The 72,089-nt window shown below is 44.6% G+C and overlaps 1 protein-coding gene across 1 annotated transcript; it reads left to right on the top strand.

Moving 5' to 3' along the window:
• The first annotated feature begins 51,409 nt into the window (after nucleotides 1–51,409).
• Nucleotides 51,410–58,028, top strand: LOC124015752 (neuronal pentraxin-1-like). Its single transcript, XM_046331204.1, has 5 exons — nucleotides 51,410–51,928; nucleotides 52,351–52,558; nucleotides 53,609–53,853; nucleotides 54,152–54,331; nucleotides 57,460–58,028. The coding sequence occupies exons 1-5, from the start codon at nucleotides 51,467–51,469 to the stop codon at nucleotides 57,679–57,681; spliced, it is 1,317 nt and encodes a 438-aa protein (XP_046187160.1). The 5' UTR covers nucleotides 51,410–51,466; the 3' UTR covers nucleotides 57,682–58,028.
• Nucleotides 58,029–72,089: the final 14,061 nt, after the last annotated feature.

Here is a 72,089-nt window from a genome sequence, read left to right as displayed (position 1 = left end):
CGGAAGTAGTATGAACCTGCCTGCCGTAGTGAAGCCCTGCTGTTGCCCTCACTGAGGCATGATGAGCTGTCATGAGAATACTCTACCTATGAGCCCAGCCAACCACCTGCAAAGTAGATGAACCGCCAGGTGCCAGTCAACCATCTATAGCCAGAAAACAGTGCTATATCAGCTTGCGATGCAGAAGAGAGATGCAACATAGCTACTGGACCAAGAGGCTGACACAATCATGATCATATTAGCAATTACTGCAGGAACTCACATAGGCTCCACACTCTTAGAATTCCAATCGAGTGTAACATTGTAGGCAACAGAGGATTATGGGCCCATAATCTTGAGGGTGAAGCCGTGAACGATTGAGAAGCAGTAGCAGCACCAATACAGTAATGGATGGCCCATAGCTCAGAAGTACCTTGCAACGCGGATGAAGGAACCAGAGCTGTGAGGAGATCCAGTATCTTGTCATTGGTTGCCAGTATCAATGTTGAACAGCGATCTAAAATGGCGCCGGAGCAGAAGGCAGACATTTTACTTGCCCCTAACCGATTGTGTTTCTTGTCCGTTTATCTGCGTTGTTTGTGACTTATTTTTTTACTCTTTTTGTACATAATGTTGCCGCTACCATCTCTTATGACTTAAAATAACTTCTAGACATCAGGACTGAGATTACTCACAACGGACTAGCAGAATCTTATTTCTTCTTTCACGACTGACGAGCATGAGGCGGAGGATATACGGAAGATGAGGCGGAGAAAGAGAGGAGAGCAGGTTGCCTGCAGAGAAGTTGAAGGTGATCAAATAAACCCCACTTCCCTCAAACCTGCTAGCAAATGTGCAATCTTTGGACAATAAAATCGATGAGTTACGCTTAAGTTGAACTTTTTAAGGCTAGGGGGCAATATTCTAAAGTTTGGATGACTGAGGTGCCCAAAGTAAACAGCCTGTTCCTCAGGCCCAGAAGCTAGGATATGCATATGCATGGTAGTATTCGATAGAAAAACTCTAAAGTTTCTAAAACTGTTCAAATAATGTCTGTGAGTATAACAGAACTGATTTGCAGGCGAAACCCCGGGGACAATCCATCCAGGAATCAGGAATATTTTTTTGCTTTTCTATGGGAAAGTCCAATAATTAGGACCCAGATTGCAGTTCCTATGGCTTCCACTAGATGTCAACAGTCTTTAGAAATGGTTTCATGCCTGTTTTTTTGGAAAATTAAGAAGTAATCGCATTCTTTTGAAGTATCCCTCAGAAGGACTCTAGTATTTTGGCACGCGTGAATGAGTGTGCGCTCCTTGTTCTTTTTCTCCATTATTGAACACAGTATATTCCATCTTAAATTTGATTGATTATTTACATATTAGGGTACCGGAGGTTGGATTAGATTCCTGTGTAGGCATATTGGGCAAGTTGGAACAGGGGGATTTTTGAATCAAACGTGCCAAATAAACAGGACATTTTTGGGATATAGAGGACTTTATCAAACAAAATGGCCATTCATTGTGTAACTGGGACCCTGTGGATTGCAAAAAGATGAAGATCTTCAAAGGTAAGTGATTAATTTTATCGCTATTTTTGAGTTTTGTGACACCTGTGCTGGTTATGAATTCATATTAATGCAGGAAGTGGGTAAAGCGGTTCAATTACCAAGATTCCAAGCTAAAGAATGGTGTATAACATTTGTATTTTTATGAATGTTTAATATTACTGCTTTTGTATTTTGAAATTTGCCCTCTGCAAATTCACCGGATGTTGTCGAGGTGGAACGCTAGCGTCCCAATGATCCAAAAGAAGTTAAACTACCAACGGGACATTAAAAACTGTAACGTCTTATGCTTCACGGAGTTGTGGCTAAACAACGACAACATCAACAAACAGCTGCCTGGTTATACAACGTAAAGGCAGAATAGAACAACGGCGTCTGGTAAGACGAGGGGCGGCGGTCGATGTATTTTTGAAAACAACAGAGGGTGCACAAGCTATTGCTCGCCAGAGGTAGATTTTCTCATGATAAGCTATAGACCACACTACCTACCAAGAGAGTTTTCATCTGTATTCTTTGTTGCTGTTTACATACCACCACAGTCAGATGCTGGCACTAACATAGCATTGAATGGACTGTATTCCACCATAAACAAACAAGAAAATGCTCACCCAGAGGCGGCGCTTTTAGGAGCCTTGGACTAATGCAGGGAAACTTAAATCAGTTTTACCAAAATTCTATCAGCATGTTAAATGTTCAACCAGAGGGAAAATAACTCTGGACCACGTATACTCCACACACAGAGACGCATACAAAGCTCTCCCTCACCCTCCATTTGGCAAATCTGACCATAATTCCATTCTCCTGATTCCTGCTTACAAGCAAAAATTAGAGCAGGAAGCACCAGTGACTAGATCAATAAAAAAGTGGTCAGATGAAGCAGATGCTAAGCTACTGTTTTTCTTGCACAGACTGGAATATGTTCCTGGATTCCTCCAATGGCATTGATGAGTACACCACATCTGTCATTGGCTTCATCAATAAGTGCATCGATGACGTCGTTCCCATAGTGACCGTACGTACCCCAAACAGAAGCCATGGATTACAGGCAGCATCCGCACTGAGCTAAAGGCTATGAGCTGTCGCTTTCAAGGAGCAGGACTCTAATCCGGAAGCTTATAAGAAATCCCGTTACGCTCTCCGACAACCCATAATACAGGTAAAGCGTCAATTGGACTAAGATCGAGCCGTACTATACCTGGATCTGTCGCTCGTCGGATGTGGCAGGGCCTGCAAACAATTACAGACTACAAAGGGAAGCACAGCCGAGAGCTGCCCAGTGACACGAGCCTACACAAACTACTTCTATGTTTGCTTCGAGGCAAATAACACTGAAACATTAATGAGAGCACCAGCTGTTCCAGAAGACTGTGTGATCACACTCTCCGCAGCCTGATGTGAGTAAGACCTTTAGACAGGTCAACATTCACAAGGCCACAGGGCCAGACGAATTATCAGGACGTGTACTGCGAGCATGCGCTGACCAACTAGCAAGTGTCTTCACTGACATTTTCAACCTCTCCCTGTCCCTTTTCTGTAATACCAACATGTTTCAAGCAGACCACAATAGTGCCTGTGCCCAAGAACACTAATGTAACCTGCCTAAATGACTACCGACCTGTAGCACTCACATCTGTAGCCATGAAGTGCTTTGAAAGGCTGGTCCCACCTGGACAAAAGGAACACCTATGTGAGAATGCTATTCATTGACTACAGCTCAGCGTTCAACACTGTCATGACGTTGGCCTGGGGGTAGGTTTATGACAGTCATAAATACCTCTTCCCCCCTTTTTCCTCTCTCTACCCTACTGAAGTTACATTTGCAAAACCCTTGGTTAACATAGAGATTCTGGGAACATCAGAAGGTGGGGGGAAATGAACTATATTCTGTTAATCTGACCAATTGAACATATGCGGTGGTACTTAATGAATATGATGTCAGTTCGGTTGTCATCTGAGACATTCTCATCAATGATAAGATGACATAAACTCTACAGTGGAAAGTCTACACATCCAAGTTATCGGATTCACATGGAATTGTTGTTCAATTTAAATGTTTGAATATGAAATTATTCGTGATAGAATTAAATGTGATTTTAGCTTCTAAAATGTGAGATTTGGGTTTTCATAAGGTTAGGGCTTTGCTCAATCAGTGGCCCGCCCCTGTGAAGGGACATGGGCTATGAAACTTTTCAAACACGCCCTCCTCTCCCTTCCTATATAAAGCCTTGATGACAATATAACCTCCTGTTCCGAGGACGTGAGGACGACGGTCCGATGTCAGAATGGTTCAGATAATAACTACAGAACGAAGCCAACATCAGCGTGAGCTTTGGTTGCGAAATTGTATGAACTTTGAACTCTTATTCACTACAGAAGTGATACCTCCTAGCCGTTGAGTTAGCAACAGCCGCTGCAAATGAGGGTTTGGAAGGAACAGACAGAGTATCCCGTCTACCACACAACGGCGTTACTATAACGTATTCAATTTACCAGCAGAGACATTTTTCAAAGGACAAAGGACTCGGTTGGGCAACACGGCCTTTCATCTACCACCAACCTACCGAAGCGCAGCTCAGAGTAAATATTTATTGCATTTTCCTTTTCCAAAAGGGCGGTTATTTAGAATGCATAATATACTGTATTTACGATAGCACAGCTTCGCCCTTTGTTCCTCAGTCTTCCCGCTCTTTCACTCAAACCCATCCCCTTTTCTTTTGTGTAACCAGCTGTCATATCTGTTCCGCCGCTAGGGACGTTTTCCTTTATTACGTAACTTGTAATCAAGTTATGATTTAAATATGTGTATGTGTAATTCTGTGTGATTAGTTAGGTATATAGTAAATAAATAATTAAACCCAATTTTGTATTGCTGATTCAACTTGTTAGCCAGGGCTCGTGCAGATCGTGCAGAACCAAGAATTTACAACTTTCAGACGAGACTGAATTAAGATGACGATTAATATTGACTCTTAATGATGTAAAATATTATTAGGTCTTTAAGAGTTTATTCGGAAGATAACAGCTCTATAAATATTATTTCGTTGTGCCCGACTCTAGTTAATTACATTTACATGATTAGCTCAATCAGGTAATATTAATTACGGATAAATTATTTTATAGAATAGCATGTCATATCACTTAATCCGGCATAGCCAAAGACACGACATCATCATAGTGCCCTCAAAGCTCATCAATAAGCTAAGGATCCTGGGTGGTGCCAGGAAATAAAATTTGATTTGATTTGATTCCTCTGCAACTGGATCCTGGACTTCCTGATGAGCAGGCCCCAGATGGTAAGGGAAGGTAACAACACATCTGCCACGCTGATCCTCAACACAGGGGCCCCTCAGGGGTGCATGCTCAGCCCCCTCCTGTACTCCCTTTTCACGCATGACTGCATAGCCAGGCACGACTCCAACACCATCATTAAATTTGATGATGACGCAACAGTGGTAGGCCCGATCACCGACCACAATGAGACAGCCTATTGGGAGGAGGTCTGAGACCTGGCCGTGTGGTGCCAGGTCAACAACCTCTCCCTAAATGTGATCAAGCAAAGGAGATGATTGTGGACTACAGGAAAAAGAGGACCAAGCACACCCCCATTCCCATCGATGGGGCTGCAGTGGAGCAGGTTCAGAGCTTCAAGTTCCTTGGTGTCCACATCACCAACAAACTAGCACGGTACATGACAGTGGTGAAGCGGGCACGACAAAACCTATTCCCCCTCAGGAGACTGAAAAGTTTTGACATGTGTCCTCAGATACTCAAAAGATTCTACAGCTGCAACATCGAGAGCATGGTTGCATCACTGCTTGGTATGGCAACTGCTCATCCTCCAACTGCAAGGCACTACAGAGGGTAGTGCGAACGTTCCATCTCCTCCCCTCTCCCCACACCACTGCCACTCTCTGTTGTCATCTATGCACAGTCACTTTAATTGACTCTGCCTACATACTACCTCAACTAACTGCTGCTCTTTAATTACTTGTTACTTTTATCTCTTATTCTCATCCATTTAAAACTGCACTGTTGGTTAGGGGCTCGTAAGTAAGCATTTCACTGTAAAGTCCACACCTGTTGTATTCGTCGCATGTGACTAATAAAATTTGATTTGATGTGACAGAGGTTCGCCAGGTACTGCCCGTGCTCAGCATGCAGGTAGCATTACATGAAAGAGAGAACAAGATAGTGTTAGTTCTAGTGATGATGACTAATGTTCCATTGCTAATTCTTTCATTGCTGAGTGTATAAGCAATGTTAACATGTAAGTGTCCATAATGAAACAGAAATTGAGATATCATGAATAATCAGCGAGAAAGTTGGACTCAAAAATATCATATCCCCAATCTAAATGAACCTCTCAACATTACAATAACAGGGGATGTTAGCATTTTTTAAGGGGGTGTGATATGTGTGCCTCTGTAACTTTCTCGCTCATTATTCATGATTCATTCAGGACTATCCGTAATCATGGTAGCATCCACATTAATGTAGAAGTGTTTAAAAATATATTCTATCCCTTTTTACAATAAAAGTGACTCCAAAATGACACGTTAAGGCATGAAAGAAGAACAGATTACCTAATAACTAAGGAAATTGTAATGAAATGGGTGTCAGGTAGCCTAGCGATTAAGTGCGTTGGTCAGTAACCGAAAGGTTCATATGGTTCATATCCCCAATGTGCCCTTGAGCAAGGCACTTAACCCTAATTGCTCCTGTAAGTTGCTCCAGATAAGAGTGTCTGCTAAATGACTAAAAGGTAAATGTTAATAGACCCCATAGATTACTAGAATGGATATAAGATTGTCTGAAATAAGCTCTCAAACAGAACGTTGCCATTAGAGGCAATGAAAACTTGATCGCCAACAGCTCATCACAATGTGGGTGTTTAGCAAGCCCACATAATGCTACATTATTTATCTCATATGTATACGTATATACTGTACTATACTGTACTCTATATCATCTACTGCATCTTTATGTAATACATGTATCACTAGCCACTTTAAACTATGCCACTTTGTTTACATACTCATCTCATATGTATATACTGTACTCGATACCATCTACTGCATCTTGCCTATGCCGCTCTGTACCATCACTCATTCATATATCTTTATGTACATATTCTTTATCCCTTTACACTTATGTGTATAAGGTAGTAGTTTTGGAATTGTTAGCTAGATTACTCGTTGGTTATTACTGCATTGTCGGAACTAGAAGCACAAGCATTTTGCTACACTCGCATTAACATCTGCTAACCATGTGTATGTGACAAATGAAATTAGATTTGATTTGATTAGGTAATGCTAGTATCTCCAGCCAATCCATCGTGGCTGGAAGCTGTAGCAAGTCTTGATTGGTCATCACACCACGATACAGCATCAGCTTCTCCAAGGCCAAGTGTGATAATTTGAAATCTGAGGAAAAAAGTTTTGGGTTATTGTTAACAGTAGTAATCAATCAAAAAAATGTGCTTCTGTCAATATATGCTTATTGATGGAAAGATGAGCCGGTGACAGACTGACACCATCTGAGTATCACAAGATATCACACTGCTCGACTGTTGAACAGTGCTTGTTGCGGCCCACAGCATTTAGGCCAGCATGATTTTGGCAGATAATAGTCACGCTCAGCTAAAATGACTGTAGCGGAGTAAGCTGCATCATGGTATAAGATGCGTATTAGATACCACTATTAGATAACTAGCTGGCGAGAAGCCGGAGAAGTGGCCAGTTAATGTAAAAGACAGCTATAGATAACAGTACAACCAGATAATGCATTAGTAAATAAAATAAGATAGAACTTATTAATCCCCCATAGGGATATCAATGGACAATAGACAACAAAACACAGAAGAACAAACAGACACTAAAGCAGCACATCATTAATGAATGTAAACTAGGTGTTCATGTTAAAAAGCCTTGTGGGTAAAGAATCTGCGAAAAAGTCTTGTTTTGCACCTGAGTAAAATTAATCTGTCTGCCAAGCAGATGTGATGTTCCAAGCAGATGCTGTGGAAGGGGTGGCTAGTGTTGGCCTCTATGTCACTACAACCTCACTATGTGCTCTTGGCAATAGCAATAATAGTAGCAATGTCACACGATGTGTGCAGACAATTTACATTGACCTCCCTTCTGTACACTGCTGATACTTGCTGTTTATTATCTATGCATACTTCACTTCACCCCCACCTACAAATCACCTAGCCTGACTCGGTACCAGTGCCCCCTGTATATAGCCTTGTTATTCTTATTGTGTTACTTTTTATTTAAACTTTTTATTTTAGTCTACTTGGTAAATATTTTCTTAACTCTTCTTGAACTGCACTGTCGGTTAAGGGCTTGTAGTAAGCATTTCACGGTAAAGTCTACACTTGCATTCGGAGCATGTGACGAATCAAGTTTGATTTGAATATCGGCCGCCATGCCATAATGCAATACTGTGTTCAGATAATGAAGGAAAGAATATCAGCTAACACCTGAATGTCAGAGCATTCACCACAGTTGCAGCATAAAACACATGATAGAACTAGCATGTAAGGCATGAAGATAAGAAAATGCAAGCAGAAGACGAATTAATAACATTAGCTAATGACTACAATTAAGAAATCACTACAATACCATATGATAGATAAGAGTACAGTCACTATGCTGTCACTAGAATAATACTACTAGAACGCAAAGATGGACCGACAAGGAGGGGGTACCTATGTAAAATGCATGACACATGATAGAAACATGGTTAATAAATCAGCCTAAACCTACTGCTGCAGATAAGGATGAAGTAAATATAAATATGTTAACTGAAATTATACTGTGAAATCTATGCTAATAAGTGTGACTCATTGCAACAGTATCCACTAATGAGCTAGCAGATACTTTGGTTTGCTCAGACCAGAAAAGCAGCAAAAGTGTAGCTATACCAGCACATCAATCCAGACCCATCTGCACGTTAAATTGAATGCATTTCTATCTTAAACTGTGTAAGGGAATAAGGTTCCAAAGAATAATAATAGATAGTTACTATTGATTGCCAAATTAACGGCCACGTGAGACCAGAATACTACCAGATCACCGTGATAAACACCATCTACTTGCTTATGTCATCAAGAAAACATTGCTACTCACTATATATCAAAGCAGAGGCCTGTAAAGCTAGCCTAGCATAGGCTACTTTCTACTTGTATGGATGAGGGATGATTCTTGTCACGCCCTGATCTGTTTTACCTGTCTTTGTACTTGTCTCCACCCCCCTCCAGGTGCCGACCCATCTTCCCCATTATCCCCTGTGTATTTATATCTGTGTTCTCTGTTTGTCTGTTGCCAGTTCGTTTAGTTTGTAGAACCTACCAGAGTTTTATTTCCCTGTTCCCGCCTGTTCCTTGCTCCTGTTTTCTAATTTCCCGGTTCTGACCACCTTTGCCCCTCTACTCTGGATTATCGACCTCTGCCTGACCCTCCTGCTGTTCCGATGCCTTACACCCTCTCTGGATTATTGACCCCTGCCTGCCTTGACCTGTTGTTTGCCTGCCCCTGTTTAAAGAACAAACTTCCATATCTCCAACACTGTCTGCACTTGGGTCATACCTTAAAATGTGATAATTCTCCTTGATGTAGTTCATTGACAGACTCTGCCCAAAAGCTAGCATTGTGAGAATAGGCTACTCCCAGAGCAATTCTACTTAGCTAGCTAGCCAGTTTGTAGCTGGCTACTGACTGACAACAGTGAGCAGCAACATGATTGATAATCGTAATCAATGACATCCCCACAGCAGCCAAACACTGCAACATGAGTATATTGAATGATGCGAGTGAGATTCAAACACAGCTAGCGAGGGTTCACAAAAAAAGTTCCTAGCAGAAACAGCAAGCACAGCGAGTTACAGCAGCAAAAGCAGCAATGGCAGCAAGAGACACCAGCACGTGTGTGCGTGACATACGGCATTGAGGAACCATGTGAAGAACTGGACAACTTAAATAGACTACACGTAAGTAGAGTTTGAATCCAATTGGTGCAATATCCGCTGATGTGATAAGCTGATGCCACCACACTAGGGTTTCCCATCTGAGCCAGCTTCACTTTATTTCTGTGGATTATCATGAGTGATGGTTTCAATCAACTCAACATCATAAAAACAGAATATTACACAGCCACAAAAAATGAAACCTGCCATTCACAATAGGAAAAGGAACACCTGCTATTCCATCACAATAGCAGATATCACAATCCATAAATGTGGAGATAGTGGTGCATCACTGCAGCCCCGGGGATTCCCAATCAATCAGATATTCAAGAACAGACAGAACAGAAAAGACAGATACACATGTGACAGACAAGACAGACAGGGTAGACACCAGACACACAGACAAACATTAAAGACACAGAGAGGAAGACACACGGACTTGGAAGATACACAGACAGGGCAAGCAAAGGTGGACACAAAAGAGATCTGAGTACTCCTCCTGTGTCCACCCATCTGAGTTGGACAGAAATAGCCTGCGTGTTGTTGCTTTGTCTCCCCTCCTCTGGAGTGGACATGCAGGGAAAGTTGGCTGTGGTCAGGTCACATGTTGCGGCCCACGTTTATTACTTGTAGAATAAATCGGCTTGGGAGGAGAAGACGGGCTTAGTGAGGGCAGAGCCATGCTTACAACTCCTCTCTTGTCCACAGTAACAGGTCACAGGTTAAAAGAGCTTTGCAATGAGGAGCCAATCCAAACAAACACAGGGTCAATCAGTACAGACACAATGGGACAGGGTTGTTAAGGCAACATTGATTGGCTTTATGTTACACAGGAAGCTCCCTGACAGCGCAGGTTTTTGATTCATGATATGCCTAAAATTCTTTAACTTCCTGCTCTTCATAACAATATTGCCTATGCGATTGGGAATTGGCAAATACTGTAGTATTAAAACGGTAAATTCAAAAACAAATCCCCCCAAACTGCTAAGCAATAAATTGACAAGCCAACACCAGCATTTAAACATGCAATACAAACGTACAATACAAACGTACAACAGCACTAGGCCACATGCAGACAATTTCTCCAAACAAACATTATCTCATGGCTTTGTTTCATGTTTGCCAGAGCTCCAGATTTCACTAGTGTTCACAAAGACGTCATCCCTGTGTGTGAGCTGTGTGAGCTGTGTAGCTGTCTTGTCCAAGGGCATGGAAAGGACCATGTTCTTTCTCTATCTTCACCATCTGCTCCAGGAGCCTGTCAGGCTGCCAGCCCAGGGAAACAGGAGAGGCCCGGCCTGCCAAACATGCTGTAATACCACAACAACCACCAGACACTGAGAAACACACTAACTGAGCTACACAACAACTACAGACGCTACCTGTCACATCTCCCAAAAGCCTGTGGTGTTTCAAGGTTGGCTGTTAAATATGTGTGAGCCAATGAGGAGAAGAAACTGGAGTAGGTCAAACAAACAGAGAAAATGAGTTCTGTGACTCACCTGGCTGAATAAGGATACATAAATAAGCATCATGCAACTGTGAAAACCTATGAATCATGATGGGATATTCCAATTATAAATGATCTACAACAAATGTGTACAGAGGCTTGCGAAAGTATTCACCCACTTGGCATTTCTCCTATTTTGTTGCTTTACAACCTGGAATTAAAATGTATTTTGTATCATTTGATTTACACAACATGCCTACCACTTTGAAGATGCAAAATATTTTTTATTTTGAAACAAACAAGGAATAAGACAAAAAAACTGAAAACTTGAGCGTGCATAACTATTCACCCCGCAAGTCAATACTTTGTAGAGCCACCTTTTGCAGCAATTACAGCTGCAAGTCTCTATAAGCTTGACACATCCAGCCACTGGGAGTTTTGCCCATTCTTCAAGGCAAAACTGCTCCAGCTCCTTCAAGTTGGATGGGTTCCACTGGTGTACAGCAAACTTTAAGTCACAGATTCTCAATTGGATTGAGTTCTGGGCTTTGACTAGGCCATTCCAAGACATTTAAATGTTTCCCCTTAAACCAGTCGAGTGATGCTTTAGCAGTATGCTTAGGATCATTGTCCTGTTGGAAGGAGAACCTCTGTCCCTGTCTCAAATCTCTGGATGACTGAAACAGGTTTCTTTCAAGAATTTCCCTGCACCATCTATCATTCCTTCAATTCTGACCAGTTTCCCAGTCCCTACCGATGAAATGCTGCCACCACCATGCTTCACTGGGAGGATGGTGTTCTCGAGGTGATGAGAGGTGTTGGGTTCGCGCCAGACATAGTGTTTTCCTTGATGGACAAAAGCTATATTTTAGTCTCATCTGACCAAAGTACCTTCTTCCATATGTTTGGGGAGTCTCCTACATGCCTTTTACACACCAAACGTGTTTGCTTATTTTGTCTTTAAGCAATGGCTTTTTTCTGGCTCCTCTTCTGTAAAGTCCAGCTCTGTGAAGTGTACGGCTTAAAGTGGTCCTATGGACAGATACTCCAATCTCCATTAAAATGGATTTAATGGTGCCCATGGGATGTTCAATTTTCATTTTTTTATAACCCGACCCTGATCTGTACTTCTCCACAACTTTGTCCCTGACCCGTTTGAAGAGCTCCTTGGTCTTCATAGTGCCACTTGGTTGGTGGTGCACCTTGCTTTGTGGTGTTGCAGACTCTGGGGCCTTTCAGAACAGGTGTATATATACTGAGAACATGTGACAGATCATGTGACACTTAGATTGCACACAGGTGGACTATATTTAACTAATTATGTGACTTCTGAAGGTAATTGGTTGCACCAGATCTTATTTAGGGGGCTTCATAGCAAAGGGGGTGAATACATATGCATGCACCACTTTCCAGTTTTTTATTTTTTCTTTGAAGCCAGTTATTTTTTTCATTTCACTTCACCAATTTGGACTATTTTGTGTATGTCCATTACATGGAATCCAAATAAAAATCCATTTAAATTACAGGTTGTAATGCAACAAAATAGGAAAAATGCCAAAGGGGTTGAATACTTTTGCAAGACACTGTACCTTTCTTTCTACAGCACAATACAAGGCCTGCCATTTGCTAATTTCTATAACTATGTCTATGCATGCAGTGGGATAACACTGGGTTGTAGCCAGGTGGTGGAGATGAGTGGACAAGGTGGTTGGCTGACTCAGGTTGACAATGCAAAATCAGAGGGCCTGAGAGAGACCTAGATGACGGGAAAAGGGCTGCAGTCAGCTTACATTTATGTCTCCAAATTGGCTTTGTTTCTGTTTGTGTGCGTACATGTGTGCGTGCATGTGCACACACACACACACACACACACACACACAGGTGTTTGCCAACACACAGAGATGATTTGTAAACACAACATTTGCTGTAGACACGTGTGTATAGACACACAGAGTTACGCAAGCAGCAGCTGTGAATAAAGATGAAAACATACTCCCACACATGTCATAATCCAATTTACAAACATTAATACATGAACAGACACATAGCTGCTGAACAGATATGCTTTATACTGTATCTCATAGTGTGCAGAGTACAATTAGACTACCTACCACATTTGGCCTAGATATCAGCTGACATTCCTCTCTTTGTAGAGGACATCCATCCATCCTGCAAAATGCCTTTAAGGCTGAAAAAATAATGGTTTGTCACAGTGTTCAATAGATACAGGCCTATGAACGCTCCAACATCATGTGACCCCATCACGTGACCCCATCACGTGACCCTTACAGCTGACCTTACAGGTGATTTTACAGGTGCCAGCTATTATTACAAGGCAGTCACAAACGCCAATGTTGACAATGCAGTGACACACAAACAAACAGAAGAAGATACACAGAGGGAAAATACACACACTCACACAGATATCCACATAATTTTAGGCTCTCTATTAGGGAACAATACAGCAGGAAATGGGTCTAACTGCTGTCCCTTCGAGGCCCCAGCACCCCTTCAGTTACTATAGTATCATATTATGTGTGTGGTATCTCCTCTCTCCACTCCAGTGAGCCAACTAAAGCTAGTGTCCCTCTCTCCACTCCAATAAGCCAGCTACAACTAGTGTCCCTCTCTCCACTCCAATAAGCCAGCTACAACTAGTGTCCCTCTCTCCACACCAGTCATTCAGAAAAAGCTAGCTTACCTCTCTCCATTCCAGTCAGCCAGCTACAGCTAGCATCTCATCTCTCCACTCCAGTCAGCCAGCTACAGCTAGTGTCACTCTTTCCACTACAGTCAACCAGCTACAGCTAGCATCTCATCTCTCCACTCCAGTCAGCCAGCAACAGCTAGTGTCACTCTTTCCACTCCAGTCAGCCAGCAACAGCTAGCGTTCCTCTCTCCATTCCAGTCAACCAGCTACAGCTAGTGTCCCTCTCTCCATTCCAGTCAACCAGCTACAGCTAGTGTCCCTCTCTCCATTCCAGTCAACCAGCTACAGCTAGCGTCCCTCTCTCCATTCCAGTCAACCAGCTACAGCTAGCATCTCATCTCTCCACTCCAGTCAGCCAGCTACAGCTAGTGTCACTCTTTCCACTCCAGTCAGCCAGCAACAGCTAGCGTTCCTCTCTCCATTCCAGTCAGCCAGATACAGCTAGCGTCCCTCTCTCCACTCCAGTCAACCAGCTACAGCTAGTGTCCCTCTTTCCATTCCAGTCAGCCAGATACAGCAAGCATCTCATCTCTCCACTTCAGTCAGCCAGCTACATCCAGTGTCACTCTTCCCATTCCAGTCAGCCAGCAACAGCTAGCGCTCCTCTTTCCATTCCAGTCAGCCAGCAATAGCTAGCGTTCCTCTTTCCACTCCAGTCAGCCAGATACAGCTAGCGTCCCTCTCTCAACTCCAGTCAACCAGCTACAGCTAGCGTCCCTCTCTCCATTCCAGTCAGCCAGATACAGCTAGCGTCCCTCTCTCCATTCCAGTCAACCAGCTACAGCTAGTGTCCCTCTCTCCAATTCAGTCAGCCAGATACAGCTAGTGTCCCTCTCTCACCTCCAGTCAACCAGCTACAGCTAGCATCCCTCTCTCCATTCCAGTCAGCCAGATACAGCTAGTGTCCCTCTTTCCACTACAGTCAACCAGCTACAGCTAGCGTCCCTCTCTCCATTCCAGTCAGCCAGATACAGCTAGCGTCCCCCTTTCCATTCAAATCAAATCAAATGTATTTATATAGCCCTTCGTACATCAGCTGATATCTCAAAGTGCTGTACAGAAACCCAGCCTAAAACCCCAAACAGCAAGCAATGCAGGTGTAGAAGCACGGTGGCTAGGAAAAACTCCCTAGAAAGGCCAAAACCTAGGAAGAAACCTAGAGAGGAACCAGGCTATGTGGGGTGGCCAGTCCTCTTCTGGCTGTGCCGGGTGGAGATTATAACAGAACATGGCCAAGATGTTCAAATGTTCATAAATGACCAGCATGGTCGAATAATAATAAGACAGAACAGTTGAAACTGGAGCAGCAGCACGGCCAGGTGGACTGGGGACAGCAAGGAGTCATCATGTCAGGTAGTCCTGGGGCATGGTCCTAGGGCTCAGGTCCTCCGAGAGAGAGAAAGAAAGAGAGAAGGAGAGAATTAGAGAACGCACACTTAGATTCACACAGGACACCGAATAGGACAGGAGAAGTACTCCAGATGTAACAAACTGACCCTAGCCCCCCGACACATAAACTACTGCAGCATAAATAATGGAGGCTGAGACAGGAGGGGTCAGGAGACACTGTGGCCCCATCCGAGGACACCCCCGGACAGGGCCAAACAGGAAGGATATAACCCCACCCACTTTGCCAAAGCACAGCCCCCACACCACTAGAGGGATATCTTCAACCACCAACTTACCATCCTGAGACAAGGCTTGTCATGTTTGTCATTTATTATCATGTCTTGTCCCTGTGCTCCCCATTCTGTTCGTTTCCCTCTGCTGGTCTTATTGGGTTCTTTCCCTCTTTCTATCCCTCTCTCTCCCCCTCCCCCTCTCACTCTCTCGCTCTCTCTTCTCTCTGTCGTTCCGTTCCTGCTCCCAGCTGTTCCTATTCCCCTAATCATCATTTAGTCTTCCCACACCTGTTCCCGATCCTTTCCCCTGATTAGAGTCCCTATTTATTCCTTTGTGTTCCGTTCCTGTCCCGTCGGTTCCTTGTTTAGTATTCACCATGCTGTGATTGCGTTTCGCCCCTGTCCTGCCGTGTTTTTGCTGTGATTGTGTATCGCCCTGTCCTGTCGTGTTTTTTGCCTTCATCAGATGCTGCGTGTGAGCAGGTGTCTCTGTCAACACGGCCTGCGCCTACCCAGGCAGTCTGTGGCCGCTTCTCCTGTTATTCCCCTCTACAGACTAGAGGATTTCTGTTATTCCCTGTTTGGACTTGAATAAACTCTGTTTCTGTTAAGTCGCTTTGGGTCCTCTTTCACCTGCATGACAGAAGGAACCGACCAAGGAATGGAAGCCAGCTGTTTACTCAGAGGAGCCATGCTCGGCAGACACGAGCAGGAATTGTCTGCTGCTCGCCATGCCGTGGAGAACCTGGGCTCAGGTTTCCGACCCTCTGGACAGTTCCAGGAAACGTCTCGTGCCACCTGTTAAGCCTCCAGAACCTAGGGTTAATAACCCACCTTGCTACTCCGGGCAGCCCACTGAGTGCCGCTCCTTTCTCACGCAGTGTGAGATTGTGTTCTCTCTCCAACCCAACACATACTCTAGAGAGAGAGCTCGGGTTGCTTACGTCATTTCACTCCACTGGCCGGGCTCATGGGGCACAGCTATCTGGGAGGCAAGGGCTGATTGCTCTAACAAGTTCCAGAACTTTAAAGAGGAGATGATTCGGGTTTTTGACCGTTCAGTTTCCAGTAGGGAGGCTTCAGGGCCCTGGCTTCCTTATGCCAAGGTGAACGGTCCATAACGGATTATTCTATTGAGTTTCGCACTCTTGCTGCCTCACTCGGCGCAGCTCGTTTTCTGGAGGGACCAGTGGTTAAGGATGAGATTCTCTCCCGGGAGGTTCCTTCAGATGTGGACTCTTTGATTGCTCTCGCCATCCGCATAGAACGACGGGTAGATCTCACCACTCCAGTCAACGGTGTTTCCCTGCCAGCAACCATCTCCCTCCTCTGGCTTTGAGACTGAGCCCATGCAGCTGGGAGGGATCTCGACTAAGGAGAGGGAACGGAGGATCACCAACCGCCTGTGCCTCTATTGCGGAGTTGCTGGACATTTTGTTAATTCATGTCCAGTAAGAGGCCAGAGCCCATCAGTAAGCGGAGGGCTACTGGTGAGCGCTACTACTCAGGTCTCTTCATCTAGATCTTGTACTACTATGTCGGTCCATCTCCAGTCATGCAGTGCCTTGATTGACTCTGGGGCTGAGGGTTGTTTCATGGACGAAGCATGGGTTCGGAAACATAACATTCCTTTCAGACCGTTAGACAAGCCTACGCCCATGTTTGCCTTAGATGGTAGTCATCTTCCCAGTATCAAATTTGAGACACTACCTTTAACTCTCACAGTATCTGGTAACCACAGTGAGACTATTTCTTTTTGATTTTCCGTTCACCGTTTACACCTGTTGTTTTGGGTCATCCCTGGCTAGTATGTCATAATCCTTCTATTAATTGGTCTAGTAATTCTATCCTATCCTGGAACGTTTCTTGTCATGTGAAGTGTTTAATGTCTGCCATCCCTCCCGTTTCTTCTGTCCCTACTTCTCAGGAGGAACCTGGCGATTTGACAGTGCCGGAGGAATATCATGATCTGCGCACGGTCTTCAGTCGGTCCCGAGCCAACTCCCTTCCTCCTCACCGGTCGTATGATTGTAGTATTGATCTCCTTCCGGGGACCACTCCTCCTCGAGGTAGACTATACTCTCTGTCGGCTCCCGAACGTAAGGCTCTCGAGGATTATTTGTCAGCCGGTACCATAGTGCCTTCTTCTTCTCCGGCCGGGGCGGGTTCTTTTTGTTAAGAAGAAGGACGGTACTCTGCGCCCCTGCGTGATTATCGAGGGCTGAATGACATAACGGTTAAGAATCGTTATCCGCTCTGTCATCAGCCTTCGAGATTCTGCAGGGAGCCAGGTCAGTTGGACCACGCTTACCATCTCGTGCGCATCAGAGAGGGGGACGCGTTTAACACTCCGTTAGGGCATTTTGAGTCCGGGTTCTGCCAGTCAATGCGCCAGCTGTTTTTCAGGCATTAGTTAATGATGTTCTGAGAGACATCTGAACATCTTTGTTTTTGTCTATCTTGACGATATCCTGATTTTTTCTCCGTCACTCGAGATTCATGTTCAGCCACGTGTTCTACAGCTAGACATTGTCTCTACGTAAAGGCGAAGTGCTCTTTTCATGTCTCCTCAGTTCAGTTCCAGCATTCACGCTAAGGTCCAAGCTGTCAGTGATTGGCCCGTTCCAAGGTCACGTGTCGAGTTGCAGCGCTTTTAGGTTTCGCTAATTTCTATCGGCGTTTCATTCGTAATTTCGGTCAAGTTGCTGCTCCTCTCACAGCTCTTACTTCTGTCAAGACGTGTTTTAAGTGGTCCGGTTCCGCCCAGCTTTTGATCTTCTAAAAGAACGTTTTAGCGCTCCTATCCTCGTTACTCCACGTCACTAGACCATTGTCACTTCAGAGGTAGGCGTGGGAGCCATTCTATCCCAGCGCTTCCAGTCTGCGATAAGGTTCATCCTTGCGCTTATTTTTCTCTCGCCTGTCGCCATCTGAGCGCAACTATGATGTGGGTAACCGTGAACTGCTCGCCATCCGCTTAGCCCTAGGCGAATGGCGACAGTGGTTGGAGGGCGACCGTTCCTTTTGTCGTTTGGACAGACCATAAGAACCTTGAGTACATCCGTTCTGCCAAACGACTTAATGCCCGTCAAGCTCGTTGGGCGTTGTTTTTCGCTCGTTTCGAGTTTGTGATTTCTTACCGTCCGGTAGCAAGAACACCAAGCCTGATGCCTTATCCCGTCTGTTTAGTTCTTCTGTGGCTTCTACTGATCCCGAGGGGATTCTTCCTTATGGGCGTGTTGTCGGGTTAACAGTCTGGGGAATTGAAAGACAGGTTAAGCAAGCACTCACGCACACTGCGTCGCCGCGCGCTTGTCCTAGTAACCTCCACTCGTTCCTGTTTCCACTCGAAAGTGGGCTCACTCTGCCAGTTAGCTGGTCATCCCGGTGTTCGAGGCACTCTTGCGTCTATTCGCCAGCGCTTTTGGTGGCCGACTCAGGAGCGTGACACGTCCGTTTCTGGCTGCTTGTTCGGACTGCGCGCAGACTCCGGGTAACTCTCCTCCTCGGTCGTCTCAGACCGCTCCCCATTCCTTCTCGACCATGGTCTCACATCGCCTTAGGCTTCATTACCGGTCTGCCTTTGTCTGCGGGGAAGACTGTGAGAGCCGCCAATAAACGCAGGATTAAGAGTCCAAGGTATTGTTGCGGCCAGAGAGTGTGGCTTTCCACTCGCAACCTTCCTCTTACGACAGCTTCTCGTAAGTTGACTGCGGTTCATTGGTCCGTTCCGTGTCTCCCAGGTCGTCAATCCTGTCGCTGTGCGACTGCTTCTTCCGCGACATCTTCGTCGCGTCCATCCTGTCTTCCATGTCTCCTGTGTTAAGCCCTTTCTTCGCACCCCCTGTCTTCCCTCCCCCCTCCCGTCCTTGTCGAGAGCGCACCTATTTACAAGGTACATAAGATCATGGACACGTTCTCGGGGACGGGGTCACCAATACTTAGTGGATTGGGAGGGTTACGGTCCTGAGGAGAGGAGTTGGGTTCCGTCTCACGTGCTGGACCGTTCACTCATCGATGATTTCCTCCGTTGCCGCCAGGATTCCTCCTCGAGTGCGCCAGGAGGCGCTCGGTGAGTGGGGGTACTGTCATGTTTGTCATTTATTATCATGTCTTGTCCCTGTGCTCCCCATTCTGTTCGTTTCCCTCTGCTGGTCTTATTGGGTTCTTTCCCTCTTTCTATCCCTCTCTCTCCCCCTCCCCCTCTCACTCTCTCGCTCTCTCTTCTCTCTGTCGTTCCGTTCCTGCTCCCAGCTGTTCCTATTCCCCTAATCATCATTTAGTCTTCCCACACCTGTTCCCGATCCTTTCCCCTGATTAGAGTCCCTATTTATTCCTTTGTGTTCCGTTCCTGTCCCGTCGGTTCCTTGTTTAGTATTCACCATGCTGTGATTGCGTTTCGCCCTGTCCTGCCGTGTTTTTGCTGTGATTGTGTATCGCCCTGTCCTGTCGTGTTTTTTTGCCTTCATCAGATGCTGCGTGTGAGCAGGTGTCTCTGTCAACTACGGCCTGACCCGAAGCGACCTGCAGTCTGTGGCCGCTTCTCCTGTTATTCCCCTCTACAGACTAGAGGATTTCTGTTATTCCCTGTTTGGACTTGAATAAACTCTGTTTCTGTTAAGTCGCTTTTGGGTCCTCTTTCACCTGCATGACAAGGCTGAGGTATAGCCCACAAAAATCTCCGCCATGGCACAACCCAAGGGGGGGCGCCAACCCAGACAGGATGACCACATCAGTGAATCAACCCACTCAGGTGACGCACCCCTTCCAGGGACGGCATGAGAGAGCCCCAGTAAGCCAGTGACTCAGACCCTGTAATAGGGTTAGAGGCAGAGAATCCCAGTGGAAAGAGGGGAACCGGCCAGGCAGAGACAGTCAGCCAGCTACTGCTAGCATCTCATCTCTCCACTCCAGTCAGCCAGATACAGCTAGCGTCCCTCTCTCCACTCCAGTCAACCAGCTACAGCTAGCGTCACTCTCTCCACTCCAGTCAGCCAGTTACAGCTAGTATCCCTCTCTCCACTCCAGTCAGCCAGCTACTGCTAGCATCTCATCTGTCTACTCCAGTCAGCCAGCTACAGCTAGTGTCCCTCTCTCCATTCCAGTCAGCCAGATACAGCTAGCGTCCCTCTCTCCATTCCAGTCAGTAAGATACGGCTAGCGTCCCTCTCTCCACTCCAGTCAGCCAGCTACAGCTAGCGTCCCTCTCTCCACTCCAGTCAGCCAGCTACTGCTAGCATCTCATCTCTCCACTACAGTCAGCCAGCTACAGCTAGCGTCCCTCTCTCCACTCCAGTCAGCCAGATACAGCTAGCATCTCATCTCTCCACTCCAGTCAGCCAGCTACAGCTAGCGTCCCTCTCTCCATCCCAGTCAGCCAGATACAGCTAGCGTCCCTCTCTCCACTCCAGTCAGCCAGATACAGCTAGCGTCCCTCTGTCCACTCCAGTCACTCCGAGCCCAGGTGTGTCCCATTTCGCTGAAGACCCTCCACCCACCAACATGCTATTAAGGAAAACAATATTAAAGAGAAAGAATTCGGCAGACAAAGTGGGAGGGTCATCACAACTGTCCACTCCGACACATTACTGTTTACTCAGACACATCACTTTCCACTCTGACACAAGACTGTCCACTCTGCCTCAGCACTGTGCACTCAGACAAAACACTGTCCACTCTGAGAAAAAACTGTCCACTCTGCCACAGCACTGTCCGCTCTGAGAAAACACTGTCCGCTCTGAGGAAACACTGTCCACTCTGCCACAGCACTGTCCACTCTGCCACAGCACTGTCCGCTCTGACACAGCACTGTCCACTCTGAGAAAACACTGTCCACTCTGAGAAAACACTGTCCACTCTGAGAAAACACTGTCCACTCGAACACAGCACTGTCCATTCTGAGAAAACACTGTCCACTCTGAGAAAATACTGTCCATTCTGAGAAAACCCTGTCTACTCTGAGAAAACACTGTCCACTCTGCCACAGTACTGTCCACTCATAGAAAAAACAGTCCACTCGAACACAGCACTGTCCACTCTGAGAAAACACTGTCCACTCTGAGAAAATGCTGTCCACATTGAGAAAACACTGTCCACTCTGAGTAAACACTGTCCACTCTGAGAAAACACTGTCCACTTTGAGAAAACACTGTCCACTCTGCAACAGCACTGTCCACTCTGCCACAGCACTGTCCACTCTGCCACAGCACTGTCCGCCCTGAGAAAACACTGTCCACTGAGAAAACACTGTCCACTCTGCCATAACACTGTCCACTCTGAGAAAACACTGTCCACTCTGAGAAAACATTGTCCACTCTGAGAAAACACTGTCCACTTTGAGAAAACACTGTCCACTCTGCAACAGCACTGTCCACTCTGCCACAGCACTGTCCACTCTGCCACAGCACTGTCCACTCTGCCACAGCACTGTCCACTCTGACACAGCACTGTCCACTCTGAGAAAACACTGTCCACTCTGAGAAAACACTGTCCACTATGAGAAAACACTGTCCACTCTGAGAAAACACTGTCCAATTCTGACACAGCACTGTCCACTCTGCCACAGCACTGTCCATTCTGAGAAAACACTGTCTACTCTGAGAAAACACTGTCCACTCTGCCACAGTACTGTCCACTCATAGAAAACACTGTCCACTCGAACACAGCACTGTCCACTCTGAGAAAACACTGTCCACTCTGAGAAAACGCTGCCCACTTTGAGAAAACACTGTCCACTCTGCCACAGCACTGTCCACTCTGCCACAGCACTGTCCACTCTGCCACAGCACTCTCCACTCTGCCTCAGCATTGTCCGCTCTGCCACAGCACTGTCCGCTCTGACACAGCACTGTCCACTCAAACACAGCACTGTCCACTCTGAGAAAACACTGTCCACTTTGAGAAAACACTGTCCACTCTGCCACAGCACTGTCCGCTCTGACACAGCACTGCCCTCTCTGAGAAAACACTGTCCACTCTGCCACAGCACTGTCCACTCGAACACAGCACTGTCCACTCTGAGAAAACACTGTCCATTCTGAAAAAACACTGTCCTCTCTGAGAAAACACTGTCCACTTTGAGAAAACACTGTCCACTCTGACACAGCACTGTCCACTCTTAGAAAACACTTTCCACTCTGACACAGCACTGTCCACTCTGAGAAAACACTGTCCACTCTGAGAAAACACTGTCCATTCTGAGAAAACACTGTCCACTCTGAAAAAACAATGTCCACTCTGCCACAGCAGTGTCCACTCTGAGAAAACACTGTCCACTTTGAGAAAACACTGTCCACTCTGCAACAGCACTGTCCACTCTGCCACAGCACTGTCCACTCTGCCACAGCACTGTCCACTCTGCCACAGCACTGTCCACTCTGCCACAGCATTGTCCACTCTGAGAAAACACTGTCCACTTTGAGAAAACACTGTCCACTCTGAGAAAACACTGTCCATTCTGACACAGCACTGTCCACTCTGCCACAGCACTGTCCATTCTGAGAAAACACTGTCTACTTTGAGAAAACACTGTCCACTCTGAGAAAACGCTGTCCACTCTGAGAAAACGCTGCCCACTTTGAGAAAACACCGTCCACTCTGCCACAGCACTGTCCACTCTGCCACAGCACTGTCCACTCTGCCACAGCACTGTCCACTCTGCCACAGCACTGTCCGCTCTGACACAGCACTGTCCGCTCTGACACAGCACTGTCCGCTCTGACACAGCACTGTCCGCTCTGAGAAAACACTGTCCACTCTGCCACAGCACTGTCCACTCTAACACAGCACTGTCCACTCAAACACAGCACTGTCCACTCTGAGAAAACACTGTCCACTTTGAGAAAACACTGTCCACTCTGCCACAGCACTGTCCGCTCTGACACAGCACTGCCCGCTCTGAGAAAACACTGTCCACTCTGCCACAGCACTGTCCACTCGAACACAGCACTGTCCACTCTGAGAAAACACTGTCCAATCTGAAAAAACACTGTCCTCTCTGAGAAAACACTGTCCACTTTGAGAAAACACTGTCCACTCTGAGAAAACACTGTCCACTCGAACACAACACTGTCCACTCTGAGAAAACACTGTCCACTGATAAAACACTGTCCACTCTGACACAGCACTGTCCACTCTGAGAAAACACTTTCCACTCTGACACAGCACTGTCCACTCTGAGAAAACACTGTCCACTCTGAGAAAACACTGTCCACACTGAGAAAACACTGTCCACTCTGCCACAGCAGTGTCCACTCTGAGGAAACACTGTCCACACGAACGCAGCACTGTCCACTCTGAGAAAACACTGTCAATCTGCCACAGCAATTGTCCACTCTGCCACAGCACTGTCCACTCTTCCAAAGCACTGTCCATTCTGCCACAGCACTGTCCACTATGAGAAAACACTGTCCACTCCAAAACAGCACTGTCCACTCTGAGAAAACACTGTCCACTCGAACACAGCATTGCCCACACATTTTCCACTATTGGACTCAAATCCACTCATGCACATCTCCTCCAGTTCTACATGACCTCTGGTTCAGCTCTCATTCTCTCTGGTGAGAACAAGAACTGAGTCTACCATCTCCTGGACTCTTGCACCTTCCATTGATATTTGATTACCCTGACCCTGTGCTTCTTCTCATCAGCACAATGTTTACAGATCTGACACTGAAGGCCAGATAAATCCATACCAATATATTCTCCTCCTCACATCTATCTACCACAATCACTAACAATCTTTCCTCTCCCCCTCGGGTTGCAAATTATTTGGAAAACCCAACAGCGTACTGAGGGGTAGTTTGTGGAGCCGTCAGACCCACTTCACCATCTCCCCATTTCCCTTGACCCCTCCCCCCCTCTCAATCTGAGAGACCAAGAATCTCTCCAACCAGTCTAATTCTCTTTCCATATTGGTTGTGTGTGGGTCCCCTCGCTCTGGCCTGTGTGTGTGCAGGTGTTTCAGTTGGTCCCTCTCTCTCCCTCTCTCCCTCCCCCATCCACCCCTCTCCCGCTCTCCCTCCCTCTCCCCATCCCTCTCCCTCTCTCCCACTCTTCCTTTCTCCCTCCCTCTCCCCTTCTCTCCCTCTCTCCCTCTTTCCCTCTCTCCCTCCAGGTGCTCCTTCTTCCACTGTGATTTACACACCACCACTGTGCTATATATTTTGAAGAAAAACAGCAGTGGATTGATTGATAATTCAGGGGTGAGGTTGACAGCTGCGTGGTGTGGCTGGAGAAAATCCATGAGGCTACTCTGTCTCCCATTGCCTCCCTCACAGCCCTGTGGCAGCTAGCCTCCCTCCTAGTCTCTCCCCAGCCACACAGCTGTCAACCTCACACTGAATTATCAATTCACCGGCGACTCTCAAGGAAAATCTATTTGGAGGAATACGCTGCAGCACAAAAACCTGCAGGTTGTGGTCATGTGACACAACAGTAACTCACTCAACAGTGGGTAAATGTGGTCATTGGTATTCTGAGCGGTACTAGTGCTCCCACACACAGCAGAAGTAAGGGATGCTGTATGGGTGTATCTGTTTACTGCACTAATGTTGAACTTAATGCATCTGTGAACACATTACAGTTGGCATGGACACAAGACAAACACCAAAATACAAATTAACCTATTTGTCACACAGTGCTACAAGCTGTGGTTGTCTTCATCTTGTATATATTTTTGTTTTGAGGTAGGGGCAATTAAAAGGGGATGTTTTTTTAGAAGTGGGATGAAAACAACAGGATTGAATTGATTCAATAGAAGCACATTAAAGAGTGAGAGTGTGTTCTTCACTGTGACCCACACAAACACTCTTCAGCCCCAACAGGCAACCTGGCCTCAGGGCAATTTATAGGATTTGGTAAGTACATATGTTTCCCTCCATTTAGTATGATATATTATGTTACGTTAGGTTACGTTATGAATGGAATAGCAGTCGTACAATATCCTACGAATTAGAGGGTGTATAGTATCATACGTCTTACCCAGTCATACAATATCAAACAAATTAGATGATGTAAGTTATCATGCGTCTTGGAGGATGAAAAGTGTTACATGTCTCTGAGACCAGGCTGCTTTTGCTTCACAACAACAAAGGAGAATTAAACAAGGATAATTTTATGTTGCTGGATAGGAGAACTAATGACAAAGGGTAGGAGAATTTACATAAAAAGTTAGAAGCCTTAACAACTAATGTTAGGATAATTTACGTAGCAGGTTATGTGAATACGGTTAAGATTAGAAAAAGGATTAGGGGAAGGGTTAGCTAAAATGTTACAGTTGTCCCCGATGTGTCTCGAACAAACAAACTTTGGATTGCTAGACGTTCACTGTCTATGCCCACCCATTCTCCCCAATCATCATCCCTTTCGTTTCTGTCTTAAGTAACCATACCATTATTGCATGTGCAACATAATATAACACATCGTACTTATTGGAGGTACACACATTCATGTAAAATAGCCTTTGTCTGTCCAGTGAGTCCAGTCTGCAACAGGGTGAATTCATGTGGGCAAGCCGCCGTCAAGCACATGTGCTATTGATGGATCCATCTTCATGGAGCTGAAAATCTGGTGACTAAACCTTTGTTGTGATTCTTATAGGAATCTCACTGTGGGCCATTGAAGACATACTGTATAGTAATTGGCTTGTGACTGTTGTGTATCCTTTGGCTGGGTCCGTGCTCATACCCATCTCCTAGGTGACAGATATGCTGATGATCTATGGAACTGCTTTGAGAACGGGCCAAGGCTCTCACCACACCTCGGTCATTGGCCAGCTACGAGACCTCATTCATCAGATACGAGGTAGTAGTGTAGTAGGGGCTGACCATAACTTGGCAAAACAAACCATGTCAAAGACTATTAGGATCTTCATCTGCAAATAGCCCTGTCAAACACCCTGATCGAAAGAAGAAACCAGAACACAGATATACTGAAGCACTGTTGTTCATTTGCATGTTGCTCGAGCTCTAGTAATCCTCCCATCTGAATGGCTGATATGTAGGCCATTGATCCCTGCAGCTGGCTGGGGCCATGTGAACATCTGGTGACAGGGCCAGGCTAGAGGCTACAGCCACGCTGTACTCAGTTAGGATAGATTGCCTCACCTCAGCCTGTACCCTGCTAGGATAGGCTGGTTCAGGCAGCTGATGCAGGGAGACTCGAGGGGGGCGAACACATCTAAAGCACCACATGCTATTCCTCCCAGACAAAACCTGATAACACCTTGAAACTCGTTTGTTTTGTTGTTCAGGACAGAGCCTCTCTAGGTACATTTGGCTACTGAAGGGCAACAGCAGGCAGGCTAACTCAGAGAATAACAACAACCTACAGGGTTCTGTGTTTTTGTACTTTGGTTGATTGTGTCTGCACAAAGGATAGGCCGATAGAGGGAGAGATGCCTGTGATCACAGCAAACAGCTCACAGATAACGGGTGGTGTGTAATGTGTGCGATCGTGTGTGTTTGTGCCACTCATTCTTCCTCCCCAGAGTACTTTTCGTCTGAAGGTCTCCCGCCTAGCCTCAGACCAGGGCCATAGACAAACACTTTCTACTAAGTACAATATAGTTTCACTTAAACTGACTGGTTTTTATAAGGATTTTTATTATGCTACTTAGATCAACTTTCACTGCAATTTCATCAACCTCAATTTGTGTGACATCTAAATAAACCTTCAATGACAAACTTCTTTATGTTGACACACACGCAGGCACACAGACACACACACACACACACCAATCTGCTGCCTGTCTTTCTACTGTGAGACAGATAGATTGTAAGTTCTGCACGGATCCATCCCCAGGTTTCACTGTGATGCCTGTATGAGATACTGCATCAGTATGTAAATGGACGATGGAAAAAGGGATGTTCTAGAGGCAAACTCAACAGCTGTGTCCCTGCAGACTGAGATAAATTAATTTGTAATCCTGCGTTTTGACTAAAATATATGCCTGTCAAAATATCAAGCTGAATCATTGGGACTTTTCAGACATTTTCTCCAAGTAAAAACAGCACAATTTTGCATGTTTGTTTTGCCTCCAGCTGTGTGTGCTTGATGCTTATGCATAGATGAAAGGTGGTGGAAGGGCGTTGTTCGCTATGGTGGATCAGAGTATCGGCAGAACACAGCCCACACACAGCTGTGCCAGCTAGGAGAGCCCTGTACACAGAACATCCTCTTAGGGTGGATGGATAGCATGTGGTACAGACACTGCAGGGACTAAGTCACAAGCACACACACACACATACATACATACGTACATACGTACATACTGTACATACACACATACTGTACAGTCCCCATAATTGTTACTTACAAGTACTGTGAACCTTACAAATATAGCTAATAACTCTCTAAATATCTTTGGGGGGGGGGACCTTTCTCTTACATAAACATGAAAATGCATAAATTAGATTTATGCTGCATGTGATTTCTTACACAACTGGGCACATACATGCTATTTGGAGTGTAGCTGACTTTCTATGGAAAGTCTACGGAAAACTTCTGAGTCCCTAAAAACAAATTCATTCATTTTCACTTTCATCACCAGGGGGGAAATGGATTCAGTTCTAGTAGCAACATATTTGTTAATTTCATGTGTATTCACTTGTATCAAATTTTGCACACAACGCACTGAGCATCAGGTTGGCTCAGCTCACATTGCGTTTTGTATTGATAGATATCTAATCTCATACAGCCCGTCTGCAGTTTGAGATGGCATATTCCAGGAATTAGTTTGATGCCGATCCCAAGAATAAGATGAAACATATTGTTATGAGTGTGATAATGAGAACAACATTGACAGCCCTTTCATGAACCATAAGACTAAAGCTCCAATTAGAGAGAAAACCTTGGCCCTGCAATAGGTTAGCCAGAGTACACTTCACATTCCTCCAATTAGAGAGCGTACAAATGTTCCAAGGACACAGTGATCTCTGTCAACCTGTACCATAAAACCTCCTGGATACAAGGTGTTCCTTTTAAAAATGGCTACAGTTGACGGTTTCAAATTTGACCTCGGTGTGCCCTTTGAAGTAGTACAAACGCTAAAGGTTACAGTTAAAGTGCTGATAGCTTCAATTATTCTCCAACAGAACAAGTATCCGCACTTATTATACCAAAGCCCAGACACTAACTAGACCAGAGCAATGCCGTAACCTAACATAAGTCACATTCTCCAAAAGTCTAAGTGCTGTTTTCTTTTAAGCTGGCAATGTCTTCTGTCCATAGGACCGGAATGCCCTGTCGTTTTGAGGCAACAGAGACAGGACTGAAGTGTTCCTGTATCCGGTCTCCGGAGCCTAGGAGGTCCAGGAGGTCCAGCAGGTCCAGTAAGTCAGACATACACAGATTGATAGGTTGGTACAAAATGGAGCAAGTCTTAGGTTTCTCCTTATCACACACAGGGTCTCTCTGGCACCCTGCCAGAAGTGGTAACACAAGCGCTCCCATAGTACTGCAGTACTTAAAGGCCACAGGCATCACCTCCACTCAGGGCATGGGGGACTAGTCTGTCGTCTTAACACAATAGATCCACATTGACATTCAACAGTCATCAACAGCTCATCAATCAATCAAATGTATTTATAAAGCCCTTCTTACATCAGCTGATGTCACAAAGTGCTGTACAGCCTAAAACCCCAACAGCAAGCAATGCAAGTGTAGAAGCACGGTGGCTAGGAAAAACTCCCTAGGAACCTAGGGAGAAACCTAGAGAGGAACCAGGCTATGAGGGGTGACCAGTCCTCTTCTGGCTGTGCCGGGTGGAGATTATAACAGAGCATGGCCATCAGAGTTTTCTTACCATAGCTTAAAATACCCATCATTTTCACCAAGCACGATATCAGCCTATCATGCTGGTCTGTGTTGTTGTGGGCAGTGTGCTGGCTGAGTTGAGGCTCTGACTCTCCCTCACATTCTCACTGTGACCCTGGACCAACGAGGGAGGAGCCAGGACCACCCATAATGTGTTTTCAGAACCAACCCTCCCATCCGAGATCTGCCCTATGACCCCGCCTACTTAAAAAAAACATTTTGAGTCACCTACACTGGACTGGCAGAGTCAGTGATCAGGTAAAGATAGTGAATAATACTTAGTTATAGAATTTGCCCGCTGTATTGATCCTAGAACCTCCAGGACTGTTCACTCCAGGTTTGTCTCTGGGTGTCCTACTCTTGCAACATGATCAATTCAATCCAACAAACGTTTATAAACTAGCTGGATCTGTGGGATGTTGATGGATGATAAAATACAGATAGGCATATTACTCTGTCACAAAACGGCAAGACTAAAAAACTTGCTAAAAGTGAGAGACCTCTTGACACACAAAAATGACTGGATGAACAAGATGGATGACTGGATTGAGTGAAGTATGCCATGGATGGATGAATCTCATGCTGACTGCTCAACCAATAGCCGCACAAGGAGCAGACAGGCCCTGTGCTTACTATAGTAAAACCACCTAGCCCTCCTTAATAGAACCAACAGCACTCTCTGTCGCTTTCTCTCTGCTGACTCTTTCTTAACCCCTAATTCTGAGTGAGTCTCTGCTGAGTCTTTCATAACCACAAACTCTGAGTGAGTCTGCTGTCTTTCTTAACCCCTAACTCTGAGTGAGTCTGCTGTCTTTCTTAACCCCTAACTCTGAGTGAGTCTGCTGTCTTTCTTAACCCCTAACTCTGAGTGAGTCTCTGCTGCCTGCTCAGCAGTCTACTACAGCACAACCTTCAGCCTGGTCACTTTGAATTTTCAGAAGTGTGCAATATTGCTTTTGTTTGAAACCTGGACAGCGGTTTCTTTGATCGATGCACGGAGGCTTAGGAGGCAGTGCTGCCTGGCACCTGGGAAGAACATTGAGTTTGAATTGTGTGGTGCTGAGCCATGAGGTGTCTGTGTCTCAGTCTCTCTCCACAGCATGGGTGAAAGGCTGGCTGTACCAGGGAGAATCACATTTTAGTCTTTAGGATGGGAGGTGTCAACTAGATATCACTGGGCACAAATCTCATATATGAATTAATGCAAAATGAACAACAATGTCAAAGTTATGATACAATTAGGGGATTCAGCCCACAATGTAGGGCAGCCCTGTCACCAAAGTAACCCTTATCAACACTATGCAACAGGGTTTATTGTCTGCTCAGGAATTCAGTCTTTTCCATGTTGCTCTTGCCAACCCCTATTCTGTTTAGCTGTGGTAACATCCTGTAAGTCTGATATCTGATTGGACGTTAACTCAACAGTAATGCTACTGGTCAACAAATCAGATTTTAAATCCAAATAACTCAGATGTTATAGAGTCTCAGACTCATTCTCTTTCTCTTTGTTCTTGACCTGCACTGGTGAGATATACTCTTTCTTTCTCCCTCTCTCTCTCCCTCTCCCATGAACTATGGACCATGGCACAAGCCATGGTTTCTTTGTTTCTCTCTCTCTCTCTCTCTCTCTCTCTCTCTCTCTCTCTCTCTCTCTCTCTCTCTCTCTCTCTCTCTCTCTCTCTCTCTCTCTCTCTCTCTCTCTCTCTCTCTCTCTCTCTCTCTCTCTCTCTCTCTCTCTCTCTCTCTCTCTCTCTCTCTCTCTCTCTCTCTCTCTCTCTCTCTCTCTCTCTCTCTCTCTCTCTCTCTCTCTCTCTCTCTCACTCTCTGATCATGCCTACAATAATGCATTGTAATGATTGTTAATGCTTTGTAACTTAGGCTTTATGCTTTGTATATGATTTCATTCATTTTACAAAGTAATTCAGTATCTGCCTTTGATATGGACAATTATTAGTCATTTATTGACCTTTCTCTTATTATAACTCAACACTAGTCTCTTGCATATTGCTAAGTCATCTTCACGGAGTCAGATATTCCGTTTAATAGCCATAATCATATTAATTTCAGATTCTTATTATGGGTTGGATGTGAGGTATAGATAATATTGATAACTACTTCCCCACTGCACAATAAAGCTGTGTGTTTGTGTAGTGCGGGCCGTTCTTGTACTGTGCTTAGATAGTCCGTGCCGGTGCTAGTGGGCAGGAATGTCCATAACTGAGGTTCATGAGGTGAAGAGAGAGGCAGTAAAACACATGCCCTCCGGATCTATCGGCTGATGAAAGGAACCATCACAGGCGCTTAACCTCACTGCACCTTGTGACACATCACATGTCTGCTGCCTCCAGTCCCTGATTACAGCTACACTCAGCCCCTTTTACACCCCTTCACGACAGAGACTGTCCATGATTTACCAGTTAGCTTTCATTACTGACTTTAAATGCAATATTAGGATGGTTACAGAGTCACTTCTGGTAACAGGATCTATCCCAGTGCTTAATGCACTTCCTCATAACTTGAATGAGGAAGTGAGTGAACTGAGCTGAACAAAAAGGAATGTGATGCATCAAGCAGTGCACACAGGACTACCTGCCTCCTCCCCAACTAGTTCAGTGTACCCTGAATAAGGAACATAGCTTTTAAGAGTAAACACAGTTTTTATGTGTGCACACAGATGCCCCAGGATGTTTATGATGACGCAGTGCTGAAGTATGGATACGCACTGTAAAGGTCTGCCGGGACCATATAGCTTTTAGCATTCTGCAATGTAAAACATCAAAGAACTAGCTGAAATAGTGTAAGACTGTGATGAAATTCCTCGCTTGCAGCTACCGTCAGCTAAGCCTCTTCAGAACCTATGATGCAACCTGAGCTGATGGTGGGTCTGGTTAGGTGAATTTACAGTAAGTAATGTCTAGAGGCAGCAGAACACACTGTCAGTGCCCAGCATACTAATAGAGCTGTACTTGTTTACATGTCAACAGCACAAACAACTGTGTCCTGAGAGAGGAGAGAGGGAGAGAGAGAAGGACAGAGAGAGAGAAAGAAATAAATATTGAGTAGTGGGACAGATTAGTTTGATGTATAGTAGTTGACCGACTGTGCTGCTATGCTCATTACCTAATGAACACACACAGGTGTCAGAGGTCAGTAAAACATGACCTTTAACATCCATTTAACTGGTTCCCTGCACCCCCAGATTGATAGACAGTGATCATTCGGCCTGCTCCGGTCATTAAGGCCATTACCACTGTAGTCTCCATTGATCGTGGACTTCGTCCCCCGTATCCCCAGTAGACGATGGATGTCCAATGGACAAAGTTAACACCCTCTCACCCTCCACGCCTCTGCTGCCTCTCCATCACACAGAAACAAGGACAAACAGAGATACTCACAGCAGGTTGCAGGCCACAGGGGCCAATAACAATCAGACACTGGGAAAACATTGGATAGAGACAAGCACTGGTCTAAAAGTATTATTCAAAGATGTAGCTGACCCTTAAGTTTCATGCTTTTGAAAAGAGGTTGGTTCAGATATTCTGTTAAGGCAATGGGTTTTTTGAGGGTAAAGTCAAAGTGCAACATGGCTATGTTTAGGTCTGGTTAATAGTTTGGACTTATACTGTAGAGCTGAGGTCTGTCAGGCAGTTATGATTGATTCCACTGTGGGCAGAGGTTACTGGCTACAATGATCTGATAGAAAAGATACAACTCACATCTGAAGGACACAGTGCTATTTTTACCTTGTTATCAAATAAATCAAGTACAATCTCACAGGAAAGAGAATTATTTCAAACGTATGCCAGAAGAACAATTTGGGATTAGTAGTATGTTGTGAAATACATTAAGAATTTTTCAAGCACTATTGTCTTTCTGTAACGACTTCGGACAAAGTTGGTCCATCCCCCTCTATCCGGGCGGTGTTTGGCGGTCGACGTCAACGGCTTTCAAGACACCACCGATCTGTTTAATTTGAGTTGTTTTGTCTTGATCATTCACACCTGGTTTCTATTCCATTAATTATGTTCCTTATGTAACCCTCTGATTTCCCTCTCTGTTTTGTGCGTTATTGTTTGTCATGTGGGTTCTCGTTGTTTGTGTTTAGGATTATTGTATTTGTTCCTTGTTGGAATCTTACTTATTTTGGAGTAAATTTGGGATGATTACTCAGAACTGTGTCTTGCACCACACTTTCAACATTATTTTTCTGATTTCACTGTAACTTTTAATTCTAATTTGAAAAACATATGTATATTCATATGTTCACTAGTTTTGTCTTATTTGATCACTTATTAATCCTAATTAGAGAAGGACTATTGTATCATATTAGCATGTCCAGGTAAAGCCCCTAAACCGAACCCGTTGTCTAAGGAACCCGTTGTCTGAGGAACCCGCCGTCTGAGCCTGCATCCAAGTATGACAGACATGGTAAACAGGAGAGAATAATCTCAACAGTACTTTAATCCCTTCTCCAAACATCATTATACTGTACCTCTGGGATCAAATAAGCAAACAGAATAAAATAATAAACAGCTATATCTGGAGAACACTGTGTACTAATGTTGCTTTGCTTATTCTACTGGGGTTGGAATGTTAGATGCAACAAGACAAACATAGTCAAATACAGTCAGCCTATAAGGTAATAGTGGGGGTTCCTCCTTGGGCTCTGTAGTATGGCGGTTTCAGGTTGAACTAGATTGAGGGTTGGCCTGCCTCCTCTGGTGTCACTGTCCAGGGTGGTGCAGTGCTGAGGGGACAGCCCTCTCACAGTCAGCCATTGGAATATTGAATGAAACAATCTTAAATACTGCTGATCATATAGCCTTCAACTCTCAGCAAAGCACTCTTCTTCCCATCACTCTTCTCATACAGTCTACAGGGGTCTAAGGGGAAACATTAGCCTGACGTTACCAAAACGTCAACCACACAGCCAGCTAAAAGCACAATGAGGAGAAAGATAGGTGAGATGGACCCAACAACCCTAAAAGCCTCCACATAAAAGGCAGAGACTATTTTTACCCAGTGAATTGCTGATATGGAATGAATGACCGTGTGACGCACGAATGAGTGTGCTTTCCATAGACATCATCCCTTCCTTAAACACTTACACTGCAATTTCCCTCAGTCTATATTATGCCTCTCTTGATGATGAGTGAGAGTCCACTCACATTGAAAAACATGAAGTGTCCTGGTTGAGAAACTATTATGGAAGTGGAAAGGTCATGGAGAGGTCAAATTGAATATTGGTCTTTTGTGGAAAGAAAAACCCTGATGATGCAAAGTGCTCCATTATTGTGAGTGTGTGGTCTAAATCAAATGGACCCCAGTGAGAGTAAAGACGATAGATATGAAGAATAAATTGGCTGAAAAATGTGACAGTAAAGCTTCATTTCTTTAACACCTAATGTGAGTCACAGCTCACAAAGAATGAACCAGATTCAAGGGTGACATACACTCACAACGAATCACATGAAATGAAAATGTGCAGATACTGTCTACGGTTAAATCCAACTATAGGAAGAAAGTGTGTTAAGCTCAGCATTCAGTCAACTAATTACACCCTGTCATTACTGAGCCCAGCACCAACCTTGCAACTGCACATGGGGACAAAGATTGTACTTTTTTGAGAAATGTCCTCTGGTCTGATGAAACAAAAATAGAACTGTTTGGCCATAATGACAATCGTTATGTTTGGAGGAAAAAGGGGGAGGCTTGCAAGCTGAAGAACACCATCCCAACCGTGATGCACGGGGGTGGCAGCATCATGTTGTGGGGGTGCTTTGCTGCAGGAGGGGCTGGTGCACTTCACAAAATAGATGGCATCGTGAGGAAGTAAAATTATGTGGATTTATTGAAGCAACATCTCAAGACATCAGTCAGGAAGTTAAAGCTTAGTCACAAATGGGTCTTCCAAATGGACAATGACCCCAAGCATACTTCCAAAGTTTTGGCAAAATGGCTTAAGGACAATGAAGTCAAGGTAATGGAGTGGACATCACAACGCCCTGACCTCAATCCCATAAAAATGTGTGGGCAGAACTGAAAAAGCGTGTGCGAGCAAGGAGGCTTACAAACCTGACTCAGTTACACCAGCTCTGTAAGGACAAATGGGCCAAAATTCACCGAACTTATTGTGGGAAGCTTGTGGAAGGCTACCCGAAACGTTTGACCCAAGTTCAACAATTTAAAGGAAATGCTACCAAATACTAATTGAGTGTATGTAAACTTCTGACCCACTGGGAATGTGATAAAATAAATAAAAGCTGAAAGAAATAATTCTCTCTACTATTATTCTGACATTTCACATTGTTAAAATAAAGTTGTGATCCTAACTGACATCAGACAGGGAATTGTTATTACGATTAAATGTCAGGAATTGTGAAATGTATTTGGCTAAGGTCTATGTAAACTTCCGACTTCAACTGTACTGTATTTTATACCGTCTATTGCATCTTGCCTATGCCGCTCTGTCATTGCTCATCCATATATTTATATGTACAGTATATATTCTTATTCCATTCCTTTACTTAGAATTGTGTGTATAAGGTAGCTGTTGTGGAATTGTTAGATTACTTGTTTGATATTACTGCCCTGTCGGAACTAGAAGCACAAGCATTTCGCTACACTCGCAATAGCATCTGCTAACCATATGTATGTGACCAATAAAATTTGAATTCATTTGTTTTGACAGCATCCAACACACATTGACTGCGCATATGGAGAGATACTGGGAAAGTGGAGATGAGATGGATGGACTGAAGGACATGGGTGTAAGTCGCTCTGGATAAGAGCGTCTGCTAAATGACTTAAATGTAAATGTAATGTAAATGGAGAAGCCAGCTAGACTTTGGACGTGCAGAGCATGGATTATTTGGGGAACATAGAGGGAGGGTACATTCGAGGAGGGAGGTCGGGGTGGGAGGTTGCATCCATTTGTGAGTTTGTTGTTTCTTCAACCTGGCCTCCCTAAAAGCCCCTCTTTCTCCTCCGTAAAGTAGATAGAGGAGAGAAGAAGAAGGGGGAATGAAATATTCAACAAAAAAGGATATCTGTTTTTAGAAGCAGGGGGAAAGCTTGAGTTGTATTATTGATGTTGGAGTGTGAGTGGGGCCTCTCGGGCTCTCTGTCTGACAGAAGAAGAAGAACAGGCAGGCCTGTCAGAGTGGACGTGTGTGTGTGTGTGTGTGTGTGTGTGTGTGTGTGTGTGTGTGTGTGTGTGTGTGTGTGTGTGTGTGTGTGTGTGTGTGTGTGTGTGTGTGTGTGTGTGTGTGTGTGTGTGTGTGTGTGTGTGTGTGTGTGTGCACGTGCACGTGCACATTTGTGTGAGCGCGTGTGTGTGTGTGCGCGCATGTTTGTGTGCGCATGCACATGTGTGCACTCATGGACAGAGGACGCGAGCACAGCATGGGTTTTTGGCAAGGAGGCAATCCTTGGAATTGAGAAGGACAGAGTGAGATTTTTTTTTTTAAGATGTGGAGAGGGTGGAAGAGAGAAATACTATAAAATAAGAAAATATTAATAAGGAACAATTAAGAGAGTATGAGAGTATGAGAAAGAAAAAAAGAGTCAGATAGAGAGTAGAGACAGTGAGCATGGGAGAGACAGAGAGAGGGAAAGAGGGAAGACGGACGAGAGAAAGAGAGAGAGCGCAGGGGCCTATACTGCCTGAGCTGCATTCCCTCCAGACAACACAAGTGTATAAAAAACATCTGCCTCCGCTTTCTGCCACAACATTGTGATTCCACACAGTAGTAGAGTGGGATTGCCTGGGTTCCGCTGGTGGTTTGGGGAGACGGGTGTTTCATGTGGAGACATTGATCCTGATCTGTTTTCAGACCAGCCATCGGAGCTGGAGGGGGGAGGTTTTGGGCTTCTACAAGAGAATAGACAGGTCTGGCTTAATAGCACTACTCTGAGCACAGTCTGAGGAACAATGGCTGTTAAGGTCAAGATGTTGATGGACAGACTAAGTCACGATCAATTCTAACCCTACTTCCATGAAGCCTTCTGTATTGTGCCTACATCTATTTAGGGCAAAACCATTATCCTTCCCACAGTTATTATCATGTTTTCCAATCTCAAGGAAGTGACTGTATCTGTGTTTCTTTCACTCTGGGGTGTAAAGTACACGTAATGTATTTACAAAAGAGTTAGGAGATACAGTGGGGCAAAAAAGCATTTAGTCAGCCACCAATTGTGCAAGTTCTCCCACTTAAAAAGATGAGAGAGGCCTGTAATTTTCATTATAGGTACACTTCAACTATGACAGACAAAATGAGAAAAAAAAATCCACATTGTAGGATTTTTAATGAATTTATTTGCAAATTATGGTGGAAAATAAGTATTTGGTCAATAACAAAAGTTTATCTCAATACTTTGTTATATACCCTTTGTTGGCAATGACAGAGGTCAACTGTTTTCTGTAAGTCTTCACAGGGTTTTCACACACTGTTGCTGGTATTTTGGCCCATTCCTCCATGCAGATATCTTCTAGAGCCGTGATGTTTTGGGACAGGGCAACACGGACTTTCAACTCCCTCCAAAGATTTTCTATGGGGTTGAGATCTGGAGACTGGCTGGGCCACTCCAGGACCTTGAAATGCTTCTTACGAAGCCACCCCTTCGTTGCCCGGACGGTGTGTTTGGGATCGTTGTCATGCTGAAAGACCCAGCCACGTTTCATATTCAATGCCCTTGCTGATGGAAGGAGGTTTTCACTCAAAATCCCACGATACATGGCCCCATTCATTCTTTCCCTTACACGGGTCAGTCGTCCTTGTCCCTTTGCAGAGAAACAGCCCCAAAGCATGATGTTTCCACCCCCATGCTTCACAGTAGGTATGGTGTTCTTTGGATGCAAGTCAGCATTCTTTGTCCTCCAAACACGACGAGTTGAGTTTTTACCAAAAAGTTATATTTTGGTTTCATCTGACCATATGACATTCTCCCAATCTTCTTCTGGATCATCCAAATGCTCTCTAGCAAACTTCAGACGGGCCTGGACATGTACTGGCTTAAGCAGGGGGACACGTCTGGCACTGCAGGATTTGAGTCCCTGGTGGCGTAGTGTGTTACTGATGGTAGGATTTGTTACTTTGGTCCCAACTCTCTGCAGGTCATTCACTAGGTCCCCCCGTGTGGTTCTGGGATTTTTGCTCACCATTCTTGTGATCATTTTGACCCCATGGGGTGAGATCTTGCGTGGAGCCCCAGATCGAGGGAGATTATCAGTGGTCTTGTATGTCTTCCATTTCCTAATAATTGCTCCCACAGTTGATTTCTTCAAACCAAGCTGCTTACCTATTGCAGATTCAGTCTTCCCAGCCTGGTGCAGGTCTACAATTTCTTTTCTGGTGTCCTTTGACAGCTCTTTGGTCTTGGCCATAGTGGAGTTTGGAGTGTGACTGTTTGAGGTTCTGGACAGTTGTGTTTTATACTGATAACGAGTTCAAACAGGTGCCATTAATACAGGTAACGAGTGGAGGACAGAGGAGCCTCTTAAATAAGAAGTTACAGGTCTGTGAGAGCCAGAAATCTTGCTTGTTTGTAGGTGACCAAATACTTATTTTCCACCATAATTTGCAAATAAAGTCATTAAAAATCCTACAATGTGATTTCATCCACCTCTGGCCTGCTCGCCTCCCTACCACTGAGGAAGTACAGTTCCCGCTCAGCTCAGTCAAAACTGTTCGCTGCTCTGGCTCCCCAATGGTGGAACAAACTCCCTCACGACGCCAGGACAGCGGAGTCAATCACCACCTTCCGGAGACACCTGAAACCCCACCTCTTTAAGGAATACCTAGGATAGGATAAAGTAATCCTTCTCACCCCCCCCCCCCTTAAAATATTTAGATGCACTATTGTAAAGTGGTTGTTCCACTGGATGTCATAAGGTGAATGCACCAATTTGTAAGTCGCTCTGGATAAGAGCGTCTGCTAAATGACTTAAATGTAAATGTAAATTTTCTGGATTTCTTTTCTCATTTTGTCTGTCATAGTTGAAGTGTACCTATGATGAAAATTACAGGCCTCTCTCATATTTTTAAGTGGAAGAACTTGCACAATTGGTGGCTGACTAAATACTTTTTTGCCCCACTGTATTTACCATATCATATGGAGACAGAAACATAAACCTTTTACATTATCATAGGTAGACATAATTGCAAATGATTAAATCCTTCCAATAGAAAAAAAACTATTTAGTTACGAATTGAACTTTAATTAAATGAGTTGACTCTTCACACGGAATGATTTCACTGAACAACAAACGAAAGGGAACATTGAATGATCCCCAATGATCTATAGCATCTCATCCAGGCCAAGGTGGTGAGACACGGAAGTGATGACACCATAGGCCTTGTTGATCTCTGCACCAGGCAGCGTGCTCTTGCCAGCATACTTGGGGTCTAACATGTACACTGCGGTATGTATGGGCTTCAGGCAGAAGTTTTCACGCTTTTTGATGTATTTCAGAACTGCAGTTTCCTCTGCTTGGAGCAACAGTTAAGTTGGCAGGTCAGTACGGATTTCTCTTCTTACATCTGCAAGCAGAGTCTGAACATCAGACAGGATGGCATTGTCTCCCTGCAATGGCTACTGCTATAGGTTTCAGGAGATTCAGGCTGCTTACCACTCTCTCCCAAAATACACCATCCAGGAGGATCCTCTTTATGGGGCTGTCCATATCAGCAGACTATGATATGGTAATTTCTTGGAGAGACTCCTTCCCCTCCAGGAGACTGTCAAACATGATGACAACACCACCACAACGGGTGTTGCTGGGTAGCTTCAATGTGGTGCTCTTATTCTTCTCACTTTGCTTGGTGACGTAGATTGCTGCTATAACTTGATGACCCTTCACATACCTAACCATTTCCTTGGCTCTCTTATAGAGTGCATGTATTGTTTTCAATGCCATGATGTCCTTAAGGAGCAGATTCAATGCATGAACAGCACAGCCAGTGGGTGTGATGTGAGGGTAGGACTCCTCCACTTTAAACCAAGCAGCTTTCATATTCGCAGCATTGTCTGTCACCAGTGCAAATACCTTCTGTGGTCCAAGGTCATTGATGACAGCTAATCTGCAATGTAGAGACCGGTGTGTCTGTTGTTCCTTGTGTCTGTGCATCTTGTAGAATACTGGTTGAGGGGTGGAGATTATGTAGTTAATTATTCCTTGCCCACAAACATTCAATCACCCACCAACGATGATTGCAATACAGTCTGCTTTCTCTATGATTTGCTTGACCTTCAGTTGAACTCTGTTGAACTCTGCATCGAGCAAATGAGTAGATAAAGCTTGTCTGGTTGGATGGTTGTATTCTGGGCAAAGAACATTCAGAAATCTCTTCCAATACATATTGCCTGTGAGGATCAGAGGTGAACCAGTTGCATACACAGCTCGAGCAAAACATTCATCAGCATTTCTCTGACTACGGTCCTCCATTGAGTCAAAAAAAAGTCTGATTCCAGGAGGACCATGAGCTGTTGCTATCGATAAGGTGTCTGATTCATAATTTTCACCTCGAATAGACATAGAGGGACTTTTGTCAGAGGTTGCTTGTTGTGAGTGCCGAGGGAACTTTATGCACTTGGCCAGATGATTCTGCATCTTTGTTGCATTCTTCACCTATGATTTGGCACGGTATTTTCAAATGTACACAGCTTTTCCTTCTACATTAGCTGCAGTGAAATGTCTCCACACATCAGATAGTGCCGTGGCATTTTCCTGTAAAGATCAGAAAATAATGAGTAAAAAAAACAAATACAATTCCATGTACAGATTTAGATTAAACATCTCCTTTGTATGATACATTTTTTGAAAATTAAACATTTATAGAAACAGGTGAATTAACACTCCTCAGTAGGAGGCTCAAGCAAGCTAAAACCCACATGGTTGCAAATACTAACTAGCAGAAATTGTTAACAAGTTTGAAATGATTTAAACACACTTTGCTGTAGGCTACTATTTACTAGCTAACAAAAAATATTGTATGTCATATAAAATATATTCACCCCACCCAGAAAGCGTGCAGTCCTTGGCTCTGACAGTGTAGTAGTGTGGGCTCAATAGCATCTCATTAGTGTGCAAGATCTTGAGAATCAGCTGTACATGTGATGGAAGTGTGCACTGCACCTGCAATGGAAGAATGCATTGTGCATGCAGAGGGTTGCAATTCCATTTAATTGGGGATAGTTTAACCAAAATATGCCGTAAGACCTAGAATTGCCTTGTGTGTATCCCACAAAGAAGCTTCACTGTTATAAGCTAACGTTTTTTGATGAATTGAAGCAAAATTACCCAAATTTACCACAAAGTTTCTGACCCTTTGCAACCCTAGTACTGAGTAAAGGGTCTGAATACTTATGTAAATGTGATATTTCCGTTTTTTTTAAACACATTTGCAAAACTTTCAAAAAAACTGTTTTTGTTTTGTCCTTATGCGGTATTGTGTGTAGATTGATGAGGAGGGGGAAAAAAGTTCATCAATTATAGAATAAGGCTGTAACGAAACAAAATGTGCAAATGGTCAAAAGGTCTAAACACTTTCCGAATGCACTGTATACAATCTGAAAAAAACACTGTAACCTTCCCATGACCATCCACTTCTCTTGGTCCTCCAGCAACAACATAGTAGGCCTGAAATAGAGCAAAGAACTTGAGACAATGCTTACCAAGGTAACAATGTGCACTTCCTGCATTCCATCCATTGCCGCCTCAAGCAGAAAAAACCTTTACTCTTACCAGAATATAATTTTGAATAATTGAGATGTAGTGGAAGTCATCCAGGTCAGAGCAAAGAGAACTCTAGAGAACCAGAGACACAGGTTAGTGGAAAGCACATTTCAGTCAGGAGCTGCCAGAGCCATCCGTTAGTCAGGAGCTGCCAGAGCCGCCCGTCAGTCAGGAGCTGCCGGAATCGCCCTTCACTCCGGCGCTGCCGGAATCGCCCTTTACTCCAGTGCTGCCGGAATCGCCTGTCCGGTGCTGCCAGAATCTCCCGTCCGGGTCCCCAGTCCGAGGTCGGCGCCGCTCCCAAGGTGCCACGTAAGTGGGCCGAGACTATGATGGAGTGGGGTCCACGTCCCGCACCAGAGCCACCACCGCGGACAAACGCCCATCCCCTATAGGTTCAGGTTTTGCGGCCGGAGTCCGCACCTTTGGTGGGGGGGGTACTGTCACGTTCTGACCTTAGTTCTTTTGTTATTTCTTTGTTTTAGTATGGTCAGGGCTTGAGTTGGGTGGGTAGTCTATGTTCTTTTTTCTATGTTGTGGTTTTGTGTTTGGCCTGGTATGGTTCTCAATCAGAGGCAGGTGTCGTTCGTTGTCTCTAATTGAGAATCATACTTAGGTAGCCTTTTCCCACCTGTGTGGGGTGGGTGATTGTTTTCTGTTATGTGTATGTCACCTTACAGAACTGTTTAGTTTCATTCTACTTTGTTATTTTGTTTAGTGTTCTCTGTTTAATAAATATAATGATGAACACTTACCACGCTGCGCTTTGGTCCGCACCTCACTCCAATGACGAGCGTTACACTTTTCTGATATCCAAAAGTGTAAGAGTTTCAGAGGCTGATAGTGCCTTGAACTCTGTGCTTCATATTCATGTGATGTGTTTACACTGTGATCCACCTTTGCATATACTGTACATTACGCTGAACTCTCACCTTAGTTCGGGCGCTTCATATGCAAAATCCAAAACCAATCGAGGATTACCAGGGTTTGAGCTAAAACTATTTGTGAGCTGAGCGTGAAACATTGGCACGGCTGGATTCATCTGGATTTATATGTCTTTATAAAACATGCAGTTATACTTAGGTTGTCTTATTAGTAGCTGTGGGATAGTACTTAGACCATAACCTGGCCTACAGGCCTGTAGTACTACGTAGTTAAAATATATTTTTTAACGTTTTTGATTTAAACCAATATCTAACAGAAGCTGCTTATGTGATTTTCCAGTGCCAGGTTTCATCTTTGTTTGAGAGCAGTATGAGATTGAAATATAACACCCCCGGCTATGAGAATGAGAGAATGCCTAATGCGTAATTCAAATCATACCTGCAGCTTTAGAAAGATTATCTGACACGGTCATAAAAAATAAACATTACACAGCAGTTGTCTCAGTTGCTGACTACACTGACTGCTTCAGGGGTGTACACTATCTACAGACAAATCAACTCGTTTACATTCCCTTACAGGAATATGGGCAGGCCAGGGTCATATGATAAATACCATTATAGGGGTACAAGCATATGCCCAATCTTCGCTACACCAGGAAAAGGATCTAAGTCATGAAAGTTAATGATCCATAAAATCAAATCATACACAACAGCCAAGCATGTAATCTACAGAGGCAAGCTGAGAACATTACTGGAAGCCTGTTTGCTTATTCATGTCAAAATACCACATCAGAAAAATGGCAATGAATAACTGAGTGCTTTGTAGATCATGTACTGTACATGTCAGCATTACAAGAGAGGGAGCAAAGTAATGATTGATCATGGCATAGTAAAAGGAATGCATCGCACCGGTATACCTAGACATTTAGATAACATTCTGCATCTCATCATCAAATTCCTCCACAGCAATCAAAACATTCTGTCTTCCTCATCCAAGTTCGAGTGCATGGCTTAATGTTTCCTACTATCTCCAACAACCCCCCTCTGCACCTCAACACAGAAAGAATAACGTCGCATCAGGATGGAAACGACTCCAATGGCAGATGATGCCTTGGATCATTTTCAGGTGGCCACCTTGCGCAAAGGAAAATAATGGAATGTTAAGCTTTAATAAAACATAAGGGGATGGGTGTATGAAAAACGTCTTCATCTGAGTGCAGACCATGGGGGACAGGCCAAACAAGAATGAAAAATAAGTAATAACGGCAATAGCTTAATTAGCTTCTCCAAGGCTATTCTTCAGAGTGTGTTACTACAGACTGTCATTTCCACTCCTCCCATAAGAGGCTGGAAACTGGAGCCCAGGTAACCCCAAAATGACTGCTGTTTTACCTAGTTGGCTGTAGCCAGGTAACTGTCGAGGCAGCTTTAATTCTAGATTGTATTATAATAATGTATTCATGAAATACAGTCCAATAACTGTCTGAGACAATTTCGCTCAGTCTTCATATTGCTGAGGGTTTTCTTTTCAGTTCTCCACGCTCCCCAGCTGCCTGGAAGCCTGGTTCACAGCTAACACCTCAGTTTCCCCCGTCATCATCTGCTACAGTACATGTTGTATGTGAAGGTATTCAGTAGAGAAGGGTGTGGTACCCTGTGGTATTATTGTATAGAACATGAAAGACTTGATGTGAAATATATAACGTCACCTAGCAAGCTGCCTGGAGGAAACTGTGGGGTCAGTCAATGTCAACCCTAACCTGGGTACCAGTCTGTCATATGCCACAGAGTACAAGCAGTGGAATGTTAGCTAGACAGACTGGTACCCAGGCTATATCAACCCTCCAAGGCTCAGATTCACGATCTGTTACACTCAGTTACCCCAAGGAGCTGTACAACGCATTGTTTCCTCCAGTCATAGGGGAACAGAGCGCCTCCGATGGGCCCTGAGGACTCACAACTAAACAGAGCACTGAGGAGGAGGAAGATGAGGAGGAAAGATAGGAAAGGCCCAAGGGGCAGTCAGTCTTGAATGTGGTTCATGAGGGGAGAGAGGCAAAGAGGAGGCAGAAAGCTGGGGCTACACAATTCCCTTGCCAAGAAGCAACTTACCACAGTGCTTACCATTCATCATCACCATAGACTGCCATCTTATGCACATCAACTTCCATTTAAAAACTGAAAAAGGCAGAAATGTTGTATGTGGTGGAAATAAAAACCTCTGATAGCACTGGGTGTGCTCTTTTTAAATCTAATGGCCTCCACCACAGCAGAAGGTGGGAAAGTAAGAGCAATGTGAGGCTGGGTGACAACATTTGAAATTACAGCCATTGATCTCCTGCATTCCAGAATGTGTCCACTGTGTGTGAATGCATTATTGAGGAGGTGCAGCCTAACAGGTGGATGGCGGTGCGCTGCTCTGGCAGAATAAGGCTCTATATAGTGGTTCTCTACAGGGTGAAGGGAGGTGCTGAAGGAGGTGGTATGAAAGCAGTGAGCATCTGTCTGTATATCTGTATGATATTAGCATATCCAATTCTATGCATGTTATGCCATGTTATGTCTGGCTCAATAAACTGCCTTCCAACAACACAGTCAATTCAAATGAGCCCACTATTATTGCATGCACTAGTGGGCCATAACTAACAGCATTATAAATGAAACAACTGTTGTAAGCGCTTTTCCTCTGTTAAGAGGAGTCAGGATGTTGGCAGGTTTAACTTGATCCACAGGATGCGTTGAATAGAACAGATGAATTATTATGGAGCAACACAGCACTTAAGTGAAGGTATTGTACGCCTGCAGGAAGGAAGGGATGGTGAGACACGGAGGAGGTCAAGTGATGAAGGGAGGGAGGGATGGATGGATGCATGTTTTGGGGATACCTGGAGCACGGAGGAATGGAGGAGGATGTGGATCCAGTTCCAGTGTGTGAAACATATGGGCCAGTGATTTGTTTGTGTGGGAAGCAGAAAGATGAATATATAATGAGTGATAGGCTCCTGGACATTTAGCTATGCTGGAAAATGTAGTCAAGGTGTCCCAATGGGTACATTACATGTAGTTGTGGATAACAATAGTGTTATACATTTGAAATAGAATGGGCTGTGTTTACCCTATTAGCTAAAGAATTTGACATTTCTGCAAGTAGCCTAATGTAAATTGGGTAAACAGTAATCAGACTTAGATATACCAATCAGCTTTTATGAATATTTCAACCTATTAGATTAAATTGAGTCACCAAAATCAAATAAAAATGAAATAAAATTGTATTGGTCACATGGTTAGCAGATGTTAATACGAGTGTAGCGAAATGCTTGTGCTTCTAGTTACCGTACTGTAATATCTAACAAGTAATCTAACAATTCATCAACAACTACCTTATACACACAATGTAAAGGGATTGTAGAAAAGGCCCATGGAGTTGGTGGAAGTATCCTTTAATTCATGGCCACTTGCTCAGCTGGGCCAGGGGCGCTTTAATTAGGTCAGGTGGAAATGTCCGACAGATCTCAACTCATTAAAAGGAGGACATCGTCATCGCCCGACCTCGCTGCTTTCTCTTCCTTAACTTTGTTTGTTATGCAGCACAGAAAGACTACTCAGTAAATATACCACTTTATGGTTAAAGGAATTCCTGCCTCAGTCTCATCCATTCCTCTGTCACCTGACCTGTGACCACCTGTTCACCTTCACTGTCAGTCATCCTACCTATCCAGCTACCCACACAGATTCCACTAATCTTTCAGGGATGGAGTAAGAACATGTACATATAAGGATGAGCGATGGCCGAGTGGCATAGGCAAGAAGCAATAGATGGCTTGTCATTGCCAACAAAGGGTATATAACAAAGTATTGAGATAAACTTTTGTTATTGACCAAATACTTATTTTCCACCATAATTTGCAAATAAATTAATTAAAAATCCTACAATGTGATTTTCTGGATTTTATTTTCTCATTTTGTTTGTCATAGTTGAAGTGTACCTATGATGACAATTACAGGCCTCTCTCATCTTTTTAAGTGGGAGAACTTGCACAATTGGTGGCTGACTAAATACTTTTTTGCCCCACTGTATATGTTTTATTATCACCTACACCAGCTAGGTGCAGTGAAATGTATTGTTTTACAGGGTCAGCCATAGTAGTACGGCATCCCTGGACCAATTAGGGTTAAGTGCCTTGCTGAAAAAAACAATACTGCACTCAAAGTTTGAAAAACATTTGGCTTTGGTAAGAGGCATTAACGAGACTGTAAAATATTTACCTTGGCCTAAGGCTAGTTAACGGAAGAGGGTTAGAGATAGTTTTGACTTTTGCTTGAGCTCACGAGGCAGAGCAGAAGACATGATCTGTCTTCCAATCCATAAAAGCTTGGTGAAACATTTTACATCATCAACAACTGTAAATTGTGAATTCCAACCATTTCTTATGACAGCATTACTTCACCCTTTCCAGGTTTACCCCTGACAGCCTGTTATGAAGCACTCAGACAATTAAATAGCCATAAATGTAGTCGTCCATTCCATCTCTTGAATGCCCCAGAAGAGCTGAGAACAAAGAATTTTCCCTTGGCTTTTTTTGGTGGCAGGAATCAGTGGACACAGATGTTATTTTTATTATGGCCCCCTAGCAAGCCTGACTCGCAGTCGGCGTTCCAATTCATCCCAAATGTGTTCGATGAGGTTGAGGTCAGGGATCTGTGCGGGCCAGACAAGTTCTTCCACACCAATCTCAACAAATAATTTCTGTATAGACCTCGCTTTGTGCACGATGACATTGTGATGCTGGAACAGGAAAGGTCCTTCCCCAAACTGTTGCCACAAAGTTGAAAGCACAGAATCGTCTACAATGTCATTGTATGCTGCAGCATTAAGATTTCCCTCCAATGGAACTAAGGTCCCTAGCCCGAACCATGAAAAACAGACCCAGACCATTATTCCTCCTTCACCAAACTTTACAGTTGGCAATATGCATTCGAGCAGGTAGCGTTCTCCTGGCATCCATCAAATCCAGATTAGTCCGTCACACTGCCAGATGGTGAAGCATGATTCATCACTCTAGAGAACTTGTTTTCACTGCTCCAGAGTCCAATGGAGGTGAGCTTTACACCACTCCAGGAGACGCTTAGCATTGTGCATGGTGATCTAAGACTTGTGTGCAGATGGAAATCCATTTCATGAAGTTCAGAAGCAGTATGGAACTCTGTACTGTTGCTACCGAGGACAGACAATCTTTACGAGCCCCGAGCTTCAGCACTCGGTGGTCCTGTTCTGTGAGCTTGTGTGGCCTACCATTTCGCAGCTAAGCTGTTGTTGCTCCTACTTAACTTTACAACAACAGCACTTACAGTTGACCGTGGAAGCTCTAGCAGGGCAGAGATTTGACAAACTGACTTATTAGAAAGGAGGCATTCTATGACGGTGCCATGTTGAAAGTCACTGAGCTCTTCAGTAAGGCCATTCTACCGCCAATGTTTGTCTATGGTGATTGCATGGCTGTGTGCTCAATTTATACACTTGTCAGCAATGGGTTTGGCTGAATTAGCCAAATTCACTCATTTTAAGTGTTGTCCACACACTTTTGTATATATAGTGTACCTCATGGTAAGACTATCTAGGATTGTCAGCTGATAGGAGGTGAAACGCTTTGGCATTAAGGTGCAGCCCTTACAGCATTCAAAGTAAGCACTAAACACATATAGAACCTTTATTTCAATAACTTGGACTGGGATCATTGCTCAGGGAACAAGTTGCCTGTAGGCACAAATCTAGGATCACTTCCCCAATAAAATGTGTTAGTGGAATGAGTTTCCCTGGGGATAGAAGGTGTCATTTGTGGAATTCAGTGAAGGTGTTGTAGGTTTAATCAGTCCTCCATGTCCTTCCATCACATAGACTCATATTGTCCATTGTACTGTACACATTTTGCAGTTGCCTAAAGTAAATCCATTTTAATCTAAACTCCAATATGTTTTCATCACTTATTCAAGTTGTTTTCATTTGATTTTCAACACTGATATAATTAATAAAGGCTGAGTAGGCAACCAAAAAAGTAATATTGCTCTCCCTGAATAATTGAAATAGCAAAAGGCTAAGGGATATATTAAGTCCTTTTTATGGACTGAATTATTGAGATGATTACAAATACTACATTCAAATACTGCAGACTGTGTTGACACTTTGCAGTATTGTTTTGCCCAGAGGACAAAAACAGGCTGACACCCCATGGGTGCCTGAAGGCCTCACAGACAGACACCCCATGGGACATCATTCTGGGTATTACCACTGAGTCACTTACAAACCACCATGCCTGTGTGAGGGGGCTGACTTAAGGTGGACCAGCTTGACAACAGACGAAGAAGATTAGGAACATATTCATTTAGAGCATTCAATTATTTTCAAGTTTCAACAAAATGATACTGTACAATGAGAAATGCATGCAATGTACCAAATAAAGAAAACCACTTAACAACATTCTAATAAACCTGGATGTGACAGTGAAAGAAGTGCAGCTATTGATGATAATACAACTGCTGCTCATGTAATTATATTGATGTTCATGGCTGTGCTGGCTGCTGTAAACATGCAGACCATGTTATCTATTATAAATATTGTAACATGAGAAAATGTACAGTGCTGTGAAAAAGTATTTGCCCCCTTCCCGATTTCTTATTTTGTTGCACATTTGTCACATTTAAATGTTTCAGATCATCAAACACATTAATATTACACAAAGAGAAGCCAATTAAACACAAAATGCAGTTAAGTGATGATTTTATTTATTAAGGGAAAAAAGCTATCCGAACCTTCATGGCCCTGTGTGAAAAAGTAAACCTAATAACTGTTTGTGCCACCCTCAGCAGCAACAACTGCAATCAAGCGTTTGCGATAACTGGCAATGAGTCTTTCACATCGCTGTGGAGGAATTTTGGCCTACTCTTCTTTGCAGAATTGTTTTAATTCAGCCACATTGGAGGGTTTTTGAGCATGAACCTCCTTTTTAAGGTCACGCCACAGCAACTCAATCGGATTCAAGTCCGGACTTTGACTAGGCCACTCCAAAACCTTCATTTTGTTTTTTTTAAGCCATTCAGAGGTGGACTTACTGGTGTGTTTTGGATCATTGACCTGCTGCATAACCCAAGTGCGCTTCAGCTTGAGGTCACAAACTGATGACTGAACATGCTCCTTCAGGATTTTTTGGTAGAGAGCAGAATTCATGGTTCCATGGTTCATGGTTCCACAGCAAGTGGTCCAGGTCCTGAAGCAGCAAAGCAGCCCCAGACCATCACACTACCACCACCATATTTGACTGTTGGTATGATGTTCTTTTTCTGAAATGCTGTGTAACTTTTACCCCAGATGTAACGGGACGCACACCTTCCAAAATGTTCAACTTTTGTCTCGTCAGTCCACAGAATATTTCCCCAAAAGTCTTGGGGATCATCAAGATGTTTTTTTTTGCCAAAAGTGAGACGAGCCTTTTATGTTCTTTTTGGTCAGCAGTGGTTTTCGCCTTGGAACCCTGCCATGGATGCCATTTTTGCCCAGTCTCTTTCTTATAGTTGAGTCATGAACACTGACCTTAACTGGGGCAAGTGAGGCCTGCAGTTCTTTAGATGTTTTTGTGGGTTATTTTGTGATCTCTTGGATGAGACGTCTCTGCGCTCTTGGGATAATTTTGGCTGTCCGGCCACTCCTGGGAAGGTTCACCACTATTCCAAATGTTCTCCATTTGTGGATAATGGTTCTCACCATGGTTCGTTGGAGTCCCAAAGATTTAGAAATGGCTTTGTAACCCTTTCCAGACTGATAGATGTCAATTACTTTGTTTCTCATCTGTTCTTGAATTTCTTTGGATCGCAGCATGATGTCTTGCTTTTTGAGATATTTTGGCCTACTTCACTTTGTCAGACAGATTCTATTTAAGTGATTTATTGATTCAACAGGTCTGGCAGTAATCAGGCCTGGGTGTGGCTAGTGAAATTGAACTCACCTTTACAAAAAATGTGATTAACCACAGTAAATTAATGATTTAACAAGAACAAGGGGGGGCAATTATTTTTCACATAGGGCCATGAAGGTTCGGGTAGCTTTTTCCCTTATTAAATAAAAGTATCACTTTAAAAACTGCATTTTGTGTTTACTTGGGTTTATCTTTGAGTAATATAAAAATGTGTTTGATGATCTGAAACATTTAAGTGTGACAAATGTGCAAAAAAAATAAGAAATCAGGAAGGAGGTAAATACTTTTTCACAGCACTGTATATGGGGCTATCAGTGTCAAAGGTCACAGGGGAATCAGCCATGCTGTGGAGGGTCCCTGAACTTCCTTTCGATGTGAATTCAGGTCTGTTGGTTTTTCCTATATGCACAAAACGAACACAGCTGACTCTCCTGATACCCAGTAATGCCATTGCTGTTTGCCAATCCGCACATTTTAAATGAATAATACACGTTAAGAAATGACTAATTGTCGTCGTGAATGATTTAGCATCCGGGAGCCTTGAGTTTCATCTTTGAGCGTGAGGCCCCTTCCACCTTGACGTCGAGAGGCGATTAAACTGCGAGAGTGAGATTCCTCCCCTCCTCTCCGTAATGGGGTGAATCTGATCAGCGCAGACCACGCGCGCTATATAAACCGGGCGCGCGCCACGGACGGATTACAACAAAAAACTACAGCTCCGTGGTCCTGATATCACTCGCAACACACCACCGCTGCTCCTAAACCAAATGCAACACAACACACACGGCGAAATGCAGACCTTTAAGAAGGCAATCTCTTGGAAACTTTTGATACTTTCTTACTTATTCGTGGAGGGTTCGTGCCAAGACTTTGGTGGTGGACAGACTCAATTTATTTGCACGTCGGTGCCCAAAGATATGGACATATGCGCCGCTACCTTGCAAAACAGTATGCCTGGAGAGGATCTGAAGACCACCGTAATGCAGCTCCGGGAGACCGTTCTACAGCAGAAGGAGACCATTATGAACCAAAAAGAGACAATCAGAGAACTGACTTCCAAGTTAACTCGCTGTGAGGGCCAGAGTGCGCCTGAGCCCGGACCTGGGGGAAGGAGAAAAGAGACGGGGATCAAAAATACTATGGGGGATGTATCAAGGGGTCCCTCGGACACTTTGGCGCAACTATCGCAGACTTTACAGTCTCTAAAGCAGAGATTAGAAAATCTCGAGGTATGTGGAGAACCATAATCTTAACGAAATAATAGCCGTTATACATTTCACCAATCATTTTGGGTGAAAAACGACATGTTTACACTCTGGGCTAAATCACGTTGCACTGTCCTGTCCAACTCGCACTGCCGCCCTCGTACTTTGTTTATCACATTTACTTCCAGGGGTGAACAGCCCTCCACCATGTAGGTTAATACTCTGCACTAATCGTGAAACTTAACAAGTCATGCTGAGGACAGACACCTTGCCGGAGACGAATTTAGTTGCTTGATGTAGGCTACCATGTTGCTAACAACACAGGGCAATAAACCTTAAAGAAGTTAATCTGGCATTAACTTTGCAATGTCCCTCAGCATATGGGTTGTAATGTTTCTCAGTATTATTTAAACGTTTTCTTAACTAATCATTATTTCATTCCACAGCAATTCAGTCGGAACAACAACTCGGTCCAGGCGAACAGTCTGAAAGACCTGCTACAGAGTAAAATCGACGATTTGGAGAAGCAGGTGTTATCCCGCGTGAACAGTATAGAAGATGACAAGCCTGGGCTGCGGAACGAGACGGAGCAGCGCGGTAGAGTGGAGTCGACTCTCACATCCCTGCACCAGAGAATCACCGACCTCGAGAAAGGTGCGAGCTCAAAAACGCGCCAAATACTTGGCCAGCATAGTTTAACTAATTAGTATCGCCGTTTAAAAAACAAAAACGAGCTATTCAAAAAAGACCTTTCAAATCCAACTGAAGTGGTGTTTATTACTAATGAATAGATTCATGTCAATAGCCGAAATCATTTGGTAATATGGCTGGTGTCCATTGCAACGCAGGGGAGGGGATGGGATCCGGCGAATAGCTGCATTGCTTTGCATATCCAATTCCACAAAGATGTGTGGCTTAAGGTGATTTACTTTTCAAGGCATGCGTAAAAAAGGATGGTGAAACCATCTGTATTCAGCACTTTTCCCTTAATTCATGCAGATCAACATGTTTAAATTCTATTGAAACAGCCGTCTCCACTTGCACCACTAGCCGTTTGAGCAGAGCAAAGTTCGCCAGGACCCTATGGCGTAAAGCTCCTTATAGCGGGCAACAAACATGGTTGTAAAGTTCCGCCGAGGGAGGGGTGAGGAGAGACCTGGACCGCTATTCCAACCCCTTTGCTCATGTGATGCCTATCATGCCGCATAAAAAAAACGTGGAACCACAAGAAACACGATTTTGTTGTATAACTACATTAATCAGTCAACCTTCAGCAGCAATCCGCTGCAAATCTCCCCTGCGCATTACGTGATGCTGCTCAGCGACATATTTTACAACCTTCAAAAAAATAAAACTCAAATCCTCACGTTCATCTTGACCTGACAATCACAGTTGGTTGTTAAAGACAGGACCAATGTCCAACAAATTGGTGTCACTCAGGTAGCCGATATAAAAGTCTCTATCTTCTATACAGTGCTTGACTTGGAGTGAAATATGTTTCTGTACTAATTTTGGGTGCTGGTACTGTTTATATTTAGGTTCAGGAGCGCCACAATATGTCTTAGCTAATATTCTATAAGAGGAACAGGAGCTCAAGCAGTAGAACATTTGAGGTGCCAGTACTGCATCTATAGGCCTAGGCTAGCCCACAATAATTATTTTGACAGGTGACATCTTTAACCTTGTCCTCTGTTTTGTTTACAGGTCAGAAAGAAAACAGGCCGCTGGATAAATTCCAGTTGACATTCCCGTTGAGGACCAACTACATGTATGCCAAAGTGAAGAAGAGTCTCCCTGAGATGTACGCATTCACTGTCTGCATGTGGCTCAAATCCAATGCATCCCCAGGGGTGGGCACGCCATTCTCCTACGCAGTGCCAGGGCAGGCCAACGAGCTGGTGCTGATTGAGTGGGGGAATAATCCTATGGAGATACTCATCAATGACAAGGTATACTCACATATTATTTTACATGATGCATATATCACCAACAGAATACAAAATATTATTTGAAAGCAGAGTATTGCATTGAAACTATTCTTAATGTATGTTCATGCTGATTGGAGCATAACGGCCTGCACTGCAAACTACAAAGAAATATCATTTTTGAATTAGACCACACTGACTAAAAAGCCTCAAGCTTTTTAATAAGTATGCAAGGTTTTTTATTTTAGTTTGCTGCAGTGATAAAAATGTAAAAAACTCCACCCATGCATATACTAAAATAAAATACTGAAATCCATTCCAGGTAGCTAAATTACCATTCATTATCAACGACGGCAAGTGGCATCACATCTGTGTCACATGGACAACTCGAGATGGAGTATGGGAGGCTTTCCAAGATGGAGTCATGAGGGGCAGTGGAGAAAACCTTGCTCCATACCATCCAATCAAACCACAAGGTGTTCTGATATTGGGACAAGAACAGGTATGTCCATTACTATTTTAATGGTCCGTTTTTAATCAATAAACTTTGGTTCCTTAGGTCATAATATCAAAAGGGACATGGCCTATAGCATAAACATCAGTCAGACCTTGAGAGAGAAAAAGGCTTATGTATCAATTAAAAAACCGAGCCGCTAACTCGCAGGTTCCATAATAAGATGGAGGAATTATCCCGTTTAGGCATGGATTTGGATCAATTATCAAATAAAATCAATCAAATTAAATCCTTCCCCAGATCTGTGCTTAGACACAAACCTGTCTCGGAGCTCTACGGACAATTCCTTCAACCTTTCTGTTTTATATTTTAATACATTGGCAAACAATTCTAAAAACCTGTTTTCGCTTTGTCATTATAGGGCATTGTATGTAGATTGGCAGAAAAATCTATAATTTAATCCATTTTAGAATAAGGCTGTAACGTAACAAAATATGGAAAAAGTCAAGGGGTCTGAATGCTTTCCGAATTCACTGTATGTACATATACAGTAGGTAGGGATAAAGTGACCAGGCAACAAGATGGATAATAAACAGTAGCAGCAGCATATGTGATGAGTCAAAAGAGTTACTGCAAAAGGGGTCAATGCAGGTAGTTAAATAGTGAACCAATAGCTCCCAGGACTAACTATCTAGTGAACCAATAGCTCCCAGGACTAACTATTTAGTGAACCAATAGCTTGTAGTAAGCTGTTAAGGGTCATGTTGGTTACAGACTTGGTGCATTGGTAGCGCCTGCCATGCGGTACCAGAGAGAACAGTCTATGACTTGGGTCTTTGACAATTTTTAGGGCCTTTCTCTGACACAGTCTGGTATAGAGGTCCTGGATGGCAGGGAGCTCAGCCCCAGTGATGTACTGGGCCATACGCACTACTCTCTGTAGCGCCTTGTGGTCAGATGCCAGCAGTTGCCATACCTGTGATGCAGCCAGTCAAGATGCTCTCAATGGTGTAGCTGTAGAACCTTTTGAGGATCTGAGGGCCCATGCAAATCTTTTCAACCTCCTGAGGGGAAGAGGAATTGTCGTTCCCTCTTCACGACTGTGTTGGTGTGTGTGGACCATGATAATTCCTTAGTGATGAGGACACAGAGGAACTTGAAGCTCTCAAGCTGATCCACTACAGCCCTGTTTATGTGGATGGGGGCATGCTCAGCCCTCCGTTTCCTGTACCCACAATCAGCACCTTTGTCTTGCTGATGTTGAGAGAGAGGATGTTATCCTGGCACTGCATTGCCCCTAAGGTGCAATGTTGAGGGTCAGAGTGGTGGATCTGTTGTTCCCTACCCTTACCACCTGGGGGCAGCCCTTCAGGAAGTACAGGATCCAGTTGCATAGAGAGGTGTTTATTCCAAGGGTCCTTAGTTTAGTGATGAGCTTGTTAGGCACATTGGTGTTGAATGCTGAGCTGTAGTCAATGAACAGCATTCTCACGTAGGTTTTATTTTGTTCAGATGGAACAAAAGGAGTGCAATAAGATTGCATAATCTGTGGATCTGTTGGGGGCGGTATGCCAATTGGAGTGGGTCCAGGGTGTCTGGGATGATGGTGTTGATTTCAGCCATGACCAGCCTTTCAAAGCATTTCATGGCTACAGATGTGAGTGCTATGGGGCGATAGTCATTTAGACGGGCTACCTTCGCATTCTTGGGCACAGGCACTATGGTGGTCTGCTTGAAACATGTTGGTATTACAGACTGGGTCAGGGAGAGATTGAACATGTCAGTGAAGACACTTGCAAGCTGGTCCGCGCATGCTCTGAGTACACACCCTGGTAATTAGTCTGGCCCTGCTGCCTTTTGAATGTTAACCTGTTTAAAGGTCTTACCCACATCGGCTACGGAGAGCGTGAACACACAGTCGTCTGGAACAGCACGTGCTCTCATGCATGGTTCAGTGTTACAAGGCTTGACGCAAGCATAGAAAGTATTTAGCTCGTCTTGTAGGCTCGCATTACTGGACAGCTTGCGGCTGGGTTTCCTTTTGTAATCCGTGATAATTTGCAAGCCATGCCACATCCGACGAGCGTCAGAGCCGGTGTAGTAGGATTCGATATTGGTCCTGTATTGAAGCTTTGCCTGTTTGATGGTTCGTCGGAGGGCATAGCAGGATTTCTTATAAGCGTCCGGAATAGTGTTCTGTTCCCAAAAAGCGGCAGCTCAAGCCACTGGGAGTGTGAGAAATGATCATTTTTACTCATGAAACCAAAATAGTCTCTGGGCAATTCGTATTATTCTGTAGGTAAATCTGTGACACTCTATTTAGTAGGATATATTACATCATGTACGTTACATTATGAATGGAATAGCGATTGTACAATATCATATGAATTATAGGATGTATAGTATCATATTGTACGTCTTACCCCGCTGTACAATAGCATATGAACTGAATGAAGTATATTATACTATACTTTGGGGGACGTATACTATTATACGTCTTTCTCTGGGACCAAGTTGCTTATTGCGCCATAACAACAAAGGAGAATTATGGGGAGAATTTATGTTGGCGGTTAGGGGAACTAACAACAAAGTTAGGATAACTTTTGTAAAAGGTTAGGAGAACTAAAATGACAAAGGTTAGTAGAATTTACGTAGCAGGTTAGGTGAAGTTTCAAAAAAGAGTTAGGGGAAGAGTAAGTTAAAAATGCTTCAGTTGTCCCCTACGCGACATGATCACACAACCTTTGGATTGCTAGACAGTTGCAGGTTACTCCCATCCATCCTCCCCAACCAATCTCCCTTTCTAGCTAAAGTAACTACACCATTACTAGGTATCATGTGTCTTGGAGGTGCTCAGAAATACGTAAAGTATGAGGCATAGCTGACGAAACAGGGCAACCCCAATTCTGATTTATCAGCTCACACTGCAATGGCAAAATGAAAAGCCGTTTGCATGGTAACGTCATTCATTAGTCAAAACAATAATCTGGATAAATGAAAAAGTCTACTAAATTGATATATGGGTTATCCTTGGTTTCCTCTAACAAGCTACATGGATGGAAGCATGGATACATTATTTAGTGCACAAATTAACTCCAAAGGTTAACTTGAAATAATTGTTTTCCTTTGTGTTAGCACAATATCCATCTTCATTCATTCAATATTATTTTCCACAGGATACGCTTGGAGGGGGCTTTGATGCTACACAAGCTTTTGTTGGAGACCTGGCGAATTTTCATATCTGGGACCGGAAGTTGTCTATTGGAGAGATATACAACCTGGCAACTTGCAGCAGCAAAGCGCAGATAGGCAACGTGTTTTCGTGGTTGGAGAGCAGCATTGATATTTACGGAGGAGCCTCCAAGTGGACATTTGAGGCTTGTCGTCAACTGAACTGAACTGCAGGGAAAAGTGAAAAGCCAATGAGAAATGCTTGTGTTAAAGCCTCTGTTGATAATACGTCTGATTTGATAGATAAAGAAGCATTTATTTCAGTAAATGACATCTGGATTTGTTATAGATATTGAGTACTTTATGTGTGGACACTTACTAGATTTCTACCTGACTAAAATAAGACTTTGACCTTCTTGTTCATCTTGGATATTTCAGTTGGATAGTTTTGGCATCTGGTTGGATGCTTCAATGTGCTTCGTTCAACTGGCCGGTTTGTTATCTCATGGTCTTCAGAGCAATTGACACATACAGGCCAGCATATCACCACAACGCAGTGCAGATGCAGACAGCACTCCCCGACAAAGGACCACTTAGAACGTCCACCATAAGTAGAATTGGTGACCATGTAGTTGTCCCCAACGAGGAAATCAGGGAGGGGACTGGGGATCTGTCTCCGTCCGTTAGTACATTAGTGCGTTCGTACATTAGTCACGCGTGACATCTCAGACAGCACTGGCCCGGTTGTGACAAAACTTGAATGATGCGTCTTGCGTTAGATATCTGGCATTTACAAAATTACACTGATTGGCCAGATGATGGAGCTATAACAAGAGATGTTAAATATTTCAAATACAAACTTTGAAAGGTCACACCCATTACCCCGTTTGATGTAAAGTCATGAAATTCGGTGCATATGTCCCTCTGCTAAAAAAATAAACAAATTTGCCGCAGGGACCAATAAGCTTCACCATTCTGGATTTCCGTTATTTAGAATTTTGTGAAAACACTTAAAACGCTACTCTTCTGGCACCGAATGAACAATCTGCATGAAACTTGATATTTGGCATCTATGACAATATTTTCCAGACTAGTACCTAAAACAACATGGCCACTATTGACCAATAAATATTCACTTGGGCTTGGTCGAGCAAAAATTAGTCAAGGATATTTGTATTGTAACAAACGCTGTCAAGACCTAACATATGACTCAGAGGGATGAGTCTAGCTAACCCACAAGATATCTCAGACACCACTGGCCCGATTTTGGGTGAATGATGCCTCTTGCCATAGAGATCCAACATTCACAAAATTACACTTATTGGCCCAGGGGGGGATGCTATAGTAATCAACTGTATGTACGTTAGTCACACATGATATCTCAGACACCACTGGCCCGATTTTAACGAAACTTGGGTGAATGATGCGTCTTGCCATAGAAATCAGACTTTTGCAAAATGATACTGATTGGCCCAAGGGGGGTGCTGCATCATTTGTGGGTGACGACATGCTTACTGTTGCCTTGTTTTTATTGGCACTGGGGACACGCATTTCAACCAATCATGTGAGTTTGTTCATATTCCCACTGCCTGGGATTTTCACTGTGAACGACGGGTAGACTTGAAAAGGAATGTATACTTAAACGGTTATGAAACAGGCACAGCTTTCTGCTCTATCGCTATCGTTTCTCGATCACCACCTGCTTGACGCAATTTTGTGTAAAGAATCTTTTTTTTTGCCAACATACAAGCCTGGGTGCCTTGGGATGTTGAAATAACTCAGCACATTCATTATGATTTGCAAAGTATTTTGTGTCCTATTTATTTTCCTGTAGGCCTATAACGAGATGTATTTCCAAAAGAGATGTTTATTATCATAACACATTGCGTTGGATAGTAACATGATTATTGTACTTAAAAGCAATCCATTGAGGTGTTTGTACTTTAACGGGAATGTTATCTGTACAGTAACAGCATGACTTAACTAATTGCTGCAGCAGCATCAACAAAATCTGCTTTTACTATCCTCCTTTTGGTTTGAGATTTTATACTGTATTGTTATATGCTCAAAGCATGGTGACACTGAAATATGAAAAAGTTCTACTTTTTTAAATAAAATTGTGATACCTGAATCTACCCCTGTGTGAATGTGACATTGCTGTCACAGAGTAACCCATGCATGTCACAGGCCTACACATGTCTTTGAAAGCATATGAGAGTCCTCTTACATTTCTCTATAGTCTCAACTAACATTGTGAAACCTATTGTCAAGAATCAATGGCAGGTTCAGAGACCTCCTCCACTCCCTTTATTTCTTCTTACTAGATATGCACAGACTGAGAGGCATTGAGAGACCTGGGTTTCAGTATGTGGCATCAGTGGATGAACCGGGTCGGTGGTGTAACACCACTACTGCTCTCTTCTTATGGGAACCCTAAAAGTTGAACCCTGTGGCCAGGACCCGGAGAGGATAGAGAAGGTCAACACTATCTGCCTCCTCCTTAAAAGAAAAGCTAGTCCTCATTACCACTGGATAAATCTCCCGGCCACAGTGACCCAGACAACATCTCAAGGTGCATTCCATTGCCACCAAGGTCGAGGGGTACCTGGGAAATATTCTGTCTTGACATAAAAGTACAGACACACACGTAAGAACACACACCCACCAGTATTTCCGAAGCTTGATGTCTATTAGCAATAGCTTTGAGTCGACGACAGGTAGAGAGGAGTGTAACTGAGATACGCAGACGGCATGCCCATTTCCCTACATACATTCCTTACATACAAACACTTGACTGACGTGAGAATAACGTCCAATTATAGTAAAGCATGACTGCTGGAGTTCAGCAACATACCAAAGTGTAGAATAAAGGGGTCCACTCTATTGAAATAGCACTTGGTTGTTACACTTTGTATAAGAGAGAGTGAAAGACTACAGGCAAAACATTTAAAAACGGATATATCTAAAAACAAGGGCCCTTGTTATAATAGCTTTTTTTTAAACTAGGCAAGTCAGTTAGGGAACAAATTCTTATTTACAATTACGGCCTAGGAATAGTGGGTTAACGGCCTTGTTCAGGGGCAGAACGACATTTGTCTTACCTTGTCAGGTCGTGAATTCGATTTAGCAACCTTTCAGTTACTGGCCCAACGCTCTAACCACTAGGCTACCTGCCGCCCCATTGCAATGCATCCTGTATCCCATATACACTCACAGAAATACCATGTAAAACCAGTAGTATATGGTTCCATTGGCAGGGCTTGACCTATAGCTAGTAGGGTTCATGAACTCAGTAATGAGGCTAGGTCGATAATTCATGGTAAAACCACCTCAGTTGAGTGGTGGGTTTCCCATGATCCATCTCTGGGACATGGAACACATCTGAAGTCTTTTCCCCAGGTGCCATCCTGCTGTAGCCTATACATATCCCATAGCCATTACCGCCTGCTGTTTTGGACACAGATGGAGTTGGGTTACAGAGATAATTCCTACTGTGGTGGAGAACAGCAAACAGGTGATCTATCCCCTGAGTGACCTCAGCCTCTGCGTGGCCCCTGGAGCACAGCAGAGATATAATAGGTCAACCTTGTCTTCACCTCTGGACCATGTGTGTCTGGTCCGGATCAGGCTTTTTTTTGGTCTGACCCAAATCCTGGCCCAGATGTTTTGAGGTGTATTTTTATCCTAGCTGGACAGGAGGGACTCTGGTCAGTACTACGTGGCCAATAGCACTACTATTCTGATGTAAGGTTTCTATCAGGGTCATCTCCTCCACATCTGTTTGTCCTTATTATATCATGGTCTGAAATCTAACAACCAAGTCCAGTCTTTCACCATATTCAGAAACCCTCATTCTCTCTCCCTTGGCGTGATGCAGTAGGAGCAGTACGAATAACACTGGGGCGGTAATGAACAGGTAAAGGCTGGTAGCTGGAGGCTCCTGGATAACAAGCTCACAGTACTGCACTGGGAACCCAATATCTTACTACAGGTGTATTTTAGCATCTCATTGCTTGAACTTCAATCCACAACTCGAAGGTAACTGACTCTCAACAGACAGTCAACAAACCAGTAATATCTACCGCACTCCACACAACATTACTACATATTCAACTATATTGTACATTATAAACTGGGTGGTTCGAGCCCTGAATGCTGATTGGCTGACAGCTGTGGTATATCAGACCGTATACTACGGGTATGAAAAAACATGTATTTTTACTGCTCTAGTTACATTCGTAACCAGTTTATAATAGCAATAAGGCACCTCAGGGGTTTGTGATATATGGCCAATATACCATTGCTAAGGGTCTAGGCATTGCATCGTGCCTAAGAACAGCCCTTAGCTGTGGTATATTGGCCATATACCTACCCCCACATGCCTTATTGCTTAAATATACCCTGTCCCTGTCCCTGACCCTTTGACTCACACTCCACACAAGTCATCCCATTCACAGCTAATAAAGCATTTGACAGGTGATGTGTGAGGACGAGTACCGCATACAGTTGGCCCACTCAGAATGATCTGCCCTAAATTATGAATTGTATTTGTGTTTGTATGTGTGTCCAAAGCTCTGACCACTATGTTATTCTCACAGATGCCTGGTCCGGTTGACCAGCTTGACCGGTTGGCCTGTGTGACCTTGCCGTCTGCATCCAGCTAGCTATGACTGTATGAAGGTGGCAGCTAACAAGATCTCTCTCTCCTGCCATCTTCCACCTTCTTTGAATACATAATGAGAATGAGCCAGGCACTGTCCCACCAGTGATCAGAGCCTGATGCAAAATGCATGACCAGGGTGGGTAAACAGCCCCTCAATGTGGGTCAGCAGAGAGGAGAGGAGGAAATTATGCAAAGGTCATATTGATGTTGAATATGATCCTCACTTCTTGTGATATTTAGAAAAACCTTGGGAGGTGCGTATTGGATTGTTGATAAGAATATTGGTCCGTGACAGTACAAGTGGTTAGAGTGATAGCGCTTCTGATAGGTCAGCTGCAGAGCTTGGAAAAACATGACATCATCAGAAAGAGGTCATAGAAGCACTGCATCCAGTATGACTCAATGTCATTAGTCAAAGTATCAATACCCCATGTGGGTGGGAGTGGCCTTAGACCAATGGGAGTGTTTCCTAGAGAGGCTGAATGAAGGGTGAACCTGAGAAGTCCAATATCACCAATTACCATTGATGTAAACCCTACCATTAAAGGCCTTGTGAAACTCCTTTGCAGTTAGTTGAAAACTCCTTCCCAGCTCATTTGAGCAAGCACAAGCAGTAGATCACTGTTCAAATCAAATCTTATTATGCTAAGCATTTCTGGTCAGCCTTTTAAATATGTACCCTATTCATAATTGCACAGCATTAGCAAACCATTCCCATTCATCTCTCTGGTAATTATTTCATGTTGGATTACAGCAGGCAGAGCTACAGTGGATCCCCACTGACTGTCCATAACAGAGGCCAACAGAGCCCTGTGGTAGACTGGCGGAGAGACAAGACAAGAGGCGTTTGTAAGGCGAACTGAAACAGAATATACATGAGACACATCCATATTCGCCCATAATCTCACAGCCTTCTCTATGGCTGTCAGACTCATGCTCAACACTCCATGTCACTGAATGAATAATTTATTTCATCCCGGGAAGCAAAGGAAATTCTCCTTCAGATTTCTCTTCTGCCAGTGCACCAGCCAGCCACTCAGATTCACTACCTCTTCCATCGCCGCAGTCGACGCTTTGCCTCTCTGGGGAAATACAAACACAAACATTAGGCTGGGCAGATTCCTTTGAAGAACCCTCCCCGAGCTATCCCAGGGAAGGGATAGGGAAGGGATAGGGAAGTATCTGATAACTTCTCTAGGGGTACAGTCATTTTGGACCAGTGCTTTTAAGAGAAGAAGCTAGTTCAGCGTGCTTTACATACAAATGATCTGCTCTTATCACCAGGGATGAATATCACTGCAGGTTGTATGAAATCATCAGCAAAAATAAAATGTGCGGAGTATATAGATGGTAAGTATCAAACTGCAGCACCCTCAGAAGTCACCATTTGAGCAGTTCAGTGGGTTTTGGGTCATTGCGTCTCTGGGGCCCATACAATTTTGTCTGGTCTAAAGGATGACAGTGCAGATTAATGGGCCAATCCAGCCCACTTCCTGTTGGCTCTTCCTCCCCTGGCGCTGTGCCACACTCTGCAGCTCAGTGCCTGCTGGGAGGCCACAGGCCCCCAGAGGGGGTGGCAGAGTGCTGTCGCCACCAGGGATAGGGGAGGGGAACACATGTTATGTTGTGTGTGTCGTCCCCCCCATTCCACCCAGTAGGAGTAAAAGGGTCTAATGGGATGGGTGTTTAGAGACCAAGTGTACTGTAATACAATACACTGGCCTTGATCCTAGATCAGCTTTGCAGAAGCCCCCCCCCACACACACACACACCTTCTGGCTGCCTGCCTGCCACTGAGAGGCCTTGTGTATGACAGAAGTGGACACCACAGGAATATTATTCAAGACGTTGCCACAGTCTCTGCACCCTCTGGGAACGATGCCAGGGGCTGTGTTCCATAATCAGGTCAATCAGAGACAGAGCAACGTCCCACCATCTCTCACCCCCACCCAGCACACCACCCTGCACCTCCTCACCATTCCTGGGTTTGGGCACAGAGCACAGCCTACTGGTGCCCTGCTATGTGTGTGAACATACAGAGAAGGTGTGACAGGGCTGGTGCCAGAAGGGGGGAAGGAGGGGGAGCTTCACACCTAACCAGAAGGAAACAGAAAAAGGTGAGCTATACTGACAATTCTATGTGTCTGAAAAACAGGAAATCAACAGCAACTCTCATGCATACAAATAAAACAGAAACCATAAATTAGTGGCAGCAGGCAGAATGTGAACAAAAGTTCAACATCTGCTACGTTGGGCACATTGGTCCTTTTCATAAGAAACCCAACAAAAATACAATATGAAGATAAGAACAAAAGCTGCAACCTTAATCATTTTTCTAGGATTGAAAAATGGGGATCTCACTCCAAAGGATTACAACTTCAAATGAAAACAGATTCTGTCGGGAAATGTTTTCTAAAGTATGACGAAAGCTAGCTGCAAAGCCAAGAGAAAGATAAAAGAAGTACTCTAGTATCTAGAACACAAAGGGATGTATGTACCACAGTCTCTTCTGTACTGGATGGACTCTTTGAAAGAATCTAAAGAATTTAAAGATTTCATAGGGCTGAGACACAATCAACCCAGCCCAGACAGTGTTGACAACTTTGATTAAATAGTGGCCAGGAGAAGATGTTGGCCAGAACCACATACAGTACCACTTCTACACAATGGAGGACAGACACGTAGATGGACGTACAGGGCAGGCAGTGTTAAAAAGACCAGCCTGTAGTTTCAGCACCCCTGAACTATTAATTAGCTGTACTCTCCCAACACCCCTTATTTTCTTATTAGGGGTATCTACAAGCCACCCCACTTGTATCAGCCAATCATAGTTCACCATTCCCATGCAGCTCAGCTCACTGAACTCCATCAGAGTGAGATCGTGGTCAGACGAGGATGGACGTCTTGGACTGTTCCTCACCAATCTGTATTTGACCTGTGTTTTAGTGCTTTCATCTAAGTGTAAGTACTGTTGACATGTCATTGGTATTTTAGTTGGGTGTGCTAAATAGACATTAATGTAGAATGCAGGTATTATGAGGGTATGCTAAATAGACATTAATGTAGAATGCAGGTATTATGAGGGTATGCTAAATCAAATCAAATCAAATTTATTTATATAGCCCTTCGTACGTCAGCTGATATCTCAAAGTGCTGTACAGAAACCCAGCCTAAAACCCCAAACAGCAAACAATGCAGGTGTAAAAGCACGGTGGCTAGGAAAAACTCCCTAGAAAGGCCAAAACCTAGGAAGAAACCTAGAGAGGAACCGGGCTATGTGGGGTGGCCAGTCCTCTTCTGGCTGTGCCGGGTAGAGATTATAACAGAACATGACCAAGATGTTCAAATGTTCATAAATGACCAGCATGGTCAAATAATAATAAGGCAGAACAGTTGAAACTGGAGCAGCAGCACAGTCAGGTGGACTGGGGACAGCAAGGAGCCATCATGTCAGGTAGTCCTGGGGCACGGTCCTAGGGCTCAGGTCAGTTGAAACTGGAGCAGGAGCATGGCCAGGTGGACTGGGGACAGCAAGGAGTCCTCATGTCAGGTAGTCCTGGGACATGGTCCTAGGGCCCAGGCCAGTTGAAACTGGAGCAGCAGCATGGCCAGGTGGACTGGGGACAGCAAGGAGTCATCATGTCAGGTAGTCCTGGGGCATGGTTCTAGGGCTCAGGTCCTCCGAGAGAGAGAAAGAAAGAGAGAAGGAGAGAATTAGAGAACGCACACTTAGATTTACACAGGACACCGAATAGGACAGGAGAAGTACTCCAGATAAACAAACTGACCCTAGCCCCCCGACACATAAACTACTGCAGCATAAATACTGGAGGCTGAGACAGGAGGGGTCAGGAGACACTGTGGCCCCATCCGAGGACACCCCCGGACAGGGCCAAACAGGAAGGATATAACCCCACCCACTTTGCCAAAGCACAGCCCCCACACCACTAAATAGACATTAATGTAGAATGCAGGTATTATGAGGGTATGCTAAATAGACCATGTAGAATGCAGGTATTATGAGGGTATGCTAAATAGACAATGTAGAATGCAGGTATTATGAGGGTATGCTAAATAGACATTAATGTAGAATGCAGGTATTATGAGGGTATGCTAAATATACATTAATGTAGAATGCAGGTATTATGAGGGTATGCTAAATAGACATTCATGTAGAATGCAGGTATTATGAGGGTATGCTAAATAGACATGAATGTAGAATGCAGGTATTATGAGGGTATGCTAAATATACATTAATGTAGAATGCAGGTATTATGAGGGTATGCTAAATAGACATTCATGTAGAATGCAGGTATTATGAGGGTATGCTAAATAGACATGAATGTAGAATGCAGGTATTATGAGGGTATGCTAAATAGACATTCATGTAGAGTGTGTCAGGACCCGGGTTACGAACCCGGGACTCCGGAGTGAGAAACAGTCACTTAACCCACTGAGCCACAAATAGTCGGCAGAACCCAGAAGATGAGGCAGACACAGTAGTACTTGAGACGGTGTATTTAATGAAGTAAAAAGTGAAGTTCTTCAGGAAAACATGTAACTCCACAACCTCAAAAGGAATTCCACAAGAACAAAGGTAATCTTCCAAGACAAAAAAGGTAAATCCACAAGGTGGAAGGTAAAGCACAAAAAGCCTCAAAAGATACTCAAAAAACAATCAAACAAGAACAAAAAACAGAATTCCACAAGAGAGTCCACCGGGATCAACAAGAGTTCTCAGAGTACTAGGGCTGGGTGCTAACATACAAACACAGAGCCCAGAACTGAGGAAAACAAAGGGTTTAAATACAATCAGGGGAAACGAGGCACAGGTGCAAATAATAATGGGGATCAAGGGAAAACAAAAGGTCAAAAGGCACAATGGGGGCATCTAGTGACCAAAAACCGGAACAACCCTGGCCAAATCCTGACAGAGTGCAGGTATTATGAGGGTATGCTAAATAGACATTCATGTTGAATGCAGGTATTATGAGGGTATGCTAAATAGACATTCATGTTGAATGCAGGTATTATGAGGGTATGCTAAATAGACATTCATGTAGAATGCAGGTATTATGAGGGTATGCTAAATAGACATTCACGTAGAATGCAGATATTATGAGGGTATGCTAAATAGACATTCATTGAGGGTAAGAATTGTGAGATGGATAGAAAGGGATTGGACAAAATCATTCAGAGAAATGACTGTATTTTGGAGAAAGAAGTGAAGGAGACAGTATTCACTCAGACAGTATAACCTCATCAAAGCACAGAACCATTCTTCCTTATTCACACTTCTGATTTCCAATAGTCAGGAGACTTAAAACAATTTCTGTATTGCAGTAGTGGTGTGTTTTATAGAATGTAAGACTATCGAGAGGGCCAGTCAATGATCGACCAGAATAGACAACCTACCTTGAGACATTCTTCTTATCTGTAAAGTGGAAGAGTAATGTATAACCATTCTGAATCACAAACCACAGGAGATTGCGGCGTTTGTACTGTTGGGTAACCATGACTGTCTAACGGATATAATTGTAAATCTTAATAACACAGGGATATATTTTCGATGAGTTTCATCATGTAATTATTTTTAGATGAGTTTCTTCATCTTCTGCTGAAAGCCTGGTGCTTATTTTTGAACGGTGAGAGTAATGCAATCATTGAGAGATTAAAAAGTTCCAAGAAGCTTACTGATGTTTCCAAAATATTCATATGCACCACAAACATCCACCGAGTGATACTTCACTTCTCTGAACTCTGTGCGCACAACTGCCTTTTCGGGTGACTTGACACAACCGACATCATCATCGCCAGTCTGAGACACACACAGACTGCGTCATCACCGTCTCTCCTCTATGAATAATCCATGTCCTCAGAGAACCATACTCCCCCCATGCTACTGGAGTGGACGTGAAAACAGTCAAATTTACATTAACTTTAAAAAAAGAAGTTATATAACAGTTTGAGTTTACAGCAGCCCTGAAGTTATCTACGTCAATGGGAAGATAAGAGTAGAAGTGGCTGAATAATTGTGTTTCCTTTTTTCCCTAACCCTATGCACACAATAGCACGCCACAGGCCATATCAGGGTCAAGGACACCTGGCCTTATGAGACAGAGACGGTGGCCCTGCTTAGCACTTGACTCCTGGCCTGATGATGTCTCTGTCCTCTGATGGGAATTAGCAGAACACAGGCATAGCTGTGATCAACACTGACTCCCACAGACTCAGAGCAGGCCCCTGTAGTCACAGATCCAGAGCAGGCCCCTGCAGTCACCGACCCAGAGCTGGCACAGAGCTGGCCCCTGCAGTCACAGACCCATAGCTGGCCTAGAGCAGGCCCCTGCAGTCACAGACCCAGAGCTGGCACAGAGCTGGCCCCTGCAGTCACAGACCCAAAGCTGGCACAGAGCTGGCCCCTGCAGTCACAGACCCAGAGCTGGCCTAGAGCAGGCCCCTGCAGTCACAGACCCAGAGCTGGCACAGAGCTGGCCCCTGCAGTCACAGACCCAGAGCTGGCCTAGAGCAGGCCCCTGCAGTCACAGACCCAGAGCTGGCACAGAGCTGGCCCCTGCAGTCACAGACCCAGAGCTGGCCTAGAGCAGGCCCCTGCAATCACAGACCCAGAGCTGGCACAGAGCTGGCCCCTGCAGTCACAGACCCATAGCTGGCCTAGAGCAGGCCCCTGCAGTCACAGACCCAGAGCTGGCACAGAGCTGGCCCCTGCAGTCACAGACCCAGAGCTGGCACAGAGCTGGCCCCTGCAGTCACAGACCCATAGCTGGCACAGAGCTGGCCCCTGCAGTCACAGACTCAGAGCTGGCACAGAGCTGGCCCCTGCAGTCACAGACCCAGAGCTGGCCTAGAGCAGGCCCCTGCAGTCACAGACCCAGAGCTGGCACAGAGCTGGCCCCTGCAGTCACAGACCCAGAGCTGGCCTAGAGCAGGCCCCTGCTGTCACAGACCCAGAGCTGGCACAGAGCTGGCCCCTGCAGTCACAGACCCAGAGCTGGCCTAGAGCAGGCCCCTGCAGTCACAGACCCAGAGCTGGCCTAGAGCAGGCCCCTGCAATCACAGACCCAGAGCTGGCACAGAGCTGGCCCCTGCAGTCACAGACCCAGAGCTGGCCTAGAGCAGGCCCCTGCAGTCACAGACCCATAGCTGGCACAGAGCAGGCCCCTGCAGTCACAGACCCAGAGCAGGCACCTGCAGTCACAGACCCAGAGCAGGCCCCTGGAGTCACAGACCCAGAGCTGGCCCCTGCAGTCACAGACCCATAGCTGGCACAGAGCTGGCCCCTGCAGTCACAGACCCAGAGCTGGCACAGAGCAGGCCCCTGCAGTCACAGACCCAGAGCTGGCACAGAGCAGGCCCCTGCAGTCACAGACCCAGAGCTGGCACAGAGCTGGCCCCTGCAGTCACAAACCTCAGTGATCCCACTGCTCCAAAGGGTCAGGGGGCAAGACTGTCACCACCATAGTTAATATAGGCCACTTATGATCCTAGCCTTGGGACACTGGATGGCTCTGGAAAGTCTCATTACTAACTTCCCAAGTCAGCATACTTTTTTTGTCACGCTATGTGGAGACCATTATACGACATCCAATGGTGTGCTTCTGCTGGAATGGAAAATTATTTTAACAATGTCCCCTCCGTCCCTGAACAGTCTCTGCAGCTCTGGACAGGCTCACACACTGAATAACTGTAACACAGCTAATGAGAGTCCTGCAGTCTGACACTTGTGTGTGTGTGTGTGTGCTTGAAAGAAAAAGTGTGTGAGAAAGAGTGAATGTGAGTGTACCTACCTGCAGCTCCTCACAGACACATTGATTCCATTTCCCCTTGTCAATTTCCCCTCCCACCCTCTACATCTCCTGGCTGCATTCCCTCACACACTTCCTCCACTGTCATTCTGCCTCCTCTTCATACAGTCGATAGGACAACATGGCTGCTCATTATGGGATTGCAATGGTAGAGAGTCTCTGGCAGCATGGACACATGGAACACCAGCCAGCTTCACAGATACAGCAGGTGAGCCTACATGATGTTTACAGTGATGATGCTATATGCATTCCAAGACAATGTGGACAGGAATATATACAGTGATGATGCTATATGCATTCCAAGACAATGTGGACACACTGGACAGAGGTGTATACAGTGATGATGCTATATGCATTCCAAGACAATGTGGACACACTGGACAGATTGTATCCTTTTCCCTCTCGCTCTCATCCAACACTTCCCACACTGCCCCTACTCGGATGGTATCGCGCCGTCCCAACCTTCGCTCTCTCTCCCCCGCTACTCTCTCCTCTTCCATCCTATCATCTCTTCCCTCTGCTCAAACCTTCTCCAACCTATCTCCTGATTCTGCCTCCTCAACCCTCCTCTCCTCCCTTTCTGCATCCTTTGACTCTCTATGTCCCCTATCTTCCAGGCCGGCTCGGTCCTCCCCTCCCGCTCCGTGGCTTGACGACTCATTGCGAGCTCACAGAACAGGGCTCCGGGCAGCCGAGCGGAAATGGAGGAAAACCCTGCCTGCGGACCTGGCATCCTTTCACTCCCTCCTCTCTAAATTTTCCTCCTCTGTCTCTGCTGCTAAAGCCACTTTCTACCACTCTAAATTCCAAGCATCTGCCTCTAACCCTAGGAAGCTCTTTGCCACCTTCTCCTCCCTCCTGAATCCTCCCCCCCCCCTCCTCCCTCTCTGCAGATGACTTCGTCAACCATTTTGAAAAGAAGGTCGACGACATCCGATCCTCGTTTGCTAAGTCAAACGACACCGCTGGTTCTGCTCACACTGCCCTACCCTGTGCTCTGACCTCTTTCTCCCCTCTCTTTCCAGATGAAATCTCGCGTCTTGTGACGGCCGGCCGCCCAACAACCTGCCCGCTCGACCCTATCCCTTCCTCTCTTCTCCAGACCATTTCCGGAGACCTTCTCCCTTACCTCACCTCGCTCATCAACTTATCCCTGACCGCTGGCTACGTCCCTTCCGTCTTCAAGAGAGCGAGAGTTGCACCCCGTCTGAAAAAACCTACACTCGATCCCTCCGATGTCAACAACTACAGACCAGTATCCCTTCTTTCTTTTCTCTCCAAAACTCTTGAACGTGCCGTCCTTGGTCAGCTCTCCCGCTATCTCTCTCAGAATGACCTTCTTGATCCAAATCAGTCAGGTTTCAAGACTAGTCATTCAACTGAGACTGCTCTTCTCTGTATCACGGAGGCGCTCCGCACCGCTAAAGCTAACTCTCTCTCCTCTGCTCTCATCCTTCTAGACCTATCGGCTGCCTTCGATACTGTGAACCATCAGATCCTCCTCTCCACCCTCTCCGAGTTGGGCATCTCCAGCGCGGCCCACGCTTGGATTGCGTCCTACCTGACAGGTCGCTCCTACCAGGTGGCGTGGCGAGAATCTGTCTCCTCACCACGCGCTCTCACCACTGGTGTCCCCCAGGGCTCTGTTCTAGGCCCTCTCCTATTCTCGCTATACACCAAGTCACTTGGCTCTGTCATAACCTCACATGGTCTCTCCTATCATTGCTATGCAGACGACACACAATTAATCTTCTCCTTTCCCCCTTCTGATGACCAGGTGGCGAATCGCATCTCTGCATGTCTGGCAGACATATCAGTGTGGATGACGGATCACCACCTCAAGCTGAACTTCGGCAAGACGGAGCTGCTCTTCCTCCCGGGGAAGGACTGCCCGTTCCATGATCTCGCCATCACGGTTGACAACTCCATTGTGTCCTCCTCCCAGAGCGCTAAGAACCTTGGCGTGATCCTGGACAACACCCTGTCGTTCTCAACTAACATCAAGGCGGTTGCCCGTTCCTGTAGGTTCATGCTCTACAACATCCGCAGAGTACGACCCAGCCTCACACAGGAAGCGGCGCAGGTCCTAATCCAGGCACTTGTCATCTCCCGTCTGGATTACTGCAACTCGCTGTTGGCTGGGCTC

The sequence above is a fragment of the Oncorhynchus gorbuscha genome, linkage group LG26 (assembly GCF_021184085.1).
Source record: "Oncorhynchus gorbuscha isolate QuinsamMale2020 ecotype Even-year linkage group LG26, OgorEven_v1.0, whole genome shotgun sequence".
In the NCBI taxonomy this organism is placed as follows: domain Eukaryota; kingdom Metazoa; phylum Chordata; class Actinopteri; order Salmoniformes; family Salmonidae; genus Oncorhynchus; species Oncorhynchus gorbuscha.
This window is presented reverse-complemented; position numbering and strand designations above follow the sequence as displayed.

Bases quoted from the DNA above. Each gene is read 5' to 3' on its own strand.
- LOC124015752 (XM_046331204.1), top strand. From the start codon at position 51,467: ATGCAACACAACACACACGGCGAAATGCAGACCTTTAAGAAGGCAATC. The intron at 53,854-54,151 runs GTATACTCACAT...AATCCATTCCAG, and splicing joins AGATACTCATCAATGACAAG to GTAGCTAAATTACCATTCAT. The intron at 54,332-57,459 runs GTATGTCCATTA...TATTTTCCACAG, and splicing joins TGATATTGGGACAAGAACAG to GATACGCTTGGAGGGGGCTT.